The 72,089-nt window shown below is 40.7% G+C and overlaps 1 protein-coding gene across 2 annotated transcripts; it reads left to right on the forward strand.

Annotated features, from left to right (window-relative positions):
- Window positions 1-2,179: 2,179 nt before the first annotated feature.
- Window positions 2,180-14,327, forward strand: SNX20 (sorting nexin 20). Of its 2 annotated transcripts, none has more exons than XM_038368935.2 (4): window positions 2,180-2,316; window positions 6,884-7,062; window positions 8,934-9,085; window positions 13,246-14,327. In XM_038368935.2, the coding sequence occupies exons 2-4, from the start codon at window positions 6,897-6,899 to the stop codon at window positions 13,912-13,914; spliced, it is 987 nt and encodes a 328-aa protein (XP_038224863.1). In that variant the 5' UTR covers window positions 2,180-2,316; window positions 6,884-6,896; the 3' UTR covers window positions 13,915-14,327. The 2 variants fall into 2 exon arrangements, with proteins under 2 accessions (XP_038224863.1, XP_043350897.1); XM_043494962.1 differs by having other exon boundaries at window positions 6,890-7,062.
- Window positions 14,328-72,089: the final 57,762 nt, after the last annotated feature.

A 72,089-nucleotide genomic window follows, 5' to 3' on the forward strand; every position in this document is an offset into this window, starting at 1 on the left:
CTTCAGATAAATGCGTTAGGCATTTCTGCCTCATCTTGATTTTTCTAACACTCAGTGTCTAATGAATCATGATGTTGATAAACAAGGATTAGTTACACAGTTTGAGCCATAAAAGGAAAAAAAAAAACAATGGGCATATCAGGACACTCAAGTCATGTTTGCTAAGAAAGGGAATGGAGTACTGTTTGGTAATACAAATATCACAGCCATGAATTGACTGAGACATGGACATGGCTCCAGTAAACAGGATAATTAGCATGTCAGGATCCTCAAAATATTAGCACAATGTTTAACTTGCTATGCTCATTACAGGAAGATAACATTTTCAGAAAACTAGTGTCTTCACAAAATGTATAAGCTGCTTGTCTGAGACTTGTCTGAGACAAGCTGGCACTCACTGCACTTTGTATTCTATATTTAAATATTTTTATCAATTTGAATCTGAATGGACAAATGTAGTCAGATGTCCAAATAAGATTTTTGTTATTACTATCCCCAGTGGACAATAGCAGAATATGGAACAGATTTTTTTTTTTTTAACAGTGAGGGCAATTTTCCATTGAAACAACTTACTAAGGGTTGGGATGGATTTTCCATCACTGGAAAGTTTAAATCAAGACTAGATTTTTTCTCAAAGATATGCTTTAATTCAAACAGGATTAGTTCAGGAAAGCCCTGTGGCCTGTGTTACACTAGAGGTCAGACTACATGACCACAGTGGGCCTTTGGGCCTTATAATCTATGAATAACATGATCTCTGATGTGCACATGCTTGAATACAGCAGTCAACATAGTAACTGATACCTCCAAGCCTCCCTCACTGGAACTGTCAGGTTTTTCTCCCTAAAATGAATACCACATTCCTTCCAGCAAGCTGAACTGCGCAATACAGTCCTGACATCTCCTAGGGACGCTATTTTTATGTGCTTCTAGGACTAGAAACATACCATTTGCCAATAATACAATATAACATCACAATTATTTCTATAGCCCTAGGTACACCTTTTCATCTTTTACTAGTGTGCATTAATCTGTATATGCCAGACAAATTAAGTGAATGGAAGTTTTTCTTACAAAATGCATGATGATGAGCCAGTGCATGTGGATCCAGGCATTAATCACTACTAACTTTCCATAATTTTTAAGTAGTCAGCTAAATTAACCTTTTAGAAAATCTTTTCTTCCCTCAGAATGTGTGCTACCACTATTAAAATTGCATTATTGTTGTGCATGTGAAAAATCAAACCAATTTTTCACCAGAACACTCATCATACCATTCAATACAGATTGCAAGAATTATATTTCTTTTACAATAAGAAAAGGATTCTCCCCCTTGTACTCCCAAACAGCTAAATTGATTAAACTTTAAAAAAAATTCACATTTAGAGAGAACCTGTATAATCTATTTTTGTGCTCTTAAATCCATTTCTCATGCTTCATTTGATTATTTAAATGAAACTGGGGATATAAAGAGACATATATTATTACATATGTATTATGTTGATATTCAGAGTTTCATTGATATGCCAATTTTATTGTTGTTAATTTTATGAGATTGCTAATTATCATTTTGACAGGTTTTAGTAATCAAGTCAAAGTTTGAAAAATTATTTTATAGTCAGTGAACAATGCTGGTAATAACAATGTGCTTATATTTCTGCAGGGTATTATATTTGGAGTTCCTTCTCTTGAAATAACTGAGCATATAGGATTTAAAATGCTGAAAGAGATTCTTTGCCACTTTCCTTTAGCAAGACCAAAGAATATTCAGACCATTGAGAACCATAAAATAATATGGCTACACATAAACTGGCAGATTTAAAATTATATATATATAGCTGTGTATTATCATCGTGAGTGAAATCCTGTCTCCATTGAAGTCAATGATTTCACCCATGGTTGTCTGTTCACAATGTAAGCAAATACATATCCATCTAACTTTAAAAGAGTTAGATTTGTGAAAGAAACCAAAATAATCCAAGTTAAAGTTGGCATTATCTGTAACTTGCAGTGTTGTTTAAAAAAAAAAAAAGAATATAACAATGGGAACGGGATTAGGTTTATCCTGCTTGTAAACTGTATGAAAAACGACTTAAGGCAGATAGCCACTTTCATTTTGAGGTAACCACCCACTAAAGCAACAAATCAACTGGATGAGGAAGTCAGATTTAAGCAAGACTTCCTCCTTCCTTTTTGTAAAAATAAAAAAACTTGTCTGCTGCAAGACAACAGACATGTTTTTCTACGTTTTGAAAATAAAAAGCAAGGCTCCCATTGCAATCTCATCACCCTTGAAAACTCTTCAGAAGATCAAAGGTCTGTATTTTGTGTGTTATATTTTATAATATTAATAAGCATTCAATTAAATAACTTTGAATGGTATTTTTCAGTATAAATATTACCATGAAACAACCTGTTCAAAGCAACAGACTCACTTTGTGCATGGTAGTGCAGATTTCACTTCATTGTGCTTTTAGATGTTAAGGTAAATAGTAGTTTAATGATTACTTAAAATAGTTTAGATTAATTTTTGTATGTTACAATGATAGACTATTCCTTCATATATATATGTAGTACTATACTTTTGAATACAATGAACAATGAAGTTTGGGCCTATTGAATCACCAGGGTGGCACCTTTAGAACCATTATATTTATGAGCATGTCAGCATTTCCATTATACAATTATGTTTTCAGAGGTTTATATCTTGAACATAAATATCACTCTGCTGTATCTCATCATATAAATTTGCAGCTCAGGAGGAACATCTAGTTTAAATTTGATCAGCCATTTTTAGTTTACAGGTTTTTAAGGTAAGTTTTATAATTTAATCTGCTTTTTTGTGATTCTTATTGTCACATTCCCATTTTTAAAAAGTAAGGTTTTTCAAGTATATAGTCTATAAAATTAACTTGTTTCTCTGGAATTTCAATGTAATAAATCAAACTGGTTGACTAACTGAACATTAAATAACTGGCTATTCTGAATGTGCAATGAGCAGTGGTTGACAAAGACTGAAAGAGCAGTGAAAACATTCATAGAACATAAGAATGGCCATACTGATCTGACCATTGATCCACCTAGCCCAATATCCTGTCTTCCAAACAGTGGCCAATGCCAAGTGCTTCAGAGGGAATGAACAGAACAGACAGTCATTGAGTGATTCATCCCCTGTCATTTAGTCCCAGCTTTTGGCAAACCGGCTAGGGACATTCATAGCATGAGGTTGCATCCCTGCCCATCTTGGCTAATTGCCATTGATGGACCTATCCTCCATGAATTTATTTAGTTATTTTTTGAACCCTGTTATAGTTTTGGCCTTCACAACATCTTCTGGCAAGGAGGTTGATTGTGCATTGTGTGAAGAAAAACTTGCTTTTGTTTGTTTTAAACCTGCTGTCTATTAATTGGGTGAGTCCTGGTTCTTGTGTTATGTGAAGGGGTAAATAACTTTTCTATATTCACTTTCTCCACACCGTTCATGACTTTATAGTCATCTATCCTATGCCCTCTTAGTTGTCTCTTTTCCAAGCTGAAAAGTCCCAGTCTTTTTAATCTCTCCTCATATGGAAGCTGTTCTACCCCCTTAATCATTTTTGCTGCCCTTCTCTGTACCTTTTCCAATTCTAATATATCTTTTTTGACCCAAACTGCACGCAGTGTTCAAGGTGTGGACATACCATGGATTTATAGAGTGGCATTATGATATTTCTGTCTTTCCTTTCCTACAGGTTCCTAATATTCTGTTAGCTTTTTTGATTGCCGCTGCACATTGAGCAGTTGTTTTCAGTGTACTATTCATAGTGACTCCAATATCTCTTTCTTGGGTGATAACAGCTAATTTAGACCCCATCATTTTGTATGTATAGTTGAGATTATGTTTTCCAATGTGCATTACTTTGCATTTATCAACATTGAATTTCGTCTGCCATTTTGTTGCCCAGTCACCCAGTTTTGTAAGATATCTTTGTAACTCTTCTCATTTTGCTTTGGGCTTAACTATATTGAATAATTTTGTATTATCTTCAGATTTTGTCACCTCACTGTTTATCCCTTTTTTCAGATCATTTATGAATATGTTGAACAGCACTGGTTCCCATGCAGAACCCTGGGAGACACCACTATTTACTTCTCTCCATTCTGAAAACTGGCCATTTATTCCTACCCTTTGTTTTCTGTGTTTTAACCATTTACTGATCCATGAAAAGACCTTCCCTCTTATCGGCTTACTTTGCTTAATAGCCTTTGGTGAGGGACCTTGTCAAAGGTTTTCTGAAATCCAAGTATACTATCTCCACCTGATCATCCTTGTCCATGTTTGTTGACCCCCTCAAAGAATTCTAATAGATTGGTGAAGCATGATTTCCCTTTACAAAAGCCGTGTTGACTGTTCTCCAACAAATCATGTTCATCTATGTATCTGATAATTCTGTTCTTTACTATACTTTCAATCAGTTTGCCCAGTACTGAAGTCAGACTTACCAAACTGTAATTGCCAGGATCCTCTCTAGAGCCTTTTTAAAAAATTGGCATCACATTAGCTATCCTCCAGTCATCTGGTACAGAAGCTGATTTAAATGATAGGTTTCATACTACATTTAGTAGTTCTGCAATTCATATTTGAACTTCAGAACTCTTGGGTGAATACCATCTGGTCCTGGTGACTTATTACTGTTTAATTTATATGTTTGTTCCAAAATATCCCCTGTTGACATCTCAATCTGGGACAGTTCCTCACTTAAAAATTTATCACTTAAAAATAATGGCTTTGTTGTGGGAATCTCCCTTATGCTCTCTGCAGTGAAGACCAATGCAAAGAATTTATTTAGCTTCTCCACAATGGCCTTATCTTCCTTGGGTGCTCCTTTAGCATTTCAATCATCCAGTGGCCCCACTGGTTGTTTGGCAGGCTTCCTGCTTCTGATGTACTTAAAAAAAATTGCTGTTAGTTTTTGAGTCTTTGGCTAGTTGCTCTTCAAATTCTGTTTGACCTGCCTAATTATACCTTTACACTTGACTTGCCAGAGTTTGTGCACCTTTCTTTTTTTCTCAGTAGGATTTTACTTACAGTTTTTAAAAGATGCCTTTTTGCCTCTAATCACTTCTTTTATACTTTGTTATTTAGCGCTGCTGGCACTTTTTTTTATCCTCTTACTATGGTTTTTAACTTGGAGTATACATTTAGTTTGAGCCTCTATTATGGTGTTTTTTTTTAAATTTCCATGCAGTTTGCAGGTATTTCACTTTTGTGACTGCACCTCTCACTGCATCAGGGGCTTGATCCAAAACTTTTTTAAGCCAATGGACTTGGAATCAGGTCCCTGCCAAGGAGAAGGGAGAGTTTTGTGGAATGCTGCTTGCCCAAGCCAGGGAGCAGAGGCAGTTCTCCCTCTGCACTTTCAGTAGAGCTGGGGAAGCTGCATTCTCTTCAATTCTGCTCCGCCTTACTGTCAGGGAGGGGTTAAAGTAAGTGCTTTTGCAATCTTGTAAATGTCTACTGACACAATAGACTGCAAGAGAGGCCAGGAAGGAATTCCCCCACCTCTAAGTACAACCTTGCATGATTGTACACAAAGATCCTTAAATGATGCAGAAGTGAGAACCAAGCAGTCTTGAGTAGCTCCCACTTCCTTAACATACTGCAGCAGTTCACTCTTAATAACATCTTTCATTAATATTTTGTTTTACTGCAGGAATGGGAGCCGTGACTTTTTAAAGTAACCTATATTATTTGTCTTTCCTTCTTTTTTCGCCAAACTGTGAACAAAAAAGTTCATCTCACATAACTGATTAAACACAAATCATTGACAAAGTTGTTACAAGTTTTTAAAACCCTTTCTTCACAATGATATTATAAATAATTATTTATATTATAGTAGTGCCTATAGGTCCCAATTAGGAAGCTGTATTGCAGTACTGCCATATAGGAGCTAGGGCCCTATTATAATAAGCTCTATACAAACGTATAGTTTAAAACACACACACACACAAAACCCAAGCCCCATGCCAGAAAGTTTACAAATCTAGACTATGACAAGACACAGCAAGTAGCTGAAACAGACAAGCAATGGGGATAGGAGGAACATGCTATTACATAATAAATAGAAAACTTAGTAATTCACCTGCCTAGCCATTGACAGATTCAGGGGTTCATCTCCAATGCAGCAGGAGGTGTAACTTCCAGTTTGGGTCGACATTCACACGGACTGACTGAGCTAGCATGCTAAAAACCAGCCGTGTTGCTGTGGTGGCAAGGCAGCAGCTTGCCCAGATACCTAAGCTCTCAGATGTGATTGAATGTACTCGGGCAGCTAGCCTGAGCTACTGCCTATGCAGCTAGACTGTTAAATCTTGGGGGGTAAACTCTCCAGCAGTTTGGCTCTCTCACTTAAGGGCTTCCAGAATTTGTTCCCCTCAACAACTAATCTGTGGCCAAGTCCAGAAAACTTTGAGGCAAAATACAAGAGGTGAAATCGTGGGCCCAACGGCAAACATCTGATTGACATCCAATTCAGGATTTCACCTTAAATACACATATTATTTGGCATAAATTCTTGCTTTTGTTTGTCTGATCTTAATAGCTGACAAAATGACCATGTAGGTACCAGCAATCTTACTGGCAGCTGCAGCATTCCTTTATTGCTATCCCTTATGGATATTTGTATACAATGTCTGTTTCTTTAACTTTGTGTCAAAGCACAGAGGTGTTGAGGAATTCGCAACTCTGTAAGCTTCGGCCCACTTACTTTTTATTTATCTCAGTGGGAGTCAGATCAAGCCCTAACTCAATGAAATAAACAATTGTCTAGAATGGACTTTGGGAGACTTTTAAAGCTCTTAATATATCTGATGATGAGAAGTGCATGATTTTGTATTCCTCCAGCGACAGCTTTGCAATGGACAGAGACCAGCACCACACTGCAGAAGGAGGTCAGTGGGAGCCTGTAACAGACATAACTATGTGTTCTGCAGCCGCTCAGTCAGATGAAGAACAAAATGAAACCAAAGCTGAAATTTCATTTCAAGGGAACAATGACAACCCAGAAACTGCTGCTCTCTCAGGTTAGGCCCTGCCATTCATTCTACTTATTTTTCATGGAGCTATCAGTGCTATGTGTCTCATGATTTAAAAACAGTGTACTTAATTCACTCCTGCATTACTCCAGTTTTACATTGGCATAATTCTACTGAACTTGGAGCTACACAGGAGTAATGCAACAGCAAATCAGGCTCTCTCTCTCTCTCTCACACACACATAGAGAGAGAGAGAGAGAGAGAGAGAGAGAGAGGCACAAACTTTTCCTTTCAAAAGTCTTCTTCAGAAACTTATTCCGTTCTAAGCTACACAGGAGTGATCAAAGTTAGTTATCATCTGGTGACTCTTAGGTGGCCGAAATGAAATAAATTAGTGCTCTCAGTTTAATTCTCACATACACCACAAAAATCTGCCATCACGTTGCACAGAGACCAAGGAGAGAACAGGAATGAAAAGTGAATGACCACTTCCATTCCAGTGGTAGTCTCTTCAGACCAGGATGAAGGCACACAGTGGTATGGTGTGTGGGAAGGTTTGCACTGAACTTGTACAATGGGTAAGAACTCCAATGCTGTCAATTGTGCAAATACATTTACTGGTAATTTTTTAAAGGTATGGGTTTTATTTAAAAGAAAACTGACTATTCATGTTTCTTTCTGTAATGCTGTCATGAACAGCACACCTTTCTTAAAACCATACATTTAGCAAAGACTGGGCCAAACCCTGAGGAAGTGAAACTCGTTTTAATGGTATTTTAACCTAAATAGCAGGTTAAAACAAATCCAACTGTGTAAGGGACTTTCTGGGCACCAACAATTTTAATGTGAAAAATATAAATGTTTAGTGATTTTCTTTTTATCCATTTGTGGCCATGCATTTCCATTGTTTGCAATGCTGATTAATTTGCTCATAATGATCTAGGTTGTCTAGACAAATAATTTCAGTGATGGAAAGTCAAGATATGCCCATATGAAACAGCAGTTGTAGTGGTGTCCCACATTATCCACACTGCTGTGCCATAGTTCACCTGAGCAAAATTATCAGGATTGGATTCCAAAGACAGAGAAGTATCTTTCATTGCTAAAATCTAGTCCCAATTTCCCTGCAAGTTAACTTCCCAGCCTATTATATCCCATTTTTACATTTACAACAAATGATATTCTGGCTTTGGTTATGACCTAGCTACTGTGGTCTAGATTGTAGCTTGGACCATGTGTACACAAAAAGGAGTTGGGGCAGTAAGAACTCCCTTTTTGCTCCTGCACTGGCTACCTGGAACTGAAAAAAGGGCAGAGTATGGAAGGAGTCTTGGCTTCACCCCACCCCCCTAATCATCAACCCAGAGCACATGAGCAGGTGCAGGGGGTTTCAGAATTTGCTGCAGATATGAGCCAGCTCATATAGTATCCCTTCCCTTTCTCCCCTGCCTCCTCCCACCCCTGCACTGGCCCAGCAAGAAGTAAACAAGACAACAGTGTGACTCAGAGGCACGTGTGAGTCATGACCTCCCTGTGGCTACTCCTGAAGAGTGCAGCCTGTTCACCTATAGGGAATTCACAACTTAGCTCTACAATATGCTTGTAGGATATTTTTTCACCATGTTTTCTTCAAGCAAAGTTGTTGTCATCAGGATTTTACCAACAAGCCTTCATATTTTACAATGGACTGGATGAGTTTAATTTTGTGTAATCGGTTTATTTTCTTTCAAATTTCGGAGCAACAGTGTTCACAAGTAGATGTTCTTATTAGCCATTATCAGTCTTAAAGGTAGTGATATACACATTATTCATGCAATATAGTATCAGAAATTCAATTCTTCACTTTCCTGGTGAATGTACACGGATTTTCTTCCCAGATGCACTGGCTACAACATGAGATATTAAACATATTGTTTTAGATACCAGTAAATCCCCAAGTCCCAGCTCGTCAATGACAACTAAGCAGCTTCAGGACTACTGGAGGAATGAGAAACGTCTCTGTAGACAAGTCAAACTCCTTTTTGAAATCCCATCAACCAGAATTGTAGAACAGTATTTATCTAAATATGTGGTAAGCTAACAAATGAATATGTAACATAATTTCATTCACTTTGCAGATGACTGGACAGCATGGGTCTTTACCTGAAAGCCTCACTGAGGGCCAAATTTTGCAACAAGGGTGACCAGGTGTCCAGTTTTCGACTGGAACACCCGGTCAAAAAGGGACCCTGGCAGCTCCAGTCAGCATGGCCAACTGGGCTGTTAAGGCAGGCTTAGTCGTGTTCTGGCACTGCACTGCACCCCGGAAGTGGCCAGCAGGTCTGGCTCCTAGGCGGGGGGGCTCAGGGGGACCACAGGGCTCCATGTGCTACCCCCACCCTAAATACTGGCTCCGCACTCCCATTGGCCAGTTCCCAGCCAGTGGGAGCTGGGGGGAGGCAGTGCCTGGGGGCGAGAGCAGCGCTTGGAGCCTCCTGATAGGCAGGCAGCCTGCCTTAGCCCTCACACTGCGCCGCTGACCAGGAGCCACCCAAGGTAAGCCCATGCCCCAATTCTGAGCCCCAACCCCTGCCCCAGCCCTGAGCCCCCCCAAACCCAGAGCACCCTCCTGCACCCCAAACCCCCCATCCCTGGCCCTACCCCGGAGCCTGCACCCCTCCTACACACGAACCCCCTGCCCCAGCCCAGAGCCCCCTCCCACACCCAGAACCCTCATCCCCAGCCCCACCCCAGAGCCCTCACCCTCCCCTCCGCACCCCAACCCCCTGCCTCAACCTGCAGCCCCCTCCCACACTCCCAATCTCAATCCCCCAGCCTGGAGCCCCCTCCTGCACCCCAAACCCCTCATCCCCAGCCCCACCCCAGAGCCTGCACCCTCAGCCAGAGTCCTCACCCCCTCCCATGCCCCAACTCCCTGCCCCAGCCTGAAGCCCCCTCCCACACCCAGAGTCCCTCATTTCTGGCCCCACCCCAGAGCCCTCACCCCAACCCCCTGCCCCAGCCCAGTGAAAGTGAGTGAGGGTGGGGGAGAGCAAGCCACCGAGGGAGGCGGAATGTAGTGAGTTGGGGGCAGGGCCTCAGGGAAGGGGAGGGGCTACACTGTTGGGTTTTATGTGACTAGAAAGTTGGCAACCCTATTTGCAACCCTTGTTCACATTGGGTAGTACCTTCTCTTAGAGTAAGATAGTACTTAAAGCAAGCATGGTTGGCAGAATCTTGTCCTAAAAAAGCCCTTCAACAAGCAGTTCATAATAAAGACTGCATCAGTGTGGGGAAAAACATTAACAGGGCTAGCAATTTGTAGGCCTTGTCTTCATTATTGTTATTTGTATTATTGTAGCACGAAGCACCCCCAGTCATGAACCAGGATTCCATTGTGCCAGGCGCTGTACAAACAAAACAAAGAGACAGTTCCTCCCCACAGAGAGTTTAAAATCTAAGACTAAGACAAGACACAGAGTAGGAAATTCATACTGGTGCAAGCACATCAAAGCTACACTGGTGTAAGCCCCACATTGTGGCAGTATGACATACCTATAATTTGCACTGGTGTAAGTAAACATTTCCATATGCAGACAAAGCCTAAGGCTCCAATCCTACAACTAGACCAGCTTTGAACTGGATCCTCTTGCACACACAGTTCTGCAGTAGAGTATTTATTTTTTAAAGCATGAGTGAGAGGGGCAGGGACAATAGCAAGTGAATGAGCATGCATTTCCACTGTTGTGACATTTCAGATCTATTTATCAACAGTAAGGGAAAAAATCCCCTATTGATCATATCTAAAAAACCCCATGTTTTTATTAATCACATTTTCCAATTAGTGTAAACAATTTGCTCTTTCATCTAACATTTGAATGTCAAGAGGGGAAAACCAACCCAATAGGCCATATTTTGATATTCTCACTCGCTGTGCTGAGCTCTCAGGAGACCTGGGTTCTATTCCCAGCTCTGCCGGTGACTAGCTGGATGACTGTGGGCGAGTTACTCTGTGCCTCAGTTTACTATTTACCTCCTCTGTAAAGTGAGGTAAACAAATGAAAAGTGCTGAGAACTATGTATTATTATTACTCACACTGGTGTATTGATCCCAGCGGGACTCCTCTTGGAATAAGATGCTATTTAGCATGTGAGTAAAGGTTTCGGGGTCTGGCCTAGTATGACCTTATATTTTCAAAGGAGGTTTACATGCTCTACATGTTCTAGTTAGATTTGTTACCCTTGCACAGGTTGAACAATATCTGATTTCCTGAGTAGTCCCACTGATTTCAATAAAAGTGCTCAAGGAATAAAGGTACCACATAGCGTGTGTGAGGATGGTAGAACTTAGTTAGCTCAATAACTACTTAAAAATTTTTCACCTTAAAAAAATTGCTGCACAAATTTGAACAATGTCTTTATTAGAGGAAACTACCTCCTTTGCTCATGGACATTCTGTAAACCAGGGAAGAGGGGATAAGGGATAAAGTCATCTAACAGATTGTTTGTTGTGAATTATTCACTCAGCTGCCCTTGATAGTCAGAGTTCTTAAATTATCATTTTACATTCTGTGCAATTTTCTTGCTCTCTTGCAATGTTGTTACGAATCTGCATAACCAGTAGGTACTTTATCATCAGCAGGGAGCAAGGCAGAGTATAGGAAAAGGTCACAGTGTTAATGAATGAAAAGAGATCAGAGCAGTGGCACCTCAGCTTAAGAAGCTAGAGAGAAGCTTGCTAAAACTGATGATTTATCAGGTTTACAATCAAAGGACAGAGAATGTATTTTATAAAAGAATGAGGGAGATTCTTATGCTAGTATTGGTTTGTAACATCTAATGCCCATTTCCACAAAGGAGCAGTTTGACATAAGCAAACTGTGGGCCTAAATCCATTTAATTCACTGGGAATAGGATGAGATTGTATGTGAGTAACGTCTAGACCCAATCCAAATCCCATTCAGATGGTGTAAATTGGCATAGCCCAACTGACTTCAATGGAAGTACATTGATTTATACAGGCAGAGGATCTAGCCTAATGGGAGACTTCTTCAACTTCAATGGGTTTTGGATTAGGCCCTGGGTGGAAATCTATTTGAAGAATATGTAGCATCAAAATTTTGTTTTGTGACTCTGAGAGGTGTGTGTGTGTGTGTGTGTGTGTGTGTGTGAGAGAGAGAGAGAGAGAGAGAGAGAGAGAGAGAGAGAGAGAGTGATGTTTACTAAATTCATTTTGCTATCAAGGTCAGTGCAAAATTCAGGAAAATTTATTCTTGAATACTATTAAATTGTGAATTATTGTATAAAAAGTGTTTCTGCTAGAGGTTGCTGAAGGATCTTGGATAGCAAACAGATTGTTTTAGAAATGTGGCATTCACTCTTGCAGTATTTACATAAAGTGGTAGGCTTTACATAATAGGACAATGATTTAGAAAAAAAATCTCTGCAGTTGCTCCATCTCATTTTTGCATATACCAAATGTCCCCTCCAGCTCTCTCCTCCTCCTTCAGAGCATTAATAATGCCCAGAAATATCTGATGCAAATATTTCTAACAGTTATAACCAATAAAAATATATTAAATTCAATATTAGGCCTGGGAAATCCATTCAGTTTGCTATGGATGATTGTTTGTAGTAACCATATGTGTTATTTAGGAGTAAGTTACATGAATGAACCATAAATTATTTAAAGTGCTCCTTCTAAACCTTTACAAGCAATTTGCTAATTTACCAAATTAAGGACCCCAAGGTGCTGAGTGCCTTCTTACGGAAATCAAGCCCCTAAGGTGCCCTATATGCAAGCACTACATGCAAACACTAAGTATTAGTCAAAACAATCTGAAACAATAGTGGTTAGGAATTATTGACTTAATGGACACCTATCTCAAAGACCTTGTTTATATTGGGACTATGCTCTAATTCTAGATATTGATGGTTAGTCACTGATGTAGCAGAACCAGTGCTGCACACAGCCATCTAGAATTCAGATCAGCGCAATTAGATGTAAATTGGTGCAATTTGCAATGGGGGCTGGAGGAGGCTTTTTCAAGCAGGGACAAACTCCATTGGTGCAAATTGTGGCTTTCCTTGTCTACATTTGCACCTGCCCCAGTGTCAGTCCTATCAGGGCAAAATCCCAATACAGACAAAACCAAAGTAAAGTTTAAAATATGTTTGTCAACATTCAGCAAGACTACAGTTTTATGTAACAAGACTGAATATTTCTTGCTACTTGCTTTTTTTTTCTGCCAGTTGTATAAAATCATCATCATCCAGACAGGCAGTTTTGATGGCAACAAATCTGTAATTGAGCGTCGATATTCAGATTTTGAAAAACTGCACAAAAATCTTTTGAAAGACTTTAATGAAGAAATAGAAGATGTGACCTTTCCCAAAAAATGCGTAACTGGAAACTTCACAGAGGAAATGATCAATGAGAGAAAATTAGCCTTCAGGGACTATCTGGGATTTCTGTATTCTATGAAATGTGTCCGGAGATCCAAAAAATTTATCGACTTCTTAATAAGACCAGAGATGGAGGAAGCTTATGGCTGTCTGAGGGGAGGCCAATATACCAAAGCTTTGGAAATACTTGTGCAAGTCATCGCTCTGCAGGAAAAATTAACCAAACACAGCCCTGTTTTAATAGTCCCTACACTCTGTGCTTTAGTCGTGTGTCACAAAGACCTAGAGAACCTAGCAAGTGCCTATGAATATGGAGAGAAGGCTTTACTTCGCCTACAGATGCATGGTGGGCACAGGTATTATGTTCCATTGCTAGAGACAATGATCACTTTGGCATATGAACTTGGCAAAGACTTTCTATCCTTGCAAGAGAAACTGGAAGAGAGCAAGGCAAAAAGAGACCAAATAAAAGTGTTTACCCTAAAAGAACTTGCCGTTCGAGAGTATATACAATGAGTGCAAGAAACGATCACTGATCGTATTTCACTGAATAGCAAAAACATGTGATCTTGCTCCCATTGAAGAACATGGACTTCAAAATTTGTTTTTAAAGCAGTTTTGAATGGAGAATGCAGCTTACAAATACAGACAGCAAAAGTTAAGATTCTGATCTATTTTATCATACTTTTTTAAATTGAAAGCTAAAAGGGACACTATCCCATTTCTGTAAGACAATGCTGTACTTACTACATAGTTACAAGTAACACTGATGCTTACTAAAATGGGAAGTAATTTGTGGGGGGAAAACCTCTTTTTCAGTTTGTTTATTTTTGACAATATTTTGTGTATAGCCAGTTTCACGGTTTCATCTGTATAGTCAGTTAAAATGGAACCACTCATATAAATAAAGTTATGCAACTGTTTACATATTTACAGGATCATGGACTTTGTTACTAAAAAAACCCTTATGAACAAAGAAGGAAGGAGAAAATGTTTTTAAAAGAATTTTTCAGGACCTATTATTTAAAGACCATACTGTCAGAAATTAGCTCTTATTTTTTTCTGCAACTATGATCAAAGCATTGTCAAAGACTGCTCAGAAATTCACAATCATTTTCTGACTTTTAATACCATGGGGTATGCTCCCATTGAAGTCAGTGGATAGTTTACAATTTACTTCAATGGGAGCAGCAGCTACCAGTGGTCATCATTTCACTGGGGATGGGGGTTACTTTTAATTTCCTTTTTAAAGCTGATATGATTTCATGACTTGCATTGAAACCACATTCCTGTTATTGGCAATTTTTAACAGAGCTCTTACTTGAGAGGAAAATTCATACCCCATGCAAAATACACCTAATGAAAAGGAACCACAAAAGAATGCTGTAGAGGGAACATCTGGCTAATACAATGGTGGCCTTTAATTCTGATCAAGCTGCAATACACATGGTTAGGATTTTGTTTAAAGTTATAATGCATTAATTTTAGAGCCTGTTATGACCTAGGAAAATGTCACGACTTAGCACTGACATGACAATTCTTTCAGGAGCCCCACCCACAAGTGAAGATGTTGAGCTTGCCCTGGTCCTGGCATTTCTGTGAAAGCTTCTCAAGTGGAAGTTTGAACACACTCGGAACTGTTCAGCTGTGTCGCATAGTGCCTATGCTGCTCACAAATTCTCTTGGGAGGGACAGGGGCTGTTTTACCTATAGGCATACTAGGCCGTTGCCTAGGGAGGCAGATTCTGTCTAGGGTGGCAAGGGCACAATGCACTCACACAAATTTGGCCTGGTCACCCCTCTGTCATGACCACCAAACTATCAGAAGGCTCCCTATGCACCCCCATCCGAGTTGGGGAGAGCCTCTGAGAACCTCTGTTCTAGTGGACAGGAGTGGGTGGCACACTGTAGTTTTGCCTAGGGTAGCAGATTATCTTGAGCAGCCTCTGGGAAGGGACCTGCGCTTTTGGAACAGAAGGAACTGAACTCTATCCTTGCTATCACCCTTAACCACATGGTGACCATTCTGTGAATCATCATGGCATACATGAAGTTCATATGTGTTCATGGATGTTTACAGCATGTAGATCAATATTGGGTGGGAGCGGTGTGATCTGTTGCATTGAACACAGAATGGGGAATCAAGCAATAAAGAGTTAAAAATCCCAGCAGTTCTGAATATTGAGTTCTAGACATTGAAGCTCAGATCCACAAAAGCACTTGGTGCCTAAATTAAAAAATAAAAAATTTAGGCACCACTGAGATCCTCAAAATCCCATGCTCAGCCTCCACCTAACTTTGGAGGTGCCTACATTTTCACAATAAAAGTCCTCCAGGTGCCTATGTTTCTGCGACTGGGCATGCACACAATGCCTCAGTGCCATCTCATGCTCAAGCCCCAGCACCAGCCTCAAGCCAAGTGAAGATAGCTATTCCCTCGCTGGGTCTGCTCTGGTAGGTGTTATCAGAGCACACCTAACTCCACACAAAAGGGAGGTGGATTCTCCCCTTACAAGCTGTATCGCAGTGATTCGGGAACTCACCCAGCACGCTGGAAACACCCACTCAATTCTCTGCTCTGCCTGATGGGGAGAAAGGATTTGAAGATGGGTTTCTTCACTCTCAGATGAGTGCCCTAAACTCTAGACTACAGAATCACTCTCACTGGCTCTCTGGCCCAGTACATAATTATGTACACAGAACGGAACAGCTTCAACAGGAGAGACCGAGGGAGACCCATATTAGAATATTCCAGAGTCTGGTGGAATTCTACCTGCCGCCACCCCCTCCCCAGAGATAACTTGGGGATATGCCTACATAGCCAAATGGAGCCTTCAGGCCCTAATCCTGCTATTGACTATATGTGGGCGTACATGTTGTATACTAATGAACATTACAAAAGAAGTCCTGCTGGAGAAAGGAAATAACAGATCTCAATTAATGCCTATTCTGTCTACACCCGTTATGATGTAATAGCTTCCATCTTCTGAAAGGGTACAGCTAATCATGCAGATAGAAGCCACGTCTATATTGCAAACTTTTACCAGCATAACAATATCAGTCAGGGGTGTGATCCCTGGCCAATATACCTATGCTGGCAGAAGCCCATGCACTTAAGGGTTGTGGGGAAAAGGAGGGAATAAGCTATGCTGGCAAATGGCATTCACACTAGGAATTCTTTGCTGAAACTTGTAGTTGGAGCAAAGTGTTCCTGGTCTAGACCTGGCCCTAGCCTCAGGCCATCCATCATCAAGCGTCTTACAAAAGAGACACCAGTTCCCTGCCTTATGGAAAAACTGTGCTCTAATTAGTAACTGAATTCAGGACATAGACAGAAGAAAGAGCAATCTGTTCATTGTGTAGTTCTCCCATTGCGAACTGCTTTACATGAAAGGCATTTTAATGTTGCCTATGTGCTAACTGATTGGCCAGGACTTTTATCATTCCCTAGAGCAGAAGTCATTCATCTCAGTGCTATTCAGAGAGAATGTATCAACTGTCTAATTTAAAGCGCTGATTTTATTTTCTGCTGCTTTGACATTTCCAGTCAAGGAGCTTCTCATATGAATCAGCAAAGCCAACTGTGCACAAATGGCACAGGGTCAGTTATGAGCCCATAAAAGGCTTCAGATCAGTTTATGACCTCACCTCCAGTAGCCACAAACAAACCAACCAAACGCTCCCCACAAACGAAAGAAATACAAATATATCCCTCTCCAGAAATGCTGAGACTATAGACCTTTGGTGACAGCAGAAACTGCTTATTAACACATTCAAGACATTAAATTAAAATTTTTTTAATTTTTTAAAAACATTAAAAATATTAATGGACATTAAAAAATAAATACTTGAAAGAGAAAGGACAGTATTGTGGCTTGGGCACTGGATGAGGCAAATCAAGGGACCTGGATTCTATTTCCAGCTCTATTGCACACTTTATGTGCAATTTTTTACAAGCCACTCAACCTCTCTGTGCCACCAGCTAAAAAGAAAAGTAATATTTCATTTCATAGGTTTTTTTTAAATGAGGCTAAGTTCATTCATGGGTTGAGAGATATTATGGCAATGAATGCTATACAAAAGTCTACAAAATATACAATAAAATAACTCCAACCTTTAATCTAGAAATGAGCATTAAGGAGAAGATAGTTGAAACCTATACAGGCCTTTTTCATTTCTTTTAGTATTTTCTTAAACAGGAAAAAAAGAAATTCGCGGGCAGTAAGTCACCAGTCCAGAAGCCTATTGATGATTCTATGATTAATAATTTATTACTAGTACAGTCTCATTTTAGAACTGGATATTGCTCTGGTTTCTACACTTACAAAAGTTACAGGTTTTAGTTGGGGGCTGATGGTGACAGCTAGTGGCGTAATGTTATTTTCTTTGTTGGGCCTGTCCTGTAGTAGTTGACTTCTGGGTACTCTTCTGGCTCTGTCAATCTGTTTTTTCACTTCAGCAGGTGGGTATTGTAGTTGTAAGAATGCTTGATAGAGATCTTGTAGGTGTTTGTCTCTGTCTGAGGGATTGGAGCAAATGCGGTTGTATCTTAGAGGTTGTCTGTAGACAATGGATCATGTGGTGTGGTCTGGATGGAAGCTGGAGGCATGTAGGTAAGTATAGCGGTCAGTAGGTTTCCGGTATAGGGTGGTGTTTATGTGACCATCGCTTATTAGCACAGTAGCGTCCACGAAATGGACCGCTTGTGTGGACTGGTCCAGGCTGAGGTTGATGGTGGGATGGAAATTGTTGAAATCATGGTGGAATTCCTCAAGGGCTTCTTTTCCATGGGTCCAGATGATGAAGATGTCATCAGTGTAGCTCAAGTAGAGTAGGTGCATTAGGGGACGAGAGCTGAGGAAGTGTTGTTCTAAGTCAGCCATAAAAATGGTGGTATACTGTTCTCACCCACAATTATTATTTTTTAATTTTTTATAGCTGCCTTTACTTCTCTTCTAAATCAATCATGGCTTTTGGGGCTTTTGATAAAGTGTTCTTAAACAATTCCCAATTTTCATTCACATTTTTCTGATTAAATTCTTTCTCCCATTTGATTTGGTTCACAATCGTTTTCAGCTTTGTGAAAATACGTAGTTTGGACTTTATTCTGTTTGCACATTTATAAGCATTTACAAGTGCGACCAAGTTATGATCACTTGTACCTAAGCTACCATTTAATTTTTAACTGTGATCAGTTTTTCTTTGTCTGTGTTACACCTCTTCTTGACACAATTCCCACATGTAGCAACACTTTTTGAATTAGGAAATTATCTATAATATTTAGAAATTCCAAGGATGTTTTAAAACTGGAAGTATGAGACCTCCAGCAGAGGTCACTCAAATTAAAGTCCCCCATGATTATGGAGCTTTTTTCCCTACCCATTATAAATTGGTGCATAAGGAGCGGGTTCCTGTACTCTAGTATGATTTGGAGGTCTGTAGCAGACACCAACTAATACCTATCTTGTGTTTCATCATAACCATTTAAGAGCATTTTCTTCTGAGTTATCAGTGACTCTGAAACAGGTAATGCCATTTTTGACAATGTGCTACTCACTCTTCCTTTAGAGAATTGTCCACTCAATATTTCATGGATAGGTTATAACCATTGATTATAAAATTCCAATCATGAGAATGATCCAACCGGGTTTCAGTAAAACCAACTAGATTGAGTTTATTTAGCAATTAGCAATCCTAGCTCTGTTTGTTTGTTATCTAGGCTCCTAGCATTGGTGTTTAGGCAATTAAGCAATTTCTTCCTTTCATGTCCTTTGGTTCCTAAATTAATTTTGTTCTCAACATCTTGATTTCAGGCCAAATGAGTGCTCACATCTTCCCTCTTTTTACCTTCCCTTCTTGTTGTTAGCTTAACATCCTTCTAACTACTCTAGCCAGCCTGTCAAGGGGAAATTGGTTCTAACTATACAGCCCTCAGAAGTTCTAACTATTCTCTCTCCTAGAAGGTGGACCAATGTTCCAAAACCCCCAAACCCTACACAACTTACCTAGCCAGCAGTTCACTTCCAGAATCTTCTCCCTTCTGACTTCCTTCACTCACAGAACAGGAAGGATCTCGGAGAAGATCACTTAGACATTCTTCTTTTTAAGTACACTTCTGAGCTCTCTGAAGTCATCTATTATCTGCAAGCTATCCCATGATGCAATGTCATTAGCGTTGATATGAATCATTACCAATGAATCCTTGTCCATCAACTTCAGAAGCCTATCTGAGATCTATATAGCACTTTTCATCCATAGATCTCAAAAGCACTTTACAAAGGCGATCAGTATCATGATCCCCATTTTGCAGATGGGGAAACTGATGAACAGGTAGGTGAAGTGATGTGCCCAATATTAGCCAGTAGGCCAGGGGAAGGCCCAAGAATAGAACATAGGTTTCTTGAGTCACAATCAAGTGCTGTAACCACTGCACAACACTGCACAACAACAAGCTATGTATTATTGGTATCACCACTCGACAAAAACAACCTAATGTTTAGGTATTTTTCAGGATGCCCTAAATCAGTATTTACCAAATGGTGGGTGACCTAAATTATTCCAGCTTGTAAATACACCTCTTTTGTGATCAATAACACTAACCAACACAGCTCAATTTTTTCTCGTATCAAATACTTGCAGCCAACTGCTTGTGATAAATCTATAAAAAGGGGAAAAAAGTTGAGTATGTATAAATTGATAAACGTGAAGAAATAGCAAACTGTTTGTTCAGGGAGGATTATTATAACTATCCTCCAATTACAAATAGACGAGAGAGAAAGTCAAGTGTCAGAAACACACAGCTAGTCAAAATTTTTCAGAAAATCTAAAATTTTCCACATGCACAAAAAAATAGACAAAATCTCTTTGAAAAAACTCTAAACAACTCACCTCACTCTAAACAACTCTGGCATTCCTTGCATCACTCCTGTAGGCATCAGTTCAACACTGGAGAGTGATGTGACTATTTGCAATAACATTTTCTTAACATGTAACGCAGGTATGTGCTGCATGATGGATTTGACCCGTCCAGTATGATTTTACTCTTTTCACTGTTTGATGTTATTGGTGGCTCCTTTCTTTTCTTTAACATACCTATAAAAACTGTCAAGCCAAGTACAGAGCAAGAACATGTTAAAAATGGTATATTAAAAAAAAACATCATCCAACCAACATCTGTCTGTCGTGTCTAGCAAACTGCAGATTGCACAAATACACACAAACTAGGAAAATTTTAAATAAAAGCTGGGCAGACCATCCTTAAAAGTCCATTGAGAATTGCATACAATCTATTGAGCTTTGGCCCATTTCCATATCAATTATTAGATCATTTGGGGGCATTAAGTAGATAATACTGTTTACACAATTTACTAAAATAACTAGAAAAGCCCATGAGGATGCCTAGTTACTTATGAAACATATGCAGACAGGATGCTCCCTGTGCAACGCAGCATCTTGTTTACAGGAAATCCTGTGATCTTCCTTATCACATACTTATTATTAACTCTTGTTATCTGCTGCATCACTAAAGAATAATATCTGCTTCCTTGTAGCTTAATAAGTATTAAATACTTTCACTGAATTTCAACAGATTTGCACAGGCAGAACAAAATTCAATTTCAGGACATCAGCTGGAATTTAGAAAGACCTTGGGCCCAGCAGCAGCTGAGCAAATCAAGTCAAGAATGTTTATTTTCTGATAAGATCAAAGACAGGGACAAGATGTGTTGAAAAATGATACATCAGTTGTAATGGTGTAAAATACTGAATCTCAGCTCCTGTTTGGATGAGGAGAGCATCCTAAAAGACCGACCTGTTTACATTAAGATCATATTACATAAACTACACACAACAGCGTACTGATTCAGAACTCATGCCAGTGTAAATTAGGAGTAACTCAAATGAAATTAATTAAATACAGTGTGAGAGCAGAATCAGGCCTACTTTGTCTATAAATACATGCACAAGACACTTATTTTTAAAACATATAGAGTGGATAGATATGAGATATAGGTATAAGATACCATGAAACTTAATAAATATTTGCTAAGCACCTTAAGATCCTCGGATGAAAAGAACTATAAAAGGTGTCAAATTTTATAGACATAGATTTTTTTTTATTTTATATATATATACACACACACACACACACATACATTTTTAAATGTAATAGTTTCTTACATTACAAAAAGACAAGTGCCTATAAATCTATTGTTTGACAATGAAAATACTAAAGGACCCACTTTGGGTTACCTAAGAGACTAACAAATTTATTAGAGCATAAGCTTTCGTGAGCTTCAGCTGAACGAATACAGACTAACACGGCTGCTACTCTGAAGCCACTTTGGGTTGTGTTTCATACACTAGTATCTTTAAAAAAATCAAATGTTGCTATATCCTAAAACTGTGTATGAATTTTGACCGATAATAGCTCACACTGCACTGATTATTTGAAGTAAATTCTGAAGGATTTCACTGAAAATCAGAAAGTTAAATCCTTATCCTTTTCTTAATAATTACTGTTTCAAAGAGGTTTGTCTTTGCTCTGACAACTAGCAACTATACCACTAGATGGAGCTGCAGCATTTGCAAGAACACATACCTGGAAACTTGTACCATATAAAATGAATGAAAAAAACTTTTTTAAACAACAAAAGGATTAAAATGTCTGGGAAAAAAAAGAATTTCTACTTAGAAAAGTCTAACATTTAAATTTTTAATGCACTTAAAATTTAAAAAAATAAATTGCATGAGTTTTAGAGCGTAGTTCCTACCTTTCTAGCTGTCCTGAAGGATAATTTAGCATCTCTTTATCAGGCAAGCTATATGAGCAGAGTAGAAAGCTGAAAGAGAAAATATTCTTATAGGCTTTTAGACCTGGTGAGTTCAAAGACAGAGTCACTGCAGTGTCTCAGTTCCTACAGTACCTTTTCCTTCTGATCAAAAGAACCGAGTAAAACTCACAACTGTTAAAAGAACTATCGAATAACGGGGGGAGGGGAGTAAAACCAAATGAACCCATAATGCATTCTGAACAGTGCTAGGGGGAGTGAAAAGACTGTTCATTTATTGGTTCCATTTTAGCTTGTCAACATTCTCTGTTTTGACCCTGGATTCTGATCAAGCTCTGGTTTTAGTTACTATAGAATATTTTTAAAATTCTATTCAATTATATATACACACACAATACACTCTTATTTATCCAAATGGCCTGGGGGATATCTGAAACTTTCAGATAAATGGAAGTGCCATTAACTCTCATAGGCCTACGTGGGGCACACACCGGGATTCGGATAACAAGGATTTTCAGGTAAAGGGAATTCGGATTGTACTGTCTATAATTTCATCTTTTTCCCATTGTTACTTATGCTGAAAAGGAAGACACTTCAAATCTGGGCAAGACTGATTAGATTCACCACCCACTTGTTTCTCCCTTGCTTTAAGTAACCAGACACCATAGATGTTCTTGGCACAGCCACTGAAAAATGTCAAATTGTGCAGGTTTAGGTGCAGTGGGCCTAGCTTTTCTTGCATTGTGCTTGTGATTTCAGTGAGTTGCTGAAATGGCCTAGTTTTTGATGCTGCTTCCTTTCCTGCCCCCCCGCCCCCCGTGTGCTGCCTGCAGACAAAGTTTGAAAGCATCCCCCTGCATCAAGATTCTTTTCTTTTCTTTTTTTTTTCCCCTTTCAAAGACAGTTGAGGCTGCCAGCTTTCAAAAGTGCTTAGGAGTCAGCGCGAGGAGACGGGGCCGTCCAGTAGCAAGGGAAAAAAATCATGAAGACGATGCAAGAGTCTTTGAAAGAAGTCCCTTGGGAGGTGAAATCTTTGAAGGGGGTCTCCTCCTCCTTCCTATGCAATTTCTTCCTGCAGTCCTGAAAAGACAGATGTAATCTCAGAAATCGGGAGGCAGGTTTGACTGTGACTGTCACCGTACCTCACCTCTAGGAACAGCAGCTCAGGAGGGACTTCTGTGAATTCATTAATAATATACAGCACTTTTTATAGAGTCTTACATGTTCAAAGCTCTTTACAAATCTCAGGCCAGATTAATCCAGGATTTATGTCTGCATGAACCGTGGCAAAGGGCTCTGGTGCCCAGGAGATTAGAAGGCCTGCCATGAAACTCAGTTCTGATGATATAAAGGGGACACACAGAAGGTGGACAGCCAAAGAAGAAACCCTGGGGAAGGGAAATGGATAGTCAGAGAAGAAACCCAAGCGAGGGGAAGTTCACAGTTCTAGAGAGCAAAGAATTCTGGGAAGAAGTGAACAAGCCACTTTGGGCAAAGAAACAGAAGGCCACTGTTCCCTCTAAGCTGTGCACACATGTGTGCGCACACAGATCTTAAACACCACGCACATGGTGAAACACCGCACGCACAAAAATTTCCACAGAAGCACAACAATTTGCACAGAAAATTTTTTTTATGCACACAGCCTGTCAAAAATTAGAGGGAACATTGCAGAAGGCTCAAGCACCAAGCCAGCTACTTAATTCCTTTTCCAGGACCCAAGGTAGGAGCTTCTGGGAGAGGGGGGGACACAAGTTCCTTTTGATTACTTTACATTCAGGTGCAAAGATATGCAAAAATCCTCCAATAAGAGCCTAGAACCCAGAGAAAGATGGAGAAGAAGAGAGTCTGAGAAACCTTGTTTATTTAGACTTTCGTTATGCCAAGAGAGGAAGGGCGGAAGTAGCTAAACATAAAATAATGGTGTAATTTATATATTCCTGCACAACTGTGAATCTAGCCCAATAACTTCAGCTCCAAGTTAACCACGGATTCATTTGATCCTGTGTTTCCATTTGACTGTTCCTCTCAGGAACCAAAACTGGCATTCTGATTTGTATTGTTTCTTCACAGCTTATTTTAAATCACGATTGGTCCTTACTGCAAGGAAACTTAAATCAGAACTGATTGAATCTGCCATTTAAAATCTATCATATTGTACAAGAAGCAGGATATCAACTCATGTCTGGAGGACAGCGCACTCTCAAATTCACTCTGTCATCTGCTCAGCACCTTAAACGCTCATCATCTGCAGTCAGAGGCTGAGCAGGATCTAAGCTCCATCCTAAGAGGATAAAGATACAAATAGAGCAGAGATTAGACAAGGGAGAAATAAATACCACATACAAGCAGAAGATTGGGAACTAAGACATTAAGTGACTAGATCAAGGTTACCTAAAGTCTGTGCCAGAGGTAGGAATTGATCCACAAGCCCATCCACCTTTTACACAAATCTACAGCCACTATTTTGCTACCCTTTTTGTAAATGCCTCCCCCTTCTCTTTCCACCTTAGCAATTGAATTGAAGCTTCAGACAGTTCACACACTGGATCTTAGGCTTTGTAGCTGGACACATCTGTGGATACTCAGAGTGGCCCAAATTTGTGTGAACTGGTCCTGAAAATAGCTATGAAATCAATACATCTTCTGTAACCTAAATCTATAGTGTATCTGTGCAGAAGTTCAGAAGAGCCCATTTAAACAGTAACTCAAAAAACATTTAAAATAAATCTAGATTTCCAGTGCACCAAAAGTAGGGTGACCATATTTCCCAAAGGGAAAACAGGACACCAAGCAGGCTGTCCCAAGGGTCTCCCCCCGCTCTCCCAGGTCTAGCCCCAGCTGCTCGCCCCAGGTCCCCCCACTGAAGGGCTGGCCCCAGCTGCTCGCCTGAGGTGCCTCCCCCAGACTGTCACTGGTCACTCAAATCCTGCCAGGCCCCCGCTCGAGGCTGTTGCTGGTCACTCAAACCCTGCCGGCCCCCTGCTCGAGGTTGTCACTGGTCGCTCGAACCCTGTTGGCCCCCCATTCAAGACTATCACTAGTCACTGTAACCCTGCCATCCCCGCCCCCCGCACACACTGAAACCCTTCTTCCTGTCCCATCCAGTCCAGGCTCCCCCTTGCACTGGGCTGACATCTCCACTTGCCCCTGCACTTTTTTGACAAAACTAGGCATTTGTCCCATTTGCTCTTGCCTTCGTGGCAAGAGCAAATGGGTAAATGCCCACTTTTGCCAAAGAAGTCGGGACAGCTGGGACAGGGCTTACAAAAGTGACCATCCCCACCAAGCGGGATGTATGGTCACCCTAACCAAAAGGTATTACACAATAGAACAGAGCCTTTCTCTTCAGTTTTCAGAGTAGCAGCCGTGTTAGTCTGTATTTGCAAAAAGAAAAGGAGTACTTGTGGCACCTTAGAGACTTCCTCTGAAAGGACACACCATTTCTGCTGCCAGTGCTGGGGTATCTTTATGTAACCCACGCCCACTCAGTGTGAGGCTCCATTCCTTTTAATGGTGCCTGGGCCAGGTGCATGAACCTGCCAGAACATTAACTAACAGAGCTGAATCTTTTAGCTCAGTCATTAGAGGCTCATGGTTTAGGATGCAGAGCCCTGTTTCGATCACCAATGCTCACAATTCACCCAGGGCTGCAGATTACCTTTAATTCCCAAAGATGTACCAGAAACCTTTGCACTGCCTGCAGGAGATGCAGAGGATTTGGGACAGCACCTAAAACCAAAGGCACCCACTGAACACCAGTGAACAGAGACAAGACCACAAGAGGTGGTGTGGGGCTGGAATGCTGCAGGCCCAGAAGTGGATCAGGATTGTGCTGGTGGTGAACAATCAGGGCAGTTTCAATACCATTCCTGTGAGAGATGGTGCCGTTAGGCAGTTGTCTATTTAAATTATGCCTAATGCTGCCCTGTCTGATGATGCTCAATAACATTGTGGTAAAAACAGCTGCAGCACCACAATGGAAAATAAATTTACTCTGAAAAAAAGTTTCCATCTGGCTCCAGCCTTGGCCACAGCAGAGAATGTATTTGTGAGCACCAGCAATGGTCACCTGAGCTAGGTTGGTTCTCATCTAATGCATTGTTCCCCCAATTGCAGCATCTTGACTTACATCTTACTGGGTTTCCAGCTCTGTTCACTGCTGATTTTCAGAATGTGTTGACCAGACTGTGGCCCAGGTAATTCTCCATTTTTTCAGGTTTCTGGTTTGGGCCCAGTAGCTTCAATAATAGTCACATTTCAAATGCTCAGCCTCCTCATTTAGATGATACAGGGAGAATTATCACCATCATGCCAGCAAAACCGCACTATCTACTGTACAACTCGGAATAACTGCAGTACATTGATTCTTCTCTGCATTCACTCATTTGATAAATCAGCAAGAATGAATGTCCTGTAATTATGTCTAGCAGCATGGAACACTGCTTATCAGAGGCCAAATCCAAGGTCCACTGAAGTCAATAAGAATCTTTCCACTGAACTCAAAAGGCTTTGGATCAGACCACAGTAGAGTCTATCCAGAAGCTGGTAGGTAATGTAACACATATATATAGCCAGCATTTTTTTTTGCACTATAATAAACAATTCTGCCAAAGTTTACTTTTCCCACTGCTACAGCCCAGGTAATCTCTGTTTTGTTCTTGTTCTACTCACATTTTTCTTCATACTAAAGAACTTTAACAAGAATTCCACTAAAACATATTGCCCAGACTTACATCTCCTGGACTTAGAGCCCGTCCTGTCTAATGTCACTATGTTTTTGGGAAAGCTGCTGCATTCGTATCTTTAATATTTGACAAAAACATACAGCTTTAGAAAGCGCTTTTTATGTTTTGTATAAACTTACAATAAATAAACGTGTGGTTCAGGCTATACACTAACTGGAGTGGTTCACAACTGTGGATGCTAACCTCAGGGCAGACAGTTACAAACCAGGGCACAAACCCCAAACTGGTTGTGTGTTCTATAATTAGATTTTGCCAACCCAAGTATCCAGTGTGAACTCCTCAAGCATTATAACAGCCTTAACATGGAGACACAGACAGCCTCCTTGGGCGCTCCAGCTATCTTGCCACCCAGGCAAGCCTGGCTTTGTGATAGATGGTCCCTTACACCAAAAATCACAATATTCTGTTACTCCCACTCCCAAAGACCAGTGACTTACTCCAGTCTATTGTACCTTAGCTCTCTCACCAAAGGTAACATTTGTAGCCAATCTTGTAATAAGCTAACTGAAAATTTATTAACTAGAAAAAAGAAATAGGTTATTTACAAGGTTAATGCAGGTAAACACACAAACACACACAAATCAGTTTAGTCTTAGGTTCCAAAAAGCAACAGAATCTGCTGTAATGTATGATGCTCTATGTCCTTAAGAGCTAACCCAAGCTAAACAGCTTGCGGATCCCTTGCTTATGTTTAGAAATATTGCCCTCTCCAAATTCCCAACAGCAAAGTGATACAGTTCCTTCTGGTCAGGGATTTTTTTTCCCTTCCCCCAAAGTTCAAACTGTGATGGGACAAGAGTTTGTGTACATCCCCTCTTCATAGGTGTAGGGGCAGCAATCAACGAAGTCTTGTTCACTGATGTCCCATGGTTCGTTTGGTGTCTATACACCTTCTTTTGTTGAGCAGGAGATGACACCTCTTATGGTAAACTAGCACTTCACACTCCCTGACTATTTCCAGTTTCATAGCAAACACTTAGCTATTACCTTATAACCTGGGATGCAGATATTATAAGTGAGATTGATGCATGCAGCAACTCAGAAGCAGTTCAAAAAATCCAAACACTAAGCACATTCTTATAAACTTAACATCTGTTTTAACAATGAGAACACACAGGTGAGCCAGACTGGTTTTCAGCTATGCATTTGTCAGTGTTCATTGAAGCTTAGGGGCCTTGGTATGGGCTGGCACCTGGCCTGTCAGAGTCACAATGGTAACATATGAATCTGCCCTTCCCAATATGCTGTGACTGTAGCTCATCCTGGCATTGTGGAAGCCAGTTGAATACATGATCTACACATGTCACCCAGCACATGCATACAAGACATTCCAATAACCCGCCATAATTGTACTGAAACTTGACCTCACCTTGCTCATTACATATCAGTAGTCTTAGATTAATATATAACAGCTCCTTGCCATCACAATAGGTTCAATCTCAAAGTCTGTTCGCGTAAGGGCCAACTGGTTCAGTCTCTCCTGTCAGTTGCTCTGATGTAACAGAGCAGTAGTTGGCCCTCTGCCTGTTGTAACTTCTAACTAGACACATGCTTATAGTTAGCTTTTTTTTTAAATGACTCTTTTAGGAATTTGTTTGTAGTTCAGTGCTAATTTTAGCTTGATCAGAAAGTGCTCTGGGGATACTTGCATAAAAGGTGCTACAGAAATGCACAGCAGCTGAATCAAATTCAACACCATTTAAAATTAGCTACAGTAGTAAAGAGTACTGCAGGGATTAAGCTGGCACGGTGTCTACATTGTAAGAAAATACCTGCATAATTGTGGCCTTTGTAGCTATGCAAACTGAGATAAAGGGAATGAAACTTCATGCTTCAGGGTGCAAGGTGATCCTTTGGTCAGGAAGGGATTTTGTAAGCATTACACAAAGACGCTACCACTCAAAAGCACAGGTGGGGTGCAAGACTAAAAATGGACAAGTGTGCAACTATACTAAAGGTGCCAGGGTGTTCAGAAAGCTGTGGAGGAGGAGATATGTCCCCTTTATTCTCCTTCCTTTTTCAGGGATCACGCCTGTATTGCACATTTTGGCAAGGTATATGACAAGAAGCCAGCTCTGCAGGCAGCACGTCAGCTGAACCTGTGGTCAGATCCTGTGAGACAACTCTTATTTTCCTAAACAGGGAAGAAGAAATGGCACTTTGAGGTCGGAATGGGCAGTTAATGGGGCAGGGGGTCATACATGGAAAACTACAAGCTTTCAAATTTCTATCAACAATTTTCACTAATATCCAATAACTATTACCAATGCTGCATGCCTCCCTAATAGATTCTTGAACATTCTCCCATGAGAGCCACTTTTTTGCCCCAATCCATTGTGCTACTGCTACAACCCTATTTTTATTTTCAACAATTTTCACTGCCTCACAGAATTCCTGTTCGACACAGCTCACCTTTTAAAGATATTTTCCAATTGATCTAATCCATCCTTTCTACCTAAGAGCTTCTTTGCCTATTTAAAAAAAAAATCTAAGGATGCATGTAGAATGTAGCATCATTAACAATTCTTTAATACATACAAGCAAATCTGGCAACTTTAAATCATGTTACTTCTTTGAAACATGCCCACAGACTGTCTTTTCCACTTTCTACTTAGCAAATCTTCATAGGGTTTTTAATACTCTTTCTGCTTTTGCCATGATCAAAGGAATTGCTCTCCGTTTGCTTGTTCCTCTGATAAGTGATAAAAGATGTCAGTGAGACTAATGAGAACAGCCTCTAGCTTCCTTCATAAAGCCCCATAGAAAAGAAATCACAATGCATCGTCAAACCTGCTAGTCTTTTAGGAAATAAAGTGTGGGAAATACTAGGCACAAAGGCAATGGCCTGGGGGGGGGGGGATGGACTTTTATAAAAGAAACAAAAAAACAGGACTATAGTCAGTAGAAAATGCTTCTATCAAAAAACTGCATCTAGGTAAACTCCCAAATAGCAGTCTAGCAAGACTGTCTATGGAAGATGTTAAGAGTGTCATTGCTTTGTGTAATAGTATTCACTTTCTGTTTCTCCGCCCCCACCCCATACTACAGATGTGGAAACGTATTTAGCCAAGTATTTATGAAACAGCAGTGCTAAAACTTGAACCTAGATCCTGCAGTAGACCTTTGCACTTCTCTGTTGTATAGCTAGACACCATACGTTACCTTTTCAGGATCTGCAAAAGGTAAACTGTCATTGATTTTAGTGCGTATTTTGCATGAGTAAAGGCCACAGGATCAAGCCATTAATATAAATGTTTCTTAGTTTAAGAAGTAAGGCCCTGAACCTGCAAAAACTGAAATCAATCAACACATCTCTGGATTGGGCCCTAAATCACTGATGTGTCCCTGGTCATACACCTTGGGATGAGGTGGGTGTGCCAGGAATAAATCCAATCAAGCCTAAATGGTCAAAGTTGTGAGTGTACTGAGATAAACTTCTAAATAGATGGCTAGGTTTTAATCTCAGGGCTGAGGGGGGCAACTGGCTTTCTGAAAGAATGACTTGTCTAGTTTGCTGTTTCTAGGTTGCTTTGCAAACATCTTCTCTGTGTTTTTACTTGCCAGGTTGCTCCCTGCATTAAATCAGAGGTCTCAACCCAGCTTAGAAGCATAGGGGAAGGCAAAGAAGAAAGGTTGCCAACCCTGGTTGCTCATCTGAAAAGTTATCAACATTTTACCCCAAAGTCCTACTCGAAGGGAGTAGTTATGCACAAAGGGGAGTATTTATAAGGGAGATTCTTCAGAATCGTACCATCATCAGGTGGAAATATCTAGTTCTCGCTTTCTCTCTCTCTCTCTCTCTCTAACTGAAGCAATGGCTGAATGAAAATAAGGGAATGGTTTAGGGACATAATATGCTGAGCTGTGGGAGGCTGCATGGCAGATGCTAGTTAGAGACTACTCCCAGGGCTAGAGGTTACCCTGGTTCATCTTGAAGTCTCACCCAATAAATGTCCCCTACTTACGTGATGTGTTTTCCCTTTTAAAAATGATGAAACTGGTGTCCCATAAAGAGGTACTTTTAGTTGAACAAGACTAGCTCCAAACATTTTCTCCATTAGGGCTGTGATAAATGAAGGGGGCAGGGGCCTCCCTTTTATAGACACCCAGCCAGCCAGTTAGTTATAAAATCCCTCTTTGTAGCTGTTCTCTACTTGCTTTGCCTGTAAAGGGTTAAAAAGTCTCACTGCTATGCATAGGTAAAAGGAAATGAGTGGGCACCTGACCAAAAGAGCCAATGGGAAGGCTAGAACTTTTTTAAATTGAGAAAAAGCTTCCCCTTTGTCTGTCTGTTTGTTCTCCAGGGGAAGGGGAGGGACAGAGCAGTGATGCTGTAAGAAGCTTGGGGTCAAATATGAAAAATCATCAGTTATCATATCCAGAAACCATGCATTTGAAACCCCAGAGATGTAAGTAGATCAGAAAATGTCTAGGAAAACACAATTAGGTTTATCCCTTTTATTTCTTTATGGCTTGGGGATTCCTCTGTGCTAACCCCAGTGCTTTTGTTTTGCTTGTAATTTTTAAGCTGGACCTCAAGGAAACTATTCTTGGTGCTTAATCCTTGTAATTGCTCTTTTAAAATAGCTGAGTTCCCAAATGAATTTTCTTTCCTTTCTTTTTTTTAAATAAAATTTCCCTTTTTTAAGAACAGAATTGGATTTTTTTGTCTTAACAGGTTTGTGTACATGTTGTTTAATTAGCAGGTGGCAACAGCTGATTTCCTTTTGTTTGTTTGTTTGTTTGTTTGTTTTCTCAGCTCTTCCCAGAGGGAGGGTTAAAGGGCTTGAGGGTACCCCACAGGAAGGAATTCCCAAATGCGCCTTCCTGGTCTCTCAAGGGGTTCTGTACTTGGGTGCTGGCAGCATCTACCCATCCAAGGCCAGAGAAAAGCTGTAACCTTGGGAGTTTAATATAAGCCTGGAGTGGCCAGTATTAAGTTTTAGAGTCCTTGCGGGTGCCCACCTTCTGCACTCGAAGTGCCAGAGTGGGGAATCCGCCTTGACAAGGACAATCTGAAAAAAATCTAACAGCTCCTCTGAGACAGAACTTTTTGTTACCTTGCCTCATCCCCACCTTCCTGCTCCTCCCATCACTAATGGCCTTGATAGCGGTATACCCTTCATTTTCCAGTTGAATTGATGTATCAAAAGGTCATAGCAACATCATGCTTTCTGTGGACAAGCTGCGCTTTAGTCCCTGGCTCTTCCAAATGCTTTGCTGATCTCATAGTCATCCACATTAACTTAGACCTACACTTTTGAGCAACAGCTCTCTTAAGCCTGCAGGCAGAACAGCCTGGCTGAGTGGTGGCCACTGCCGGAGAAGATATGACTCTGTGATAATATGGGACTCATCTTGAAGAAATGCCTTTTCTGCTGCTGCTGTTCCTGACTCTCTTCATTAAGGGGAGAGTAACGCTGATGCCTGAACAGAAGAGAATGCTGATCTTTCTCCTATTATACTAATTATAAATAGAAAGCTTCTACAAAAAGAAAAGGAGGACTTGTGGCATCTTAGAGACTAACAAATTTATTTGAGCATAAGCTTTCGTGAGCTACAGCTCACTTCATCGGATGCATTCCGAAGCTGTTAGGAATGCATCCGATGAAGTGAGCTGTAGCTCACGAAAGTTTATGCTCAAATAAATTTGTTAGTCTCTAAGGTGCCACAAGTCCTCCTTTTCTTTTTGCGAATACAGACTAACATGGCTGCTACTCTGAAAGCTTCTACAGAATCTCAAATACTGGAAATGCATTTATTTTTCCAGGCAGATTGAGGGAAGGTATTAAACTGGGCAAGTAGGCTAGGGGAGTGTAGATCTCTATAAACAGACAGACAGCGGAGGCAATTTCTATGGCCATTAGCTTCACTGGGCAGAAACACCAATTAATACCATGGGTGAACTTAGCCCATGCCTCTGAGGCCACAACAGAACAAATTCTCAAAGGTGTGTTCTCCTTGTAAAATAGTTACACTGATAATAATGGTAATGGTTACACTGTGTGACTTCATGAAAAGCATAAATAACAGATACACACAGGTTTTCTTGCTGGATCAGAAAGCAACTCTTCCCCACTGAAGAACAGAAGGATGATTTCTGCCAACCTTCCTCACCACATTCAGTAAATTTAGCCAATCAGTAAACCAGAAGAAATACCATGCAATACGTCCCAGCTAACCCACTGTAATTCAAAGATGCACCATGAGAGTTGTATTGACATCCTGAGATGGGGCAAGAAAATCCCATGCACAATTTCAACAAAACTTTCATGGGTGCAAAAAATCTTGCAAAAGAACACTCTATCACAAGCTCAAAACTGTGCAGATTTTTAGTGTCTTGAATTCTGGATTGACTATTTCATGCAATTCTAGTAACCAGTGGGGATGGACCCGGGAAACAAGACAACAATGTGACAGAACCTTTGGGTCCAATTCTACAAATCTCAGTAAAGTCAACGAGGATTGAGGGAATTAGTAGTTAGCTGACAAGAGGTGCTCAGAACTCAGGATTGGACTCTATCAGGGAAAGGCAAACCAGTTTGAATGAAATAAGAACTAACTCAAGTCTCTGCCCAAAACTGGAACCAAAACTTTGGGGTTAAATAAACCCCAAAACCTCACAGCTAACTTTTTAAGAACTATTCATCACTTTGAGATTTGTGATCCTATGTATTTTTGGGTCCTATCCAGGATTTCAAAAACGCTAAACTACTACACAACTGACAGTTCTCATATCTTTTCCATTCTACTTTTGCAGACAAAATAAGGATCTTGTTTTGCACTAGTCTCTAATAGACAGAAGTTTAAACACCTAACTTAGTTTGGAATATAACTTAGCTTGATTTAACAAAATATTGCAGGGCATGTCAGGAGGACACTGACTCTGTTTCATGAAAACCATGTGCTTAATTTCCATACCTACAGAGCAAAACTGACCACAGTAGATCCAGAGAGAACAGAAGCTGAAAATGAACCAGGGGCACAGCAATAGCAATAATATCATTCTCAGAAGAAAGAGAGGAGGCTGACTACTGGGTTGGCTTGCTAAGCATGTCAAGCAATCAAATAGACAGCTAAGTGTTTTTGGATGTTGACAGACTGACCTCATATTATTCTCCTGAATTCTTGCCTCCACACAATTCAGTGATTCTATTGTTTACAGATTGCAACGCTAAACAAAACTTAGAACTAGCTCACTTTCCAAAAAGAAAACAAACCCAACAATTATTGCCTGTTAATAGTGATGCTGAGATAGCTGCTTTGGAATTATTACAGGTTTCAGAGTAGCAGCCATGTTAGTCTGTATTCGCAAAAAGAAAAGGAGGACTTGTGGCACCTTAGACACTAACAAATTTATTTGAGCATAAGCTTTCGTGAGCTAGCTGTAGCTCACGAAAGCTTATGCTCAAATAAATTTGTTAGTCTCTAAGGTGCCACAAGTACTCCTTTTCGCTTTGGAATTAGAATCTCAGAACTCTTGTGGATTAGTGGATTCAGATTTAAAAGTATACCCTGGCTTTTTGATATTCCCGATTCAATCCATCAGCATTTTCTGTCCTCAGCAGTTTTATCATGAAATATCAAGGACACAGTTGTTCTCGCAGTACAGCAGCATCCAGCAGAAAAGAAAAAGAATATGGGAAGGTGTGGGGAGGAGACAAAGAAGGAAACTCAGGCAAAAAATAGAGTAAAGGAAAAGTGAAAGCAAGTCAGTTAGGGTATAGAGAAGAAACTAAGACATAAAGAAGGCATTATAAAGTGGCCCTAAGATAGTTATAAAAGGTAAGAAATAACAGATTTGGAATTGTGCAGGAGGAAGCAAAGTACAAAAATTAAAAGAAAGGAGAGAATAATGAAACAGGGTCAAAGAATTAGAAGTTAATGAAATCGAGTGTAAAAGAAAAAAGTGCATTGGAAAAAATAAGGAATAAACTCTAGAAAGAACCAAAACAAACCAGGAAAATTAGAAAAAGGCAGGAAGTAGCTAGAAAAATAAATAATAAAAGGTCTCAATTAATGTGAATTTCTATGTGGGACCCTGGAACGGTCCTCTTGATGCTTCTATGCATTGTGTATGTTTCTACTCAGTAGTCAGCTTATGGCTTGTCCACAATTGAAATGCAAGAGAGGCACAGCTGCACAACTGCAACACTTTGGCATAGGAAGCGTCTACACTGACGGGAGGGATTCTCCTACTGGTGTCGGTAATCCACTTCTCCAAGAGGTAGTAGCTAGGTTGACAGAAGAACTCTTCGGTCAATCTAGCATTGTCTACTCTGGGGTTAGATTGACTTAATCTTGGATTTTTCTGAGCTCTGAGTGACTTAGTTAAGCCAACTTAATTTTTTAGTATAGACCAAGCCTTAGCGATGTAACTTCCTTTTTCATTTTCATAAGGTAATTAGCAACTCTTTGTATTTACATAGCCCTTTTCACTGAACTATCTTGAACACTTTACAAAGGCAAATAAGTATTCTTTTTAGAGATGCCTGAATTTTTCAAAATTTGGAGTTTTAAATTATTTTTTTGTTAAAAATGTAACTTTGAAATAGGAAAAAAAGTTTGGATTTTTTCCCTAGTTGCTTCTAATTATTATTCCCTTTCCATAGGTAGGGGATCTGAAACACAAAGTAGTTGAATGACCTTGGGCAAGGTCACACAGTAAGTCTGTAACAGAGTTGATAATAGATCCCAGGTCTCCTGACTCCTAATCCAGTGCATTTGCATTTTTCTTCATTCAGGTAAAATACAAAACAGTACCTTCAGTAACATCTATGAGAAAAATTCTAAGACTATTGACTTAAAATTGTGAACAAAGGAATTGTTGAGAAATTGATGCAGTGGAAATGAAAAGCGAAAGGTGCTAGTGTTTTTCTAGGGGGTTGGGGCTGGTTTTGTTATTGTTGTATTTTAAATCATTTCAAAAGCACCCAGAGTAGCTGGGACACACCTTTTTTGCTGTATAAATTTAAAGAAATAAAATAATAAATTAATATTTTTATGTAAAAGAATTAGAATGCTTGTAAATCAGTACCAGAGGTTCCAAATACAATATCACAAAGACTGATATTTCAAGTCAAATATTAGCCAGAAGAGTTTATAATAGCAGTGTCATTGAAATGGTTATTCTTGTGAAAAGTTACATTTGATGGCTATTAGTTGGATATCCTGAGATAATTTAGGGCTTGTCTACATGGGGACACTCAGGAAAATTAATCTGAATTAACTAAAAGAATTAATTTAAAGTGGATTAGTCAAACCACATTAAACTCCTGGTTGGAATGAGTGTCCATACAGGGGTTTAATGCAGTTTAACTAATCCACTTTAAATTCAGTTTTAGTTAATTCAGATTAACTTTCCTGAGTGTCCCAGAATAGACAGCTTGTAGGATTTACCATGTCACATCACATTACGGCTTGGGTGATGCTGTGGCCCCTTCAATGCATTGGTCTTAGGTACTTAACAATGTGTTTCTGTAGCTTAACATTTAGAACACATAGAGCACTTTGCTTCTTCAATGTTTCATTTAGTTTAACTTAAACATTTCTAGCCAGACCTATATGTTACAGAAGCCCAATGTAATGAAGCTTTGTTTAATGTTGCATAGAAATACAGGATGAAATTCACTCCCCCAACATAAAGCCCAAGAAGTTCAGGGAGAATGGGGAGATGGAATCCTCACATACATACACTCGGCCAAACTTCCCCTCACCACCTCCACCCAATGTCCATGACCTTCTGCATCAGTTGTACAGAGTACTAGGACCACTGAATCCACATAAATGCAGACTCATAACCCCTCCCAATCCTGTCCCTGCACTGCCACCAAAGTGGCTTTCCATGCCAAACTATTGCAAACACAGCAGGGGATTCATAGAGATAAGAACAGAAAGCACAATTAGATCATCTAGTCTGACCTCCTCTACATCACAGGGCATTACATTTCACCCAGTTACTCCTGTACTGAGTCCAATAACTTGTGGCTGACTGAAACATAACTTGTATTGGGCTTACGCATAAGCTTCCAAAAAGACATCAGGTCTTGATTTAAAGACATCAGGAGATGGAGTTTGTTTCAATGATTAATCACCTTCACTATTACAACATTGAGCCTTATTTCCAATTTGAATTTGTCTAGTTGCAGCTTTCAACAATTGGTTCTTGTGCGTTTCTCAGTCAGATTAACGAGCCCATTAATACCCCGTCATTTCTCCTTGTGAAGATACTTACACACAGTAATCACGTCACCTCTCAATATTCTTTTTGACACACTAACCAGGTTGAGCTCTTTTAAATCTCTCATTGTAAGGCATTTTCTGCCCTCATATAATTTTTGTGGCTCTTTTCTGCACCCTCCCCAATTTTTCAACTTCTTAAAAATGGAAACGACAAGGCTATATGCAATATTTCAGTATCAGCCTTGCTAATGCCGTATAGAAAGGTATAATCATCTCCCTACTCCTACTCACTACATCCAGAGATCACATTAGCCCTTTTTGCCACAGAATCACACTTGTGGCTCGTATTGAGGTGCTTGTCCACAATGACACTTAAATCTTTGTCAGAGTCATTGCTTTCCAGGATACAGTCCCCCATTATGCAGGGATGGCCTGCATTCCTTGTTCCTAGATAGACAACTTTCCATTTGGCATTTTGTTTGAATGGGCCCAGCTTACCAAGCAATCCAGATTGCTCTGTGTGACTGCCCTCATTATTTACCATACTGCCAATCTGTATGTCATCTGCAAATTTTATGGTCAATAATTGTATATTTACTTCTAGATTGACAAAAATGTTGAATAATGTTGAGCCTACTCCTGATCACTGCCAAACTCCACTGGAAACACCCCCAGTCAGTGAGCATTCCCCACTGACAACTTCTTTTTGAGATCTGTCAGTTCTTATTCTACGTAATGTGCTTTATTTTTACGGTATTGTGCTAAATTTTTAATCAAAATGCTGTGCAGTACGAAGTCAAATGCCTTACAAAAGTCTAAGTATATTACAGCTATTGAATAACATTTATCAACTAAACTTGTGCTCTCTTTAAAGAATGAAATCAATTTTGTTTGACAGGAGCTATTTTCCATAAAACCATGTTGACTGACATTAATTATATTCCTAACAAGAAAACCTTTCGTGTCTTTGCCACTTGAACTCTCACAGGGCCAGAGACACATTATTACATCTCTGTCATCTTTAGGAACTTTGGTAACTCATTTGCGTGTATGTGCTTCCTTGCTTTGACTTGTAATAACTCTTGTTTCTTTTATCTAGTTAATAAACCTTTAGTTAGTTTATTACAGGATTGGCTACAAGCATTGTCTTTGGTGTGAGAGCTGAGTTACAAACTGAGCTGAGGTATGTGAATGATCCCTTGGGGCTGGAAGTAACCTGAATATTTTGTGATATTTGGTATAGGTCAGCAGTTCTCAAACTGCATTTCAATGGGGTCACCAGGGCCATCATTAGACTTGCTGGGACCCAAGGCTGAAGCTGAAGCCCAAGCTCCACCCCCACCCAGAGTGGCAGGGCTCGGGCTCCAGCCCTCCCTCCCCCCACCTGGGATCATGTAGTAATTTTATTGTCAGAAGGGGGTTGCAGTGCAATGAAGTTTGAGAGCCGCTGGTATAGGTGACCAATTATCACTAAGTGCAGCTTGCCTGGGTGGCAATATAGACTGAAGAGCCTAAGGGGACTCTGTGACTCCATAGTAAGACTGTTATAGCAATCCAGGAGATCATATTTGTTAGTGGGTTGGTGAAATCTAATTATAGAACATATCACCAGTTTGTGGGATCAACCCAGTTTTTGACAGTCTTCCCTGAGGTAGGCACCAATGGTTGTGAATTGCTCCAGACAGCATAATAGTCACCTAGAAATATTAAAAAATGTTTACAGTAAAATGAGGAGATTTTATAACCATTATGAATTTTAGCTGGTCAGTGTACAAAGTCATCATGATGGGTATTAGGCAAATGAGGATTAAAAACCAATAGGAACCTAATTACCACATCGTCCTCCCATTTATCTATCCAGCCCCGCACATCTGCCTTCAATTGTCTAGGAGCCAAAAATATGAAAAATCAAACAATATCAATACATTTTAATGAAGTTATTACAAAAATCATCTCCATAATAAACCAAGAAAATCTTACCTTTCCTGAATTATATGTATCTTTAAAGGGAAAACAACTGGTAATGGGACAGTTTTAGCCCTTGCCTAAACAGGCATAATTCCATTAACTTCAATGAAGCTGCATCCACTTACAAATGGGTATGATGTAGTCCTATAGTATATTCTTTATTTCAAATTGTAAACATTAAATCTAAACAGTCTTAAAAGTTACAGTCATTAAAAAAGAAAATCAGGTTGTTTTAAGATTACATTGCAATAAAACAGAGCTGTGAGGCACAGAAAGATCAGAGCATCTTCAGGGTAACATTTCCCTCTGTTCTACATAGGATAGATCTCCACTGTACATCATCTACATATGGAACTACTACAGGCATCAGTTGAGGGTGTATGCATTGCATGAGTGCACAATTTGGTTAAGATCATTTTCTGTCAATGCAATATTTGGGTATACTTATTTTGCACTTGCAGGAGAATGGACAATATATTTTCCCCACTATTCACTTCTGTAGTCCTATATCCAAACCAGATACACTCTGCAATATTTGAAAAAAGACAACTAAGGGTGCAATTCTGACCTAACTGAAATCAGTGGCAAAATTCCCAGTGACTTCCATCAGGCCAGGATGTCAGCCAGTGTTTCTCACAGGTGAATATAGCTGTGTCTAGAGGGCATGGATTGTTCAGTGCATTAGCCTTCGTTGTGGGAGACCAAGGTTTATTCCCTGCACTACCACAAACATCTTGTGTGAGCATGGGAAAGTCACTTAGTCTCTCTGTTCCTAAGTTCCCCTATCAGGAAAATGGGAGTAAGAACTTCCTATCCTCTCAGGAAAGTTGTGATGATAAAAAGATTGTGAGATACTTAGATTCTAGGGTGATGGGGCCTATAAGTACCTACGATACCTAGTGAGGTTTGAGATAAATCTTTTGAGGGGATTTGCTTTTGCAGCAGGTAAGACTATTCTTTACCACTTGTAAAACATATTGAATACCCATGCACTTACATTTCTTGAAGCTTTTTCTCTCTTGTGCTTAGTCAAAAATCCACACATAAGGGGTGTGCAGAGGCATGTTTCACACATATTTTTGGCCGAACTCTGTGCAGTCAGAAGAGATAATCTACTGTACAGAAGTTTTGCACAAGAATACAAGCACACAGAACTGTAAGTCAAATATTGCTTTTAAAATGTATAATTTAGGCATAAATTCCTAAGGAAAAATTACTACCCTGCACATGGTAGAACAGGGTGCCCAGAGCAATTTGGAGCAAAGAGGTTATTATGACTGTAAGGTCATTACATAAAATAAAACATATTTTTTAGATTTATAAATACATTTAACATGCTCAGAGAAGACAGCAAATTATTAAATATTGGGAACAGATGGGGAAAACTTCAGACCATGGCTACTTGTATTTCCTGCATTTTACAGCTGTTTGGAAGTATGGAGCACTCAATGTTTTAAACCACTCAAGTCAAAAGCTCACAGTGGACCAAATCCTGTGGCCTTTACTCAGTCTAAACTCCCACTAACTTTATTAATTCAGCTGAGTGTTTGGTTGAGTAAAGGCCATAAGATTTGACTTGGTGTCTTTACTTTTGCTAAAAGAAAGAACTTATTTAAATCTGTTCAAGGACCCACAGCAAATCAGGGACAGAGCTGGGAATAGAACCCAATCTCCTGAGTCCAACTCTAGTGCCTTAACCACTGGACAACAGTACCTTCTGTCTGATATATGGGGGACAAGCTCTGTCCAAAGTATTCCTGTCCTCAGCCCCAACCATGTCTTAGATGAAGAGGAGCTGGTATTTACAGCTCATAACCCTCTTTTCCCTTTGGCTTTAGGAGTATCATCACCTCTGCAACCTTCTGAATCGCAGATGGGGTGAAGTGGCTCTTTCTTTGGAGAAGAAAAGTGGCAGCTAATGCTAACTGCTAGAAGCATTTTCTTCTCTCTGAGGCTGTTGTGTAGATGGTCTCTTTATGGCTCTGTGTAAAAATAACAAAAACAGAACAAACTGCTGTTGTCATTCTATTTAAAACAAAACAAAACAAAAATGAGTGGATGAATGCAGCCAGACACTATGAGCTTCCTTTTCAACCTGAAACACTGCCTGTGGGCCACATCATCCTAAGGACTCTTTGAAATAAAATAGGAACTAATCCAGGGGCAGATCCAGAATTGCTCACAGGTACCTGCTGATTTGCCAACTCCTTGGTTTTAAAAGTCTCCCAACCTGCTGCTGGCACCTCTTGTCAGTCATTGTCAGGAAGAGCTTCTCTGTGAAGGGTGATTTGCACAGCAGGAGCCCTGTAAAGCAGCTGCCACAGGTTAAAAAAAAAAAGAGGCAAATCATATAAAAATGAGCTGGGAAAAGAGAACAGGATTGGGAGGGGTGAGGAGGCTTTCACTTTTCACAAAATGATTCAGGGAGAACATGGGGCAGAAGAAAAAAAAGGAAAAATAAGAAAATGTCAAAAATCCTGCAGCAGAATGAACAAGGGTTAGAAAGAGGTTTAAAAATGCCACACACTGAAGAGGTCATGGCAGAAGGAGGAAATGGGAGTGCCCAGAGAAGGCCAAGGTATTCCTACATGTATTTTTGCTAAGCAGGAGCTAGCTACCTGTGTGTGTCCCACACAATGCCCAATCTACAGATGGCATGAGCTTGTCATACTTCTCACCCTGAGAGTCTAGCTCAAACAGCAGAGACTCGGTCCTCTCACAAAAAATCTATCCTAGCGAAGTCAATACACTTGCCTTTAGAAAGGATTTAAAAGCTAGGAAGAGGCACCTTTGTCAAGCCAGTATGAATGAGAGGAGCAGGAGTTGAAAGGAACAACTCCTGTAATAGGAAAGATACAGATAGGTACAGGTATATAGTAATCATGAGAAGTAAAAGATGATGTGTGAATTAAGGACTTTATATCAGTTCCATGTAGGGGATTGTAATGGGGTTCTCTTCCCCATAGTAGCTGGGCTGCAGGTTGGTGGGGGTTTGAGGGTGGGGCTGGGGAATTGAAACAAAGTGGTCTCTTGCAGGTTGGAGCTGCCTGTCACCAGCTCTAGGGGAAGTAGGTGCTTCTGTGCCAGGGCTCTGGCTGCAGTAAGGTTTGTTGGGTTTTTAAACAACATGGTCTCCCTGTTTTACACTGTATAAGAAGTGGGATGAGGCACCACCCCTTATTTAACGTACATTGTGAGGACTCAAAGAAGAGTCCTCTGCAAATAAAGTCAGTTTCCAAAAAGTGTTATAGTTTATTACAGTTCAGAAGTTGGCAGGAGGAATGTTTCAGTCGGGAACTCCTCAATAAGGGCTGGAGTATATATAGTCTCACATATTTCCCAGCTCACAGCTACCCCCCTCAACTAATTACACACCCCGAAACTGTTAAAAAGTTACCATTTGGCTTCCCCTAGAGGATCATCATAACCGGATATGAATCACTTCATACACCATGCTTTACATCATAAAACACGTTACTGGAGACTCCTCCTACTTTGTTTTCAACAAAGTATGGGCTAAACTAAAACCCTAAATCCAAAGATGCTTGAATTTTTGATACGTTAGAGAGCCAGACCCAGCTATGAAATTGATAGCCCAAAAGCTCAAATTCTGCAATAGGTCAGACTCCCAATTCCAGATCCCATCACTTTGGGAAGATTCAAATGAGAGTTTTGCAGCTTTCGCCTCATTGTAATTTGAAGTAGATACAGAATTACTAAGTATTAGAGGACAAATCTGGGTGCATTAATTTATGTTTTGGGGAATTTAAACTGCTGAGTTTAGGAATAATGTTCTTTTACTCTGTCTCCAGCACAGTCCACAAACTGGAAGAAACAGTTTCAATTTGCGAATGTGTAATTTCATACACATGTAGTTGTGTGCTGGCTCTTTAAACAATCCACCTAAACAATTACTGTTAAATGCCTCTGATTTTCTAAATCAGCTGGGGAAGATATTACACAGGGATATGGAATTAGTATCAGCTAACTTGTTAAAATTAGTCACGACCATAATTAAGAGTATGCACAGGAATGACCATAATAAAACCAGATATTTAAAAAGTATTTTTGGAGGTAAAGTTATACATTGATCCCCAGTGATAATGGGATAATGCTTCAAGTTTGCTGGCAGTACTACATGGCTTTTGAACCATGAAAAACCAACCAACCAGAAGCTAAGCGAGAAAGCTAATCAGTTCAAGGGAAAGCAGGAATTTTTCTAGGTGTACGTGGGGGGAATCTTTACCGATATGAAATTAAATGAAAACACTAAAAATTTTATTAAGCTATTTTGTTGTCATGATGCTGAGCAGAATTGTATTTTAGGAGGTTATGTCCCAATGTCACACCCTGTCTTTAAGGTCACAATCTTAATTTCTGTTGTCACACAAGAAAATGTTTCCTCTTACTGTGAAAAATAAATGTAGCTTGAATGACAGCTGTGACCACAAGTGCAATGACACGGAATGTCCAAGCTGTCAAAAACTCATATCAGTATGAATCAGAAATACATGCATCTCCCTCCTATTAGAATTTGTTTTGCAGAAATGAAGTGGCTATATTTGAAGCAAAGATTTTGGTGATAAAGAGCAATGCTGAATGATTATATCCGCTGCTGCTAGTGATGGGAGTGCTGCAATTAGGAAGCTTCTTTAAAATTAGGTTGATTCTCTGAAGTCAGTGAAATGTCTCAACTTCTAGCATTCAGAGAAGAGTGATTTTTTAAAATAAAATGTAGAAATAAAACAGAAGCATAGTCACTAGTTGCAGACCGGGACTGTAGAAAATATGCAGGGCGGGACAAGGAAAAAAAGTCGCTACACAATGGTGTGAAGTCAACAAGCACAGGAAAAAAAGTGACTTTTCTAACAGAGGAATTTCAGTGCTGCCAGACATAGATGTTCATTAGGGCCGGAAGAGTATTGTTGCATACATTTCAAACCCACTCAGACTGCGTGGGCTTACAGTTCTTGCAAATGAACCCCTTGCATTTCACAAAGAGGCAGAACTCCTTCACGTAATCAGCAATGCCAGAGGTTCCAGCTGACATGGTAAATCCATTCATTGTCATGGCTGCATGCCAGAAGGTATGCACAATACTTCCCGGGGCAGACATCCCTGGTACATCATGGCAGCAAGGATGACCATGTCAGGAACAAAACACAGTGGCAGGATGTCGGGGGAGGAAGAGGAAGAATGGCAAAGCCAGAACTGGCTGTGGAGTACCAATCAGCACAACCAGTCTTAGAAAAAAGGAAGAGGGGTGGGGTTTGAAACTTGTGTTATTGTTGCCTTTGTTTTGTTATTTTTAGACCACCTAACCTGTTGACCGATACAATATTTAGAAGGTGCAACAAGATGCGAGAGAGTCTTTGCACCATACAAGCAAAAACAGTCTTTGCACCAGAAGTCATTGTGGTCTTCCTCCTTGCCAATAAAATCCTCGTTCAAAATGAAAAGAAACTCCTAGAGGTAAGTGTACAAAGATGGGGAGAGGAAAAATAACCCATGGACAGAACTACCATGTTTCAGGCCAGATTCTCAGTTGGTGTATATCTGCACAGCTTCACTGATTACACAGTCTGAGGATCCACCCTTCTGTAACCAATGAATAAGAGAAAAATATTGACTTGAGAAGTTTAAGTAGCGTCCTTTGAGCACAAATCAATTATCATTAGGAAGGATTTATAGGAAAACTCATTCCACAAGGAGAGGAAAAATGTACATACAAAAACCAAATGATTATTCTGGAAGGCAACAAACTAATTGGGTATAAAAATCTGAGAGAATACAACTCTTAGTTAACTTCTCATTAGAACCAGGCTCATCTCACTCGCCTCCCCCAAAGCATAAATATGACATATTAGAAAACATCTGTGCTCATTTAAATCACACAAAATAGATCTCTGCTCTTTCTACATCACACAAAGTTCGTCTGGGAACAGAAATGCCATGTCAGCGTCCAGCTCTGAAAAGTCTGCCTTCAGAGATATCAGTTTTCACCAAGTCTGTGTGACTGGGGCAACATTGTGGGAAAATATGAACCTATTCTTCCTCTTTTTGTGCTGTTTGCAGTGATTACCCTATCCTCTACATAGATTAGAAGGTCACAGTTAACCTACAGCATGGTTTACAGCCTCCATAAAAATAATAATAATTTAGCCAAGAGATCTTTTTCAACTGTTTATGTGCTAGTGAATTTATTGGAATGTGTAAGACCCTCTGCAAAGCCCCTTATTCTCAAATTACAGCTCTTAGACATATTTTCAAGCATTTTAATTTTACACTGTAATATTATGTTGGCTTTAACCAGTATTATAGTGAGAGCAAAGGCAAGGCACACTTTAACTTTTCCTTCCCTACCAGTGACACCAGAACACATTCTCTTACTCATGGATGAAAGCAACTTTTACATTACAAATTGTATTAGCATTCTATTACTGGTAGCCATTTTGCTGGAAGGTGACATTATGGAAGTGAGCATTTAATCTGGCCACAATGCCACAGCTAAAACCAGAGCTGCCTCTCCTCTTCCTTCTTTTGTCACTTTAGATTATGCATGAAATCCTGGCTCCATTGACATCAATGGTAAAACTCACATGGACTACAGTGGGGGCCAAGATTTCACCCTGTAAATGTCTGAGGGCGGGCCCTTGTCTTCAGACCTGTCTACAACGTGCCTGGTACACACTGGTAAATTAATAATAAAAATGTAATATGTATAACAATGGTGAATCCATCTGGAATGATGTTTCTATAGTTTTCTGCCTCATTAATTTTACTTAAAATCTCAACAGAAAACAAATTTTTCTTTCTTGTATATGGCTCTGTGGCAATCTGTACCGCTATGTTCACTCCTTTTACAAGACTATGATAAATTTTGTACGCCTTGTGAGGTATCTTTTGAAAACTCATAATTTGCTGATCATAAGTGTCCTGATAAAATATGTGTGGCAAGTATGTATGTAAAGTTATAAGATCCTGCCGTATGATGTTACTAAGACATATTCCAAATCTGGGCAAACCAGTTCCTCAGAGAAAAAAGGCAAACTGACAGTTCAGCCAGTCAATGAAGTCAAAGGGACTATCACCTGGTTAAGGGCCCATTCATTGGCAGAAAAAAAAAGGTATGAGCAAGAAAAATGTACATCTTGGCAAAGAAACAGCTGGATAGTCCCATCCCCACAGACTGTCTCCTGAACCCCAACTGAAGAGGATTCTCAAAGAAGAGGAAAAAGTATAAAAACGGGGAACAGATGCCCCAACTTATTCCTCCCTTTTTCTCTACCCACAGCAGCCTCAACAACTGAGGAACACGTAACAGTTTAGGAGTGAGGAAAGAATCCTGTCTGAAAGAAGTTCAACCAGTGAGAGTCCTAAAGCATGTGCTGAGAGAGACTTTTGCTTTGAATTCACTTTGCTTGTTAAGTTACAGTAAACACAACTAATACCTTATTTTCTTGTAACCAATTCTGGCTTCTGTGCCTCATTACTTATAATCACTTAAAATCTATCTTTCTGTAATTAATAAACTTGTTTTATTGTTTATCAGTGTGCTTGGATTGAAGTGTTTGGGAACCTCCATTTAAGATAACAGGATTCATGCTTATCATTTTCTATGACATATGAGCTTGTATTGTCCTGGAGAAGGTTGAGCAGTACAAGATGTATATTTCTGGGGAAAAATCTGGGATTGGGAACTTGCTGCAGTGTAATTCAAGAGTGGCAGGCCACAGCACTCACTCAGTGTAGCTGGGAGTTATATGCTGGAGGCTGTGTGTGGTGGCTCCCACATCAAAGAAGTGTAAGAGGTACCCCAGGTTGGAGAATTGAGGGGACACAGCTGTTCAACAATCCAGATTGTATCTTGAGTATGTCACAGGCTCTAAAACACTAATTCTGTCTTTATATTGGATAACTTTGTAAGGTATTTAGGGATATAGGCTCCAATCCTGCAAACATACATGTACTTAACTTAAATCATATGAGGAGTTCCATTTCATAGCCAATGCAAGTACTTGCAGGCTTACAGTTAAGCATGTCCATAAATGTTTTCAGGATCAGGGCCTTAGTTTGTATGAAAAATGCTAAATTAAACTGTATTCGATTTCAATGTGTTGACTCAATGTGGATATTAGTTACCATGAATAAAACATCTCCAATTTTACAATCAAGCCAAATTAATACAAGCCAATGAGAAAATGAAAAGTGACCCTAAGTGCAGCTGTGAAAAGGCTAATATCATTCTGGGGTGTATTAGCAGGAGTGTTGTATGTAAGACATATGTCATTGTCCTGCTCTACTCGGCACTGGTGAGGCCTCAGCTGGAGTACTGTGTCCATTTCTGGGCACCACACTTTAGGAATGATGTGGACAAACTGTAGATAGTCCAGAGGAAAGCAACAAACATGATCAAAGGTTTAGAAAACCTCATCTAGGAGGAAAGGTAAAAAAACCCTAGGCATGTTTAGTCTTGAGAAAAGAAGACAGAGAGTGGACCAATAACAGTCTTCCAACATGTTAAGGGCTTTTATAAAAATGACAGTAATCAATTGTTCTCTGTGTCCACTAAAGGCAGGACAAGAAGTAATGGGCTTAATCTGCAGCAAGGGAGATTTAGGTTAGATAGCAAGAAAAACTTTAACTGTAAGGTAGTTAAACATTGGAATAGGCTCCCCCAGAAGACTGTGGACTCCCCATAACTGGAGGTTTTTAAAAACAAGTTGGCCAAATATCTGCCAGAGATGGTGTAGGTTTATTTAGTCCTGTGCCGGGGGCTGGACTTGATGATTTCAAGTTCCCTTCCAACCCTACATTTCTATGATTCTATATATCACAGTGATTTTATGCAACAATATTGTGATCTAAGTGATTCACAAAATATTTAGAGCATATCTAGCTTCACACAGTTCATTTTTGCAGAAAGGCAATTTCCTCTGGGAATCCCTCTCCTCACATATGTACCATTGGGTTGTGGGACCCATTGCTAGAACTTACTTCTGCATGCAGCAATATCAAGATACAACAGGTAGAACTACTAAATAAATGTATGTGTATGACTGAGTTTCCACTTACTGCAGGGGGTGATGCTTAAAAACTGTCTCCAAATTGTTTTGTGACTAATCTTTTTTTTCCATTAGAAATAACCGGTCCTCACTTCTCTCTTTTTGCTGGAGGACCTTGGCAAGATCTTTGGAGGATGTGAGTAGTGGCGTCACAGGAGGCTATGGCTGTAACTTGAGCTGTCGCTCTCCTTCTCGACTACTGAATGGAGAAAGGGATGCAAAAACTTCCCTTCTGCTGCTGTACACAGAGATGGTAACAATAAAGACACAGAGCCAAACTGTGATGCCCTTATTCACACTGAGGGTATGTCTACAAGCAAATTAAGGGATAACTGTAGCATGAGTAGGCATACCTGCACTAGCTTGTATCTAGCTAGTGTAGGTGTAACCCTTCTGCCAGGTGGAGCCAGCAGCAACCAGGGATGGGTTCACTATCTAGGGGTTCCTTTCCATCAATACAACACAAAACTGGTTCGAGCCCCCACCCAGTAACCTGGGAAAATGACACACTACCCCCTGGGCACCTCTAAGAGGCAATACTTCCCCTCTCACAAGCACCGAGTCTGAGTGTAGAAAATAAACTTTTAATAAAAGGAGGGAAGTAATTGGGCATTAATTTGGGAAAAAACAACAAACAGGGTTCATAAACATAAACCATGAGTAAAAGACCCACCCCCAAGCAGGTTGGGCAGTGTGCTTTTCCCCTCAGGTTCTTAAATCCAGCAACCCAAAACTCTCTTTCATGTGCCCCATCCTTCTTTGCACCCCACTCAGTTGCTGTCCTTGGTCAGTGTAGACCCAGAGTTCAGAGGTGCATCTGCAGAGTTCACTTCCCACCATGGGTGGAGAGGGGGATAAAGAGGCACCTTACTCACTTTATTGCTCAAGTACTTGCTCGCTGCCCCTCTCTGAGGGGCTCTGCTCTGCTCTGGTCCTCTCTGCCAGAGGCCCTGCTGGCCACTCACCATGCCTTTTCTGTGAGCTGCCCTGCTGGCCGCATCGTCAGCTGACTGTCAATCACCTTCTGCTGCCACCTACATCTCTGCTGTGAACTCTGCACATCAGTCTCTTAGTAATGTTCAGCTTTTTGCAGGCTGGGCAGAAACACAGACCCATCTCAAGTGATTTCTTCTCTCGGTGATTTTTAGCTTTTAGCAGCAGGGCAGAAACACAGTCCTATCACAACATGGTTTCAGCTTTGATTCTATATATCACAGTGATTTTATGCAACAATATTGTGATCTAAGTGATTCACAAAATATTTAGAGCATATCTAGCTTCACACAGTTCATTTTTGCAGAAAGGCAATTTCCTCTGGGAATCCCTTTCCTCACATATGTACCATTGGGTTGTGGGACCCATTGCTAGAACCTACACTAGCAGCATTTAAATAACAAAGGGACTCCTAATGAAGCCTATTTAGCCCTTTCTTTGAACAGTGGGGAGGAACAGGTTTAACCAATCTAGGAAGGAGCCTTGGGGAGAGTGAACAGCCTCCTGGCTGGAACAACTGGCCAAACCCCTCTTACTTTCACAGGACTCTGGCATTTGAGCCCCTGGTTTAATGAGGTTCTTTCAACTGAGGGTGATCCCCTTATTTGGGACAGGTTAATCCTGCTTTCCTGTATTCCTACAAAAATTACAACATTGGTAACCATATTTCATTACTCCTGCATTCAGTACTAAGGTGATTTGTAACCCAACACCAGCCAAAGTTGATTACTTTGACACCGCTCTATCTACTGAATATCTAAGTAGGGCAGGACACACTGTATTTACATAAACACACCCAAAGTCTCTCCTCCTCTGAGCTAGCTGTCAGGGAAGCATTCATTCAGATCTTGCTTAATAGGGAATAAGATCAGTGAAGACATAGCAGCATGCTCCCCAACAGGAGCCAGCAACCCACATATGGATGCAGGGTCTTTGGCAGACTTCCACTGTGCTACAATTACATATTAATTTGCAGTGCATAAACCTGGAGAAGTACCTTATTTCTTGAACAGTCCCACAGAAATCAATAGGACTGCACGAGGAAGCAAGTACCACTGAGTGTGAGGAAGGTTATCACACAATGCCCCATATGTTTTCAAAGAACTAGGAGGGTTTATAGAATCTGGCCCTTAAGCCTCTCAACACTAAAGGCGCTGGATCAAGCATGTGCTGAACTTAAGAGAACACTCACATTCATAAGCACCTGTTTAAGTGCTTTGCTGAATCCAGGCCTCTGTGAGATACTATTACTACTCCCTGAGAGTCAGCACCACTTCTTCAATGGTGGAGGGGGAGAGCTGCAACTCAGCTTACAGCCTGTTTTGAGGACTTGTTTCATATCCTGCGTAGATCTTGCCGAAGTCCCCTTGCAAAAATAAGGAATTACAGAAAAGATATTCATGATAGTAAAAACATTTTAAAAAGCAGATTTTTTAAAAAAAATTATGAAGTTTTTCATAATTGGAGAGTAAAGGCCACAAGCTAACTAAAAATAAAAAAAACACTGGCTTTTGCTTTGCAGTTCTTCTTTGAACACACAGACGTTGCTTTCAGTCAGAATTTTCTGACATTTCCTTCTCTTTTCACCATCTCATTATAATGCAGTAATGTATTTCCTTTCTTTTTTTAACCTTGAAACTGGAAATCCCAGCCCGTTAGTTAGAGAACAGGATCAAGAGGCAAATTTACTGGATTCAATACCCATCTCTTCAGCTAACTTGCTCTGAAACCTAGTTCAAACCATTTTGGCCTTATTTGACCTAGTATTCACATGTAATATTGAGTAAATGTGTTCTCATTTGCAAGATCAGCACTTAACCTTTCTCTCCCTTAGTTTACCAATCTACAAAATAGGTCAAATAATGTTTACCAAGTTTACAAAGAAGTTTGGGGAGACTATTGTCTGAGAAATGCTTTGAGGACTGCAAAGGACAGGCACTAGGTAAGTATTATTATTTCTGAAAGCCAGAGTAGATCTGACTACTGGTAAAACATCATAGTATATATACACAGAGATAATCTTAACCAGTTTTCGGCATCAAGGCATTAATTATGTGTAATAACAATTTTAACCTGGGCTTTTGTTTTGCAAAAAGAATATCTAACTGCACACACAGTAGCAAGCTTCATGTTAATAAATGGTGCTAGTCACCTCAATGAGAATTAGTGCCACAAGAACCATTACATGTAATTAAGATCTTCTGACATTTCTTGTATCAGAATGGTTTTTTTTCAAAAACCAATCATTGAATTCAATAGGAGTTATGTCCTCTGAAGAATGTTATATGTGAAATTCCTCAAGTTTATCTGAAAGATTTTCCATAATAAGAAAATGTCATGTCAAATATTTATTACAATAGGTCATAAAATGTTGTCACATTAAAATGAAGAGCGCTATCCATCTCAATAGAAGTTATCATACACCACATCTTACATGGCAAATATCTTAAGAAGGGATCTTATATTGCTAAGGGTCAGATTTCTGAAGCAGGTAAATGGGCAGATAACATTTCAAAGAATTGGTTCTGATCTGCCTCACTGGATTAGGACTTAACCCTTCAGGCCAGATTCTCCTCAGACACTAGTGTAGAATCAGGAGTAACTATGGAAGTCAATGGAATTACACTGGTGTAAAACAGTGTAAGTGAAGAGTGAAGTCATTCTGAAGTCACACACACAGTCATAGGGTATCTCATACCAGGTAATGTCATACGGAACTGAGATTATAATAGACCACCAAGCAGAGTCTAAGCAATACAAATTAATAATAGTCACCAAGTAAATTTCCAGCACAGATGTTGCCATGAGGAGATGGAGGTACTGTTATACCAATAAAATAAAAACCAGCAGGATCTTATTAAAGGGGATAAGACAAAATGTCACATTTATTGTGAATACAAAAAGAATCAGTGTAGGCAGTCAGTTATAGCTATAACATTTCATTCAGTTTCACATTCATTCACACGTTTGTTCATACACACACAGGTTCTGCAGCTGCTGTATAATTATCAGTCCTGAATATAGCTTGAGTTCATGGCTTGGGTTCATAGCTTGTGGCGGCTAACTGGCCAGGAAAGCTGGATACAAGGAAGAGCTGGGTCTCTGTTGGGCATGCACCGATGCCCTTCCATGTTGGCAGCAGAATCTCACCCATCCTTTTCGTAGGCTTTAGTTTGAATCCAGAGTCTATAGGTCTTGCTGTGTCACACTACCTCTGGGTCCGGTGTGATTGATCACCCGTCAATTGCAGACATGACTTTCAGCCTAGGACCTGGCTTTGATGTTTCTTCAATTGTACTTTTGTTCTTTTCTTTTTAGGGTGGACTCCTCTTACTTTGTCAGGACTGTTGTCTGCATCTTCAGCGGTTGGGTGTTTACACTTTATTTCATCGGGACAGGCTGCGGCTGGAGGTTGATTCCATCATCCATACATACCTCATTCACACATCTAAACTAAACTAATAAGATTACAGCAGGGTTTTGCAAAAATGAAGGTTTCAACAAGCTTTTACAAAATGAAGTGAGCATTTTAAAATAGAGTTTGGGACAAGTTAAAATGGAGTTTGAGTTACAGTATGGACAAGTGTAAGGAATGGCAAACAGTAAACTGAAGTTACAATATAGACAAGTAAAATGAATGACAAACAGTGAGCAGAAGTTACAATGTTGAAACAATGTAAGTTTCAGCTATTTAAGCAGCAATTGGATTGAAAGTGAAACTCAATTAGCCAGTTATTGGGGTAACCGGTTTTATGAATGAATGTTGTTTCATTCACAAAACTTTGCTTATGAAGTTATATTAATAAAGTGAACAATTAAAAACAATTTCATTGATCGGTTCTACAATACAAGTTTTTAAAAGGGACCCCACCTATGCATGAAAATTCCTTCTTGCTGGTTCAGCTCCTTCATCTCCTGCCATTCACAATCCAGACCCCAATGGAAAATATTACTTTTTCCAGTCATGTAACCATTAATATTGTGTAAATGACAACTCGTAATACTAGTGGCTGTGTAGCCTTATGGCACAACCATTGCAGGGGCAAGGGGTAGCCTGGTATTTAAAACATTTTACCTGGCTCAATATGCTTGTGTCACCCTTAACAGCAGATATTTGCTGGAACCGACTGGACTACAACCTTACTAGAACAGGGCCTGAGCCAGTCCCACAGAAAGACTACAGGTGTTTCATTAGCAATAAGTCACACAGTGGGCAGGATGAGTTATAGGAAAGAGAAGCATGCTCAGAGACCCCTGTTACATAAAGAGGTCCTAATGTTTGGGTGCTAAAGCCTAGTGCAGTTTGCTTTCCTGAGCTGTCCTGCCCGACAGTGTCACACCAAAATAGTTCCCTGCTAAAACCTGCTCCTCTTTCTCCAGCTCCATGCATTGTACAAAAGGGGAGCCGTTCTTCCTTCCAAATAGACAGGTTCTTCTCTGGGTGGTAATTAAATCTCTCAGTTTCATACTTAGGTTTATATTCTCTCCAGGACAGAGGGCCCACTCAAAGAATTGCACACTAATGAAATCCTTAAAACAGGGGGTGGTAAGGCTTTTTTGCAGGCTCTCTGCACTGTGGTAAATATCATCCAATATGAATTTCAGTCTGTTTAATTCCCATTCCCAAGTCTCCCCACGTTATAATTTGTCATTGTGTTGGATCTGTAAGGCTGCAACATTCAATTACATTTGAAACAGTGAAATAATAAATTCTAAATTGTTTATGGTAAAATGTATACATATTTACTTGTGGATTTTAGACAGACAGCAAAAGTTGGCTTTAAACAGAAATTTAGCTGCAATCTTAGCTATGGAGTGGCTAGTCATTATTCCATGCTGGGCCATATCTACAGAGATGTAAATCTGCATAGTTTCAGTAAGTATTTCAGTAACTATTCCAATTTATACTCATTAATGATCTGGTTCACCATATTTGAATCCCCACAGTATCCTGATATAAGTTTCTTTCTGAGGTATTCAGTAAAAATATATTCCTTTTACTATACAGGCTGTAAAATTAATTGATTTAAAAATTAAACTTCCATTGACATTGATGGAAAATGTAGGTACCTCTCAGGAATGTATGTTCCAACAGTAGGAGCTCCAGCTGACTATGCACAGGTTTCAGACTCCAGATTGCCACAGGGTAGCCGTACTTGTTTTAGAAGACTCTCTCTTTTTTTTATTACTTTTGGTCTGTAAAATAGAAAACTATTCAGTCCAGCTTTCCTTTCCTTATCCTGATACATTATTTTAGAGCATCAGGAAGGATCTATATTGATGCTAAAGGAAGATATCCATCAATCTGGAAAGTGTAACTTGGACAAAAAAATTTCAGAAGTGATTTTCTCAAAAAAGAATTTGATATAATCCGATTTAGAATAAATGAGGCCAGTTTAAATAAATAAATACATGAGATAATGATGATTTTTTTCCCTTTTATAGCAGTTTTCAGTATCAAAATGCTTTACAAATGTTAACTACTGCAGCTTAATGCAGCAATATCCTGTGAAACACATTAGATAAATTATATTTAAGATGCTGCATTTTCAGTATTGTTGAACCCACGCATTCAAAAATCATGAGTAAGACGTCAAACAATCATGCAATTTCTAAAAATCTATAAGTTTAGGTTTATCGTTTGGTTGGTTTTGGTTTTATTTGTTTGTTTTTTGTGCCTTCTGGTTTCTGAGTTGTTAAGGGTACATCTGGGTCACATTTTCAAGCTTTTCTATATAATCAGGCCCTCATGAAACTAGAAACATATTTGTTTAATGAAAACTGAGATTCTCACCTCATCACTTGAATCCAGGAACTGGGGCTTTAAAAATACCAAATATTCTAAAAGTTGCTTTAAGATCGCAAGAGTTGGCAACACTGTATAGCCTCTGAAATATTGCTGTCTGAGATTAAATGCCTCATCCATTCAACCAATGCACAGGAACATTATATATCCATTTAGGACAGGAAGTGAAGAAAAAAGTAGTTGAAACTGCAAGGGGGGGTTAATAAAGTATCTATCATAACTGAAATCTGGCCAAGAGACCTCTAACTTTAAAAAAGCACTGTGAGATTTTTAATGACAAGTAGTCAGGGCCTTGATTTTTCTTCTAATCCAAAAGTACATCACCACACCTCCAAGAGTACAGTTTGCCCTCGCAACATAGTCAGCCATTGGCTGAAGAGGTACTGTGTTCCTTGAAAGCCTCCCATTCAAGTAATGACTCAGCCTCACCTTTCTGAAATAATGAGATTTTATGGCTATAATGCTAGAACCATTCTTCAGGAGGTCTCACCCTGAAACTTCTTCAGTGTTCTAAGAGAATAAAGCAGCCAGGGTAGCATTTATGATTGCAACATCTCAGCTGATAAAAACAGGACTACTGTATTTCTGGTGAATGTGAGAATTTCTGGCCAGAGTTCATACAGCATTTTGATTTCTCTGCTTCCTCTTTCCACTGATCCTAGTGCTGTTTGCCATCAGCCCAGATATTTGAACTAATCTATCCATAACTATTTCTTGCATTCTTCTGTTCCCAAGAGAAAAAAAAGATTCTTGCCTTTAAACTGACAGTGACACTGTACAGACTAGAAGTGATACAGTTATGAATCCCAGCTGTCTTTGGTAAGGAAAAGCCATTAACATTAGCTTTTTCTTTCTCCTTTTCATTTATATCTATTTGCTGGTTAGTTGAACTTTCTTTGTACCTCTTGAAACCCACTGTAGTAATTCATACTGATTGCAAGAGACATACTGGAAGACAGGATTGCAAAGCCGCTTATTTGTAGTTACCTCAGTTGTTGATCTCAGCCAATAAACTGCTGACTGATCACTGCAAATGTTTCTGCTTTAAGGAGATATGCAATGTGCTGATGTCTAATGTACTTTAGCTTCTATTGCTGCCAGTCTTTTAGCATGACAGATAAAACTGTGAGGAAGGCCGAGACTCAGAGATAGCCATAGTGAAAGTGACATATCAAGTCTATGGGGAGGTGTGGTGCCTGCCACATTGTTCTGAAATATTCCCTGCTGGCCTGTTTAATACATGTCATTGGCATCACCTCTGAAGTATACCGTTATCCACTCTTCCAGCTGGTGCAGTTGCCAATGGTAAGCCACGCTTCTAAGTTTTGTCTGTCAGAGCCAGCACACTTTTAAGGAGATGGGTGGGAGGCAGAACATATTGCTTGCACATAAATATGGTGTAGGAGAGAAAATATTTTAGGAATTGCTCTGATTTCTGCCTTTAGCTTTATTTGGGTTTGAGTGGTCATCAAATCTGGCCCTTCTCCTGCTTTGCCCTAATTTCCCCCATTATCACCTCCATCATGTGACTGGATGGCAAGTTGTACAGTATCATATAGCCCAGGAATTCAGTTAATACTCTCCCTTGTGTCACCCATAGAAAAGAGCAGTTTGTGACTTTTTTTTAACTCCACCCCCTGCAATATATCACACAGCTTTGGGCAACATTTCAACAGAGACAGCTGAGCAAGTGATGTGTGCATGAGCTATACACCAACTTGGCTTCTCTCTCTGATGTGTTTAATCCCTGGCACTGCTAGCCACATACAACTTCATTACCTCATAAACCCAGATGGGAATGCTGATTTGGCCTCAATCTTGAACCTGAAATCTTAATCCAATCTGTATATGAACACCTTCTCCTTGGCTACCTCTAATACAAACACATTTAATACATACACACAGAATAAACTGTGATTGTGCATCTGAGCACTCACAGACACATGCACACACAAAATTTACATCACATAAATTCACCCCCTCTGGATAGGACCCCAGAAGGCCTATGCAACACTTAAGTCCCACTTAAGACTCCAAATCAGGGTGCAAGTAGAATATAAGTGGTGCACAGGTGTGGTAAGGTCAGTGGGCTGAATTTTGACTGCCTTGAGAATGTCTAATAGAAACAAAGATTAACTGTATTAAATGTTTAGTTTTGAAAATTTTGGCTCTTCTAAATGACTGGACCTGATATAAGCATAGTGTGGTACATTTATATTTTTCCACCTATGTTCTAATTGTTTCTGTGAATGTACACTACATTTTCCTTCTCTAACATATTTTTGGGCCACATTCTCTCTCTTTCTGCATACTCATATGTGGTGAGAGTGCATTCAAGGCTAAAATGTACCCCTCTATAATTATACTTAAATATATTGGCATATAATGTATTTAGATCAGATTATTTTTAATTTATGTAGCACCACTGGATTGCCTGGAACTTCATAGCTATATAGGACCATTGCCATTATAGTCATGGTGACGCTTACAAAGTAGTAACAAATCCAAAGAATTTATAATCTAAGGGCTGAATCCTTACTACCTCATGTAGTACTTACTGCTTGTTGAACTACTGATGGTAGTAAGCATTGAATGTTGGATTACTCATGGTAGTAAGCACTATGTGTTTGCTTGCTGAGGAAGTATCCGAGCGTGTGTTTGCTGGGAGGGAGCCTGAGTGAGTGTCTGATTGGCTGCTAGCCTGCAGGGGGCGGGCATTAGGGTGTCTGTGTGTTTGCGTCAGGGAAGCCTGGCTGTTTAAAAATAGCCGGAGCCTCGCGAACCAGCTGAGCAGCGGGGACAGCAGAGCAGCTCACAGCAGGAGTTTGCCTGGGAGTTCGCCTGGAGTGAGCCCAGTGAGGCTTACATCTTGCCAACGTCTCTGAGGAAGCTCCGTAGTAGGTAGGTGATATGGAAGGGGGGAATTCAGCTGTTGTGACCTGCACTGGATGTGCCATGTTTGTCTTTCTTCCACAGGACAGAAGCGACTTTGTCTGTACAAAGTGCAAGCTGGTCTCCATATTGGAAGAGAAGATTGAAGGTCTGGAGCAACAGGTAACGACCCTGCGTTGTATACGAGAGACTGAGGATTTTCTGGACCAAACTCAGGATAGCCTTCTAGGGGCACAAAGCTCTAAAGATGTAGAGCAGGTTGCACAGAGGAGCCAAGAGGCCAGTGAAGAAGCTTGGCAACATGTGACCTCCAGAAGAGGTAAGCGGAATGTCCGGGTTCCAGTAACACAGACACAGGTAACTAACCGCTTTCATGTTCTCTCCACAGGTACCAATGCGGAGAGTGGACCAGATGATATGTCTGGGGGGAGAAAGCAGAAGGAGACTCCGCTGGTTGGGAGGCATGAGATGCGATGTCCTGAGGTTGGAGGTTCCACGACCACCACTCCCAAGAGGAGAAGGCGGGTGGTGGTGGTCGGGGACTCTCTCCTCCGGGGGACTGAGTCATCTATCTGCCGCCCTGACCGGGAAAACCGAGAAGTCTGCTGCTTGCCAGGGGCTAAGATTCGTGATGTGACGGAGAGACTGCCGAGACTCATCAAGCCCTCGGATCGCTACCCCTTCCTGCTTCTCCACGTGGGCACCAATGATACTGCCAAGAATGACCTTGAGCGGATCACTGCGGACTACGTGGCTCTGGGAAGAAGGATAAAGGAGTTGGAGGCGCAAGTGGTGTTCTCGTCCATCCTCCCCGTGGAAGGAAAAGGCCTGGGTAGGGACCGTCGAATCGTGGAGGTCAACGAATGGCTACGCAGGTGGTGTCGGAGAGAAGGCTTTGGATTCTTTGACCATGGGATGGTGTTCCATGAAGGAGGAGTGCTGGGCAGAGACGGGCTCCATCTTACGAAGAGAGGGAAGAACATCTTTGCCAGCAGGCTGGCTAACCTAGTGAGGAGGGCTTTAAACTAGGTTCACCGGGGAAGGAGACCAAAGCCCTGAGGTAAGTGGGAAAGCGGGATACCGGGAGGAAGCACAGGCAGGAAGGTCTGTGAGGGGAGGGCTCCTGCCTCATACTGGGAATGAGGGGCGATCAACAGGTTATCTCAAGTGCTTATATACAAATGCACAAAGCCTTGGAAACAAGCAGGGAGAACTGGAGGTCCTGGTGATGTCAAGGAATTATGACGTGATTGGAATAACAGAGACTTGGTGGGATAACTCACATGACTGGAGTACAGTCATGGATGGTTATAAACTGTTCAGGAAGGACAGGCAGGGCAGAAAAGGTGGGGGAGTAGCACTGTATGTAAGGGAGCAGTATGACTGCTCAGAGCTCCGGTACGAAACTGTGGAAAAACCTGAGTGTCTCTGGATTAAGTTTAGAAGTGTGTGCAACAAGAGTGATGTCATGGTGGGAGTCTGCTATAGACCACCGGACCAGGGGGATGAGGTGGATGAGGCTTTCTTCCGGCAACTCACGGAAGCTACTAGATCGCATGCCCTGATTCTCATGGGTGACTTTAATTTTCCTGATATCTGCTGGGAGAGCAATACAGCGGTGCATAGACAATCCAGGAAGTTTTTGGAAAGCGTAGGGGACAATTTCCTGGTGCAAGTGCTAGGGGAGCCAACTAGGGGGAGCGCTTTTCTTGACCTGCTGCTCACAAACCGGGTAGAATTAGTGGGGGAAGCAAAAGTGGATGGGAATCTGGGAGGCAGTGACCATGAGTTGGTTGAGTTCAGGATCCTGACGCAGGGAAGAAAGGTAAGCAGCAGGATACGGACCCTGGACTTCAGGAAAGCAGACTTTGACTCCCTCAGGGAACAGATGGCCAGGATCCCCTGGGGGACTAACATGAAAGGGAAGGGAGTCCAGGAGAGCTGGCTGTATTTCAAGGAATCCCTGTTGAGGTTACAGGGACAAACCATCCCGATGAGTCGAAAGAATAGTAAATATGGCAGGCGACCAGCTTGGCTTAATGGTGAAATCCTAGCGGATCTTAAACATAAAAAAGAAGCTTACAAGAAGTGGAAGCTTGGACATATGACCAGGGAAGAGTATAAAAATATTGCTCGGGCATGTAGGAAAGATATCAGGAGGGCCAAATCGCACCTGGAGCTGCAGCTAGCAAGAGATGTCAAGAGTAACAAGAAGGGTTTCTTCAGGTATGTTGGCAACAAGAAGAAAGCCAAGGAAAGTGTGGGCCCCTTACTGAATGAGGGAGGCAAGCTAGTGACAGAGGATGTGGAAAAAGCTAATGTACTCAATGCTTTTTTTGCCTCTGTTTTCACTAACAAGGTCAGCTCCCAGACTGCTGTGCTGGGCAACACAAAATGGGGAAGAGATGGCCAGCCCTCTGTAGAGATAGAGGTGGTTAGGGACTATTTAGAAAAGCTGGACGTGCACAAGTCCATGGGGCCGGACGAATTGCATCCGAGAGTGCTGAAGGAATTGGCGGCTGTGATTGCAGAGCCCTTGGCCATTATCTTTGAAAACTCGTGGCGAACGGGGGAAGTCCCGGATGACTGGAAAAAGGCTAATGTAGTGCCCATCTTTAAAAAAGGGAAGAAGGAGGATCCTGGGAACTACAGGCCGGTCAGCCTCACCTCAGTCCCTGGAAAAATCATGGAGCAGGTCCTCAAAGAATCAATCGTGAAGCACTTAGAGGAGAGGAAAGTGATCAGGAACAGTCAGCATGGATTCACCAAGGGAAGGTCATGCCTGACTAATCTAATCGCCTTTTATGATGAGATTACTGGTTCTGTGGATGAAGGGAAAGCAGTGGATGTATTGTTTCTTGACTTTAGCAAAGCTTTTGACACGGTCTCCCACAGCATTCTTGTCAGCAAGTTAAGGAAGTATGGGCTGGATGAATGCACTATAAGGTGGGTAGAAAGCTGGCTAGATTGTCGGGCTCAACGGGTAGTGATCAATGGCTCCATGTCTAGTTGGCAGCCGGTGTCAAGTGGAGTGCCCCAGGGGTCGGTCCTGGGGCCCGTTTTGTTCAATATCTTCATAAATGATCTGGAGGATGGTGTGGATTGCACTCTCAGCAAATTTGCGGATGATACTAAACTGGGAGGAGTGGTAGATACGCTGGAGGGGAGGGATAGGATACAGAAGGACCTAGACAAATTGGAGGATTGGGCCAAAAGAAATCTAATGAGGTTCAATAAGGATAAATGCAGGGTCCTGCACTTAGGATGGAAGAATCCAATGCACCGCTACAGACTAGGGACCGAATGGCTCGGCAGCAGTTCTGCGGAAAAGGACCTAGGGGTGACAGTGGACGAGAAGCTGGATATGAGTCAGCAGTGTGCCCTTGTTGCCAAGAAGGCCAATGGCATTTTGGGTTGTATAAGTAGGGGCATAGCGAGCAGATCGAGGGACGTGATCGTTCCCCTCTATTCGACACTGGTGAGGCCTCATCTGGAGTACTGTGTCCAGTTTTGGGCCCCACACTACAGGAAGGATGTGGATAAATTGGAAAGAGTACAACAAAGGGCAACGAAAATGATTAGGGGTCTAGAGCACATGACTTATGAGGAGAGGCTGAGGGAGCTGGGATTGTTTAGTCTGCAGAAGAGAAGAATGAGGGGGGATTTGATAGCTGCTTTCAACTACCTGAAAGGGGGTTTCAAAGAGGATGGCTCTAGACTGTTCTCAATGGTAGCAGATGACAGAACGAGGAGTAATGGTCTCAAGTTGCAATGGGGGAGGTTTAGATTGGATATTAGGAAAAACTTTTTCACTAAGAGGGTGGTGAAACACTGGAATGCGTTACCTAGGGAGGTGGTAGAATCTCCTTCCTTAGAGGTTTTTAAGGTCAGGCTTGACAAAGCCCTAGCTGGGATGATTTAACTGGGACTTGGTCCTGCTTTGAGCAGGGGGTTGGACTAGATGACCTTCTGGGGTCCCTTCCAACCCTGATATTCTATGATTCTATGATTCTATACTTGGCAGGAAGGGCAAAATCCTGGTCCTGTTGAAGTCAATGGCAAAACTCCTACTAACTTCACCGTAAGTGTTCACAGAATCAGCTGTTAAGCATTTGCTACTTAAATAAGGGTCTGTTAAAGTTGAAACACTCTGGAGCAGCAAATTTAGATATTTGTTAATCCATAGGCGTAGTCAGGAACACGCAGTCTTCACTGGTGACTTCTGAATTAATAGGAGGCAGCTAAAGAAAACAGCTACTAAGTATACACTGGGGTGGCTCTACCAATTTTGCCGCCCCAAGCAGTCGTTTCTGAATTGCCGTTGCAGGACACAGACTGCCGCCCCATTCTCAATGCTGCCCCAAGCACCTGAGTACACAGACGAATTGAGTTCCAACTTTGCCTCCTTTGTTTACCAGGCACTAAACTCTGTGTGGAACTCCACACAAAAAGACATCTATGTCTGAATAATAGAACTACAAATAAATGTATCGTTCATTATAAATAACACTGCTGCAATAGATCTACTACCATAGTTGAATAAAGTATCTGGTTGGGAGGGGTGGGGGGTTAAATTTTGCTTTTATATATATATATATATATATATATATATATATATATATATATATATATATATATATATTTAAACAAATGAGGTAATATTTTAACAGGTGACTGATTCGGATTAAACCAGGGAACCCTTTATGAAGCAAAATTAATGGTATGGGTATAATACTATAGCCCATAGGCTTACCTTTACTATATTCACTGCCTTGCCTTCATTATATTTAACTGCTTTCATTATATTCAGCTGTAATGCAAGAAACCTACAGTATCCTGTAAGAATTAGATGAAGCATAAATTAGTATAAGTATGGTTATGTAGGCTGTAACCTTTGGCATAGATCAATGGATTTAGGAACTAAGGAGAGCTTGCTCAATGGTAGGAGGCAGAATGATCCAGAAAGTACTACCATGAGGAACATGGAAGTAATAATCACAAATCCGCGTAAGCAAAGAGCAACGGCATGATCATGAGCTGAAATGGTAGTTACACGTATTAATATACTAACCTATAGAAGGAGGACCTCATCATTAGTTGATTGAAGAAATGCAAACAAGGAAAAGGGGGAAACCCCTACTAAATATGCATTAGATATAGTTGCATCAGCATAATATATTATAACAGTTGCATCCCAGCCTGTGGAGGTAGGAGAGAGAGATATAGCCCTTGAAAGGGACCAGAATAATGGCCACTAGTGATGATGATGAGGAAGATGATGACTAACATTTCAGGTTGTCCTGCAAGGGATGGTGTGAGTATATGGATGTGCAGATGTATATTCTATAGTCTAGCTACCTTACTGAGTTAGAGTGTTTGTGACTTTGCTAAACGTATTAACAAACTATTTGAAAATATAGAAGGGTTCCTATAGTGTGAGTGTTGCAACTGTGCACATTGGAGTTCCCAACTATATAGTAATTTTAATAATACTGGTCCTGATCTTGGGACAAAAACCTGTCAACCCTCAGCGTGATAACTGGGAATTCTTAGGTAATCAATATAATTAATGGATTGTCTATAGATCAGGCTACATTATTAAGTATTTCATCTAAAATTTTATATGTATGCCTATAGATTCCTATCTTAAATAAGGTTTTATCCATGAAATAGTTAAGTATCTTTTTTAGTATTATACAACTCATTAATTTTGATTCGTAAGTGCTTCTTTGGTTTAAATCAGAATTCATATGCCTATGGATTAACAAATTTGGGAGGACAGTCCAGCAGCGAGCCTCACCCAATGGAAAATGCCACTGCCATCCTTCATTCTTATAGCCCTTTCCATCTCTCCTGCTGCCTGACCAAAGCAGTGCTGTGTATGTATGTAGGCATTAAGGGCTGTCATGCTTCTTTAGGAAAGAAAAAAGGAGAGAAAGAAAATGCCAGTGACCTTTGAAGGAGACATTTTCCTTATTGACGGCCAAGTAACGTCCTGAGGAATGGTTGTTTCTCAATAAAAACTCAAGAACACACAATTTCATGAAAAAAAGAGACAAAGATTACGCTTGTCTCAAAACTATGATGATGTGTGTCTCGCCATTGGAAAAAATTACACGGCTTTCAGTAGTCGAGCACTGACGCCCCTGCTCCAATTCTCATTTGGAAATCTGGTGCCGCCCTGAAATGCTGCATCCTACTTTCCCTCTCTGAGTTCAGATTCCACAAGGCAAGGAACAACTGTTCACTTCCTGAGATGTACGATTAGCTATAACTCCACGCACCCTCTCTGAACAATTCCAAATCATCAGGGAAGGAAAATGAATGCATTGTAACAAAGAGGAGCTTTTCCCAAAAGTCTTGTGTGGTTGGTTACTATACAAAACACAGCAACAGTGGTTCCTCTTAAACAGGAAGCAGATCCCCATTTTAGTCACTACACGCCTGTTGGAAATTCATGTGATATTTGAAAGCTGCCATTCTTGAGTTTCCCCTTCATCCAGAAATAAGGCATGACACTGAGCATGGGGTGGGGCAGTGATGAATGGGATGCCCATTGTAACACACTATAAACCAGTCAGTGATGGCAAATCTTAAGGTATGTACGCAATGCTATAATAACCATGTAGGCCGAGGGTCTGAAAACAGGTGGTGGGCTCCAGCTGCCAAACAACCATCTTGACCTAATCACTAGCCAATAAGGAAACAGAGCAGAAACAAGTTGCAGATAGCAAATAACTTTTAAAAAAGGGTGGAGTGGGGAAGGACATTTAACTGCCAAGAGAAGGACTGGTAGAGGACAAATTGGCTACAATATCACCAATTCTGGCCCTACAAAAAGAAATTAAATGGCTTGCATAATTATCTATCTATAAAAAAATGCATACAGCAGCAGAGCATTCAAAAGGGAATCAATAGATTCAAAAGAACTGAGAGAGTTCCCAGGTATAAGTAATGTGGCTATTGTCTGTAAAGAAGCTTGACTTCAAAGAGAATGTGGCCAGGGAGATGAGGTAGAAAAAGAGGACAACCACCAAGAAAGACCCCCTAAGGCAGGCTCATCCAAAAAGGGGAAGTGGGGAAAATTGTGATTTTTTTTATATAAACACATTTTCCCTGAATTCTAAATGATGACGATTTTAAAATGTTGTAAAAAATTAAAATTTGAACAACATTGACCTCTCTGACAGTTGTCAAAAATTAGAGCTAGCAATTGCACTAACACAAGTGCCAATTTCTTTTTTTAAACAAAGTTTCAAAATTGCAAACATTTCCATAAACTCCTCTGACAGACACCATAGTGGAGAGGTCTTGTGGTAGAGTGCCCATCGCCTGGATCACAGAATATGTACAGCCTGGATCACAGCTCTACTGCTTGTAGTAATAATAATGCAAGAGACAAAAATGAGAAAAGTGAGATCCTGAGACTCCAGGGGACTATGTCAGTGTGATGGGGTCCACTCACTAGGATGGCGCTTTCTGCTGGCCATCTCAGGGATTAGCTCAGGAACCATAGTGTCCTTTTCATGACTCCAACCATGTCACTATCTGTCTTTTCCCCCTTCTGGAGGGGAGGGGAAGTATCTCTCAATTCTATAGTCCAACTACTTCCCCAGTGGCAAGTGGCGGAGAGGGACCCAGTCCCACCCACCAGTCCAGGGACCCTGTGTATCACAGCCACAGGCTGTGCCTCTTTAACCTCTGTCTCTGCTGCTTTAATTCCCTGTGCCACTTCCCCACAGCCCCAGCACCTTCTGCACCCTCTTCTCAGGGCATTCAGCCAGCTAGTCCCAATGGCCAGCCAATCCCAGCAGCCAGCCAGAAGCTCCCTCTTGCTCCCAGGGTCCTTGCTAGCAGCTTCTCTGCCCAAGGCACTTCCCATTCTCTCAGGAACACAGTCCTCACTCTCTAAGCACTCAGCAACCACTGACCCTGCTGTGCCCTGAGGCTCCCTTTTATGTGATGCTGCTGGGCTCTGATTGGCTGCTCCATGTCTCCCTCCAATTGGCTGAAGGACTCACCTCAACTGCTCCTTTCTGGGATTGCATGTGGCAGGCCCATGAGGCCTCTATTAAACCTTTCCTCTCCGGTGTGGGGGTGAACACCCTACAACAGTCAGATAATCAGGTAAATGTTTTGGGCAATTATATTAGTAAAGTTCAAGAAGAATGAAATTAGGGGTCAGATAGAAAAAGATAGAGGATCTACCTTAACAGCATATAGAGATAATAGCAGAAATTCAAGGTGCTGAGATACAAATACTGGATTAAAAAAATCTGTATTTCTAGAAGCCATTGTATCTACAGCCATCAAAACACATTGAGATCTACATAACAAATCTTCAGGATTATCTGAAGTCCAAAAGAGAAGGTGTTAGAAATCTGTGCCCAATGACTCTGTCACAAAAGATCCAAGCAGGCAAACTCCATGTTACTGAGATATTCCTTGCCTGTAATACAAGTCATTAAGCTTTTTTTTTATTAGCAGCATGACCCTTTCATAAGAAGGGAAATAATGTAGGACCTGGATAATTATGTTGAGGGCTTTGTTTAAACATCTCTGTGGTTAATGGGAATGAGGTAATGGAACAATGAAAATCCATTAGGGACAGAGTGTGTACTTTGGACATGGGCCTGCACTGTGGGGTGGGATTGGGGCACAGAACTGACCCACTGAAGGGAAACTCTTGGGGGGGGGGGGAAAGACAGAGAGAGAGAGAGAGAGAGAGAGAGAGAGACTTAAGCAGCACAATCTCTCTCTGGTTTCCCAGTCAGAAAGGGAATCTGTACATGTTGAGCTTTTGCTCAGTATGATTCAGCATGCTCCTCTATCTCTCAAAACTAGGTCACTGGGCAACAAAATGGCAGATGAAATTCAATGATGATAAATGCAAAGTAATGCACATTGGAAAACATGATTCCAACTATACATATAAAACGATGGGGTCTAAATTAGCTGTTACTACGCAAGAAAGAGATCTTGGAGTCATTGTGGGTAATTCTCTGAAAACATCCACTCAATGTACAGCAGCAGTCAAAAAAGTGAACAGAATGTTGGGAATCATTAAGAAAGGGATAGATAATAAGACAGAAAATATCATATTGCCTCTATATAAATCCATGGTACGTCCCATCTTGAATATTGCGTGTAGATGTGGTCGTCCCATGTCAAAAAAGATATATTGGCATTAGAAAAGGTTCAGAAAATGGCAACAAAAATAATTAGGGGTATGGAATTGCTTCCGTATGAGGAGAGATTAATAAGACTGACTTTTCAGCTTGAAAAAGAGACCACTAAGGGGGGACATGATTGAGATCTATAAAATCATGACTGGTGTGGAGAAAGTAAATAAGAGTGTTATTTACTCCTCCTCATAACACAAGAACTAGGGGTCATCAAATTAAAATAATAGGCAGAAGGTTTAAAACAAACAAAAGGAAGTATTTCTTCACACAACGCCCTGTCAACCTTGGAACTCTTTGACAAAGAATGTTGTGAAGGCCAAGACAATAACAGGGTTAAAAAAAGAGCTAGATAAGTTCATGAAGGATAGGTCCATCAATGGCTATTAACTAGGATGGACAGAGATGGTGGCCCTAGCTTCCCTTTGCCAGAAGCTGGGAATGAGTGACAGGGAATGGATCACTTGATGAACACCTGTTCTGTTTATTCCCTCTGGGGCACCTGGCATTGGCCACTGTCAGAAGACAGGATACTGGGCTAGATGGAACTTTGGTCTGACCCATTATGGTTGTTCTTATCTTCTCCTCTATGTATTCCCAGCCCGTGACACCAAACCCTCCTCCACACACCCCTAGATGGATTGGTTCCCCTAAGGTGCTGGAAAGGAGCAGTCCCTGGGACTTGTACATGAAGCATAAGAGAGTTAGCACTTTTCCTCACCACTCCCTTCCTATTCCCCATGCACTGGACCTAGAACAATCTGGCCTTTAGTAAACCATAGGTCAGCCCCAAAGACTTTCTTCTACAATCGCCTTATGGAAGCAGACTATTTCTATGTATCCCCACATCCCAGTTGCTTACAAAAGAGAACTTTTGTAGACTAGAGTGATTCTCAACAAGAGATACACGTACCCCTAGGATGATGCAGAGGTCTTCCTGGGGGTACATCAACTCATCTAGATATTTGCCTAGTTTTACAACAGGCTACATAAAAAACACTAGCGAAGTCAACACAAACTACAGTTTCATACAGACAATGACTTGTTTATATTGCCGCATACACTATATATTGAAATGTAAGTACAATATTTATATTCCAATTGATTTATTTTATAATATGGTAAAAATGAGAAAGGCAGCAATTTTTCAGTACTGGTGTGCTGTGACACTTGTTTTTATGTCTGATTGTGTAAGCAAGTAGTTTTTATGTGAGGTGAAACTTGGGGTATGCAAGACAAATCAGGCTCCTAAAAGGAGTACAGTAGTCTGGAAACACTGAGAGCCACTGGACTACACTATCAAAACTCTACTGCTTACAGTTGTCTCGCTATAGTGTTGTGAGCTACCACAGTTAAATGCACTCCAGAATATTTTTAAATATATGTCCTGAGTTTTCAGCATGGCCGGTGGTTACAATAATTTCCCTATGAAATAAATACTGGAGCCGTTAGTTCTAGTGGAGGAACATCTCTGCTTGCTATAGGCTTGATCAAGAATGATGGCTTTTCTTAGGGATGGACTGATTTAGCCACATATTTTATCCCAGGATTTGGACTAGAAAATTGCCTGAATATTGAATGTTTGAAAACCAAGCTTTTTTGTGTGTGTTTGAAAAACAGGGAAGTATTTATTGCATTTTAAGTTTCAGCAAATGAATTTTAAAACATCACAGAGGTTCATATAAATCGCACCTGTAAGCGACATCTTTGCAATATGCTTGTACATAGGATGCTTGAAGCTATTTCTCGCCAGCAGCCGTGATCCATAGACTTAGCTGTTGTTAAAAAGCTTACAGTATCAGCAGGGCAACTGCTGCATCCATTAGAAACATGATACTAAGATGCTGATTAATACCAGGAGGGGGCTTTAATCAGCCAAAGCCATATGCTATTTAACTTAAGATGAAAGTGCAAATGATAATCATTATTTCAGAAAGAATGTATTTAAAAGAAGAGCGGAACAGCAAGTGGCATCTTTTTATCATTAGAGCTTCTTCATGCAGCCTCTTTCTTTGCCTAATGCTTTATAAGCTTTTATGAACATCTGGACCATTTCTTCATTATGTAGGCGTCCAATAGCAGTATGTTTGATGTAGGGTTTTTAAGCAGAGCTATGCTAAACTTCTAAATATACAATTAATTCCTATTCATTATAGTTTTCAAACTGGAGAAATTATCCTTCATTAACTTAATCACTTCTATTTTATCTTTAAAATTATATTCACCCTTTTATAATCCCTACATCTAAAGCCGTTTCTTTCCTCAATGTTTTGCATGCTGTTTGTGTAAAGGTTTGCCAGCCATTTTCATTCCCTTGTAGAACTGAAGCTGTCAGTGGTAGCCCGTTTTAAAACAGAACCCTAATTCAGCCTAGCTGTTTTACCAGGCCACGCTTCAGAGGCGGGGACAAAGGTGAAATTGGATCTGTAAAGAGCAAACCTTAGTTGTTCCCAATGAAGGTTCAGAGTGGTATCCCATCTGCCGATAGAAAAAAAGCCGTGATAATGAAGACAGCAAGCTAAGAGGGTTATTCACAAGCTTCCACTACATGTGGCAATAATTCACCATGAGTACAGCGAGCTGATTTACAAGCCTGCACCCCCATAACTGTGCCGGAAGGAGGAGGAGCACCCTAACAATCGGGTTAGAATACATTTAAACTAAAAAAGGAACCCTCACATCATTTTCCTGACATTAGGTTTGTTCCTTGCCCTCTGTTGGAGCTTACATTACTGCACACTCACCAAATATTGGTCTCCTGTGGCTCCCCACCCTGACACCTCCAACTTTTCCCTCTTTTTTTTTAATACTAAGTGGTTGCATGAAGAAGACAACATACAACTCACAAGATGGTTAAAAGCAGCTACGTAGTCCTTGTCTGCACGTGCATTTACTCTACTTTCAGCAATGAGCAGTCCGCAACGACTGCAGCTGCATAGGTGTCCACCTCTGGTGTAAGCAGACAAAGTTACTCTTGGCATTGGCAGAAGGTAAATTGCCCTGGTGCAATTTGGGGCTGAAAGCACTTTATCCTGGGCTGCATTAGTTGTAATGCAGTTGGTAATGGCACAGCTGCACAAGTGGCTACCACCACTGTCAGAATCTAGGGAAACTCCTAGTATATACAAGGCCTAATGGATCCTCTGAGCACCCGCTATTCTGGTTTGAGGGTAGAACACATCCTTCAAAGACAGATGAAGCATTTCTGTTTAGTTCTGCTCATTTCTAGAGCTGATCAAAGGGTAGTAAGTACATGTCATGACATATTTTGAATGTTTCCCATTTTTCATTTTAAAAAAATGAAACCAAACCTGAATATATTTTAGTTTTTGGTTTTTCAGTTTTTTTCATGAAAAAAATCAGAAACTTTTGAAAAAATATCCCCAGAAAAGGTCATCATTCTCTGAAGGAAAAAAGGTCATGAACATAACATTCCAGCCAGCAATACTCATTCCCTGTTTGTGAAATACCCGAGAGGAGATACTAAGTGAAGTCTTCCTCATATGTTGTCCCAGCGTGGTCTTTTTTCCTCAAGACGCTGATAGGAAAGCACGGTTGGCCAAGCAATACATTGCAGAGTTTAATTCCCATTGTAACATGCCATTCTGACAACCTAGTTTTCATTTGTTCAATGCATCGTCCCCCTTCTCTGGGTGTCATGAGACACTACAGCACAGAGCTCTCCTCCCTAAACTTCGGAGGACACCACAGTAATAATTTGCCACCAGGTTAATGCTACTTGAAATTATTAGGCATAATTATTTCCCACAGGGTCTACTGCCGTATAAAGAGAACAAAAAAGACTGGAAAATTCAGTAAATCTTCAAGAGCTGCGGTTGGCCCTCTCCCTCCCCCATGCCCTGTGAAACCAGCCGCAGTGCACTGAGGGCAAGAGGCATAGTGAGAGACTAGGATGCATGAGAAACTCTAGCATTCCAGTCAGGTTCACGGCGGGATAGTTTCTCTGGATATGTCTGCACTGCAATAAAACACCTGCGGCTGGCCCTGTGTCAGCTGAATTCGGCTCACAGTGTTTAGGCTGCCGGGCTCTAAAATTACAGGGTAGATGTCCAGACTCAGGCTGGAGCCCAGGCTCTGGAACGCTGCGAGGGGGAAGAGTCTCTGAGCCCAGACTCCAGCTCAAGCCGGGATGTCTACACTTCTATTTTTTAGTCCCACAACACAAGCCCTACAAATCCGAGTCAGCTGATTGCCTCTACTTGTTCAGCAGGAAATACAGTGGGCTCAATCTAGAGTCCTGCCCTGGCCACTTTAGTAGTACAAAGCAGGCCAGAAAGGTGCCAGTTCTTCCTCATTGGGGCCAGAATCCATTCGTGGCATAGAGCCACCGTGACTGGCTCTGATACCCCCCAACTCTCGCAAGCCAATCCCTCCTGAAGATCAACTGCTACCTTGACACACACCTACAAGTGTGAGGAATGACCAAGTAAGCTCCTTCAGCTGAGCCTGAAGACTCGCCAACCCAGCCTCCCAGCAGATTTGTTCACTCAGTGGGTTGCAGTAGGACTGCCTGATAAGCCAGCCTGTCTGATTGACTGAAGGGAGCCAGCAGGCCCACTTTTAAGGTCAGCAGCAGGCCACTGGTTATTCAGTGCTTATGCCTGCAGTTGTGATCACTCTGGTGCCAGCTTTGTTTCTAGTCTGCTCCAGTGCTGTTTGCTTCTGTTTTGCATGGACACCTGGTTCCTGACTATAACTGACCCTTGATCCCTGGTGCCTGACTTCTGCTCCAGCTACTAGGTCTGACCACCCAGACCCTGATCAGGACAACAACTAGATGTCCCATAATTGTGCAGGGTACTTGAGATAGTGACTATAGTTTTAGAAGAAGGAACTGTGTTAAGAAACATAGTTTCATTATGATGTGGCCAATCATCTCCTTCACCTGTTTGTTGTCTCCTTGACTCATATCTATTTTAGACTGCGAGTTGTTTGGGACAGGGACTGTGCACTCTTCTGTGCGTGTGTGGTGCTCAACACACTCTGAGAACCTTTAGAAATAACAATAAAGAAGCTGGTCAGTCATAATGGTCTGCCCCTCTTTT

Source organism: Dermochelys coriacea, chromosome 12 (assembly GCF_009764565.3).
Source record: "Dermochelys coriacea isolate rDerCor1 chromosome 12, rDerCor1.pri.v4, whole genome shotgun sequence".
In the NCBI taxonomy this organism is placed as follows: domain Eukaryota; kingdom Metazoa; phylum Chordata; order Testudines; family Dermochelyidae; genus Dermochelys; species Dermochelys coriacea.

Coding starts and splice junctions, on each gene's coding strand:
- SNX20 (XM_038368935.2), top strand. CDS start 6,897: ATGGACAGAGACCAGCACCACACTGCAGAAGGAGGTCAGTGGGAGCCT. Junction 7,063..8,933: donor AGAAACTGCTGCTCTCTCAG/GTTAGGCCCTGC, acceptor ATATTGTTTTAG/ATACCAGTAAATCCCCAAGT. Junction 9,086..13,245: donor AGTATTTATCTAAATATGTG/GTAAGCTAACAA, acceptor TTTTTCTGCCAG/TTGTATAAAATCATCATCAT.